Source organism: Agelaius phoeniceus, chromosome 2, assembly GCF_051311805.1.
Source record: "Agelaius phoeniceus isolate bAgePho1 chromosome 2, bAgePho1.hap1, whole genome shotgun sequence".
Classification (NCBI taxonomy): domain Eukaryota; kingdom Metazoa; phylum Chordata; class Aves; order Passeriformes; family Icteridae; genus Agelaius; species Agelaius phoeniceus.
In genome coordinates this window covers 64,714,645-64,775,592 of record NC_135266.1, presented here as the reverse complement: position 1 = coordinate 64,775,592, position 60,948 = coordinate 64,714,645, and the positions used below count along the sequence as shown (strand labels likewise).

Below are 60,948 nucleotides of genomic sequence, written 5' to 3'. Positions count from 1 at the left end.
AGGAAGGCCCTCCAGAGGAATTGTGACAGACTGGATCGACGGTCTGAGGACAGTCTTGTGGAGTTCAGTAAGGTGATCCAAGTGCTGAGTCCTGTACTTGGTTAAAACAATCCCATGCATTGCAACAGGCTGGGAGAAGAGTGGCTGGAAAAGGACCTGGGGCTGCTGGTCAATAGCCAGCTGAACATGCTCCAGCATGTTCAGTGCCTCTTCTGGCATTTCCTTCACCATCCGTCCAAGGGCTGGTCAGAAACCTCCACCTTGCGCTGCTGTGCAAAAGCCTCTGTGTTGATCATATCCTCCAGAACAGAGACACAGGGTGCAATCTCAGACTTCTTTACTGTACCCAGTTTGGGAATGCCAATCTCAGAGGGTTCTGAGAACTTTCTTCACATATTTAACAAACTTCTGCATCACCTTCTCCTCAGCAAGTAACCTGTAAGCTCAGGGTGGACCCACTGCTGTTATTCACAAGTAATTCACTTTTCCTTTGGAAGGTGTAAGTTTGAGAAGCCTCAGATGTAAAATTCTTCTTCATTAACTGGTGAAGCTGGGCAAACATGATCATCCAGAGAACAGGGAGCTGCTCTTAAGGGCTGTTTGTGTTGCTTGGAGAGAGATGCTGACATGAAAGAGCTGGAAGACCATTCTGAAAGAGAAGGCAGTGAACCATCAACTGACTCAAAAGTATTGCACATGGCTGATGCAGGCCTTCCACTGGTGGCTGCCTTTTTCGCCCTACTGACAGTTTGTTTCTGTGATGGAAGAGAGTCTTCCAATTCACTGCAAAATCCATTAAGGGCAGAATATGCAGAAACCACAGACAGGTCTGAGAAGGACAGCTTCATCCCTGTGTCCACATCAGTCTCTTGGGCATCCTCTATGTCATCCATGTTAAGCTTGGGGCTGCATTTCCACGTTTTTAACCTGGTTGCAGGTGACCCAGTGTTTAAAAACTGAAATGGTTCACTGAAATGAAATGTCTCTGATGCTGAAGAGGAGTTCACTGTGGGCAAGCAGAACAGAGACTTGCTTCGTTGAAATGACCAAGAAATGCTGGAGGCACTCCTGGATCTGCGTGTGAAGTCTCCTAGATTGCCATGTCTCAAGTCCTCCTGGGAGAAACCAAGATAATGACCAAGGCCATTTGTGTGATGTACCTTTTTTGGACCCATTTCTTGTGGCCGTTCAGAGACGGATTGGTGGCTCTGAGGAAGGAAGGCTGGCAGAGTGGTGAAGTGGGAATCTGTTGACACAGATGGATATGGTTGCTTGTTCTGCTTTGCAGACTTCCTACACCAACTGTGTGCTTGCTGCTGTAGGGAGAGGGAAAGAAGATCACATTAATACAGAATTGGCAGTTTTACAACCCTGAGTCTCCATTGCTGAGTTGTTACTGCAAATAATTATGAAGCAGACTTCAGTCAGTATGCTTGCAGCAAATGTTTCACTGCAATAACAAAGAAAAACCACCCTGCCAAAATCCCAAATATTTACATAAGGAGCCTCAAAGACAGCAAGAATAAATGGTAGAGAAGCCTTGCCTTGTGGGCTGAATTACACTAGCTTGAATTTCTCGCTTCCTATTGACTTACTCAGATTCATTCATATTCTGTCTTCCAACATTACTACTTTAGTGGACAGCTTAAGAAAATAATAAAGAAATGGAAGAAGTATATTATATAATTGTATAGTATATAATTGTAATTTCTCATTTCTTCCTTACGTCTTTTTTTGTTGTTTTGTTTTGTGCTCCTTTAAAACATCAGAAAGCCTTCAGCAAATTCATTCTGTCCTCTCAATGGAAATTTACTAATTGTTTCAACTCCTTCACATTTTCTTTCTTACCTAGTGAGCTGTATTAACTAGCTCACAGTGACATTACAGACACATGTTCAATTTGCTTGTAGACACCTAGACTGAAGACCGAAGTCCCAAACTCATGGTTATGATCCAAATCTGGAGCTGAATCCCAGTACCAGGGCAGGATTCAGTTGCCTCCCCATCAGATACTCAAGCATTTGAACAGGGAAAGCAGCTGTGACAAATGATGAGCCAACATCCTTCTCTTATTTCAGTGAGGCTTTTAGAAATTAGCCTTTTAAAAAGTTTAATTTAAAGTCTCCTTAATGGAATTTCTTGCATAATAAAAAATGCTTGATCTCTGCTCCGAAAGGGACAGGAACTAAAGGGACAAAGTGCAAGATCATACCCTTGAGAATAAACAATAATCTCAGCTATGGGACTTGTCAGTTGGACAAGGAGAGGAGAAAGAACTGGGCATCCTGATCTCTTTCTGCTATTAAAGCAACAAGGCTGTGACAACATGGTACTGGGCAGCCTCAAGTGAGTTGAAAAAGCACTGTGGACAACACTGTTATGGCCTCATCTGGAATACTGCACGATTCCAATCACACCTCTGTGAAAAAGAATAAATTTGAACTGAAAACGACAGAGCCACAGGAAAAAAAAAAAAAGAACTATCCATTAAAAAACCCAGAACCACAAACTAATAAAAGGTTTCTTTAACAAAGAAACAAAAAAAAACCTTTAACAAAAAAAGGTTTCTTCATTTCTATAAACAATAACAGAAAGAGAAGTCTTCTGGGGTGAGTAATGGATAAAGACAGAGCCTGCTCACTTTACCAAACAGATTATATGACATGACAGAAAGAGCTGAGACCTGGCAACCAAGGAGGTTCTTTGTACCCAGTCTCTAAAAGAGCTCCATACATTGCTGCTTCTAACATCTTGCTAGTGCACATCACATTGTCTTAGTGACCCAGATCTGTCACAGCCATATTCTTCTTTATTGAATTGATTTTATGGGCAAAAAAAGGATTTTCACATCTGCAAAAAATGCTTGTCTCTTTCTAGATCTCTTACTAGATATTATAGGACAGCCAAACCATAGAAGTCATTTAGATACTGCAGATGAGTAAATATACATATGCATATTATATATATATGTCTGTAATAAGATCTGTTATTTCATAACCTATTTCTGTGTAACATAGTAGGCTGCTTCCCCTTAATGTCATAAAGAATTATATGAAGGAAGAAATTGAGGACAAAAGACTGACTCAAATGACTCAAAGGACTCAACTGACTCAAATGTAATGAGTCAGTTGTCAACAAAACATTTGCCAGAAATCACGTTAGACCTCTACAAATAACATTATTTCATTAGTTCAATATGTGAGCCAATTTGTTTAAAAATTACTCTGTAAGACAAAAAGCTTGTCCACTAGCTGTTTCTTAACTAAATACATTTTTGGATAACGTAGAAATAAGAATCTGACATGCTGAATTCCTGCACTCTTTTGATGTGTTTGACCAAGAAAACAGTCCTAAATTTCTTAGCATTAACAAAAGGTACCATTTTTTTTCTCTGCAGTAACTCTGCTATGAGATATACTACATGAACTCAACCACCATGCTCAGTGAATCAATTCCCAAAATCATTTTGGGAACAGATCTATCCTTGCACTGCAGAGAGTTCTGGGGCCAGTACCTTTACCTTGTGCAGGCCACACCACCTGTCTCCCACACATACATCAGGCAGAGCCCACAGACATCATAAATGAGATTTAGCTGTCTAGTTAATACAGCCAGTGGGGTCTGGAGAGCAATTCAGCTTTCCCTGAAAAAATTCTTGTGTGGGGTTGGATAGCTGAATTGTTTTCTATGTCCTAGGGCTGTACTACAGTGAGAACACACACTATAGCTGACAATCTACTTTAGGCAAGATGTTAGATTTTGGGTATTGCTATTTTAAACCTTTTTTTCCTAGTTCTTTTTTCTAGTTCCTAGTTTCTGCAGATAGATGGAGGCACTTCATTTTACACAAAATATTTGCTGTTAATCTTGCTCCTGGGTCACAGATCCTGGTCAAGCCAAGCTGGCCTGGCAGGAGGCAGTGGTGGATGGTGAGGAGAAGGGAGCAAGCACAGCCTGCCCCCAGAATGGCTGCCTGCAGGGCAGACCGAGTGACATCACTAACAGAGCTCATTTCTGAACAGCTGTTTATAGGAAGAACTGCTCACCTCAATAATTTTTTTTAGATGAGTTAAGATTTAAAAGACCTATTTTCCAATGCTGCTCTTCTTTATATGGGCAGAAATGAGAAATAATGGAGAGATAGTATTTTAATACTTTAATCTTAAAGGAATGTAATTGAAGTCTTTCCTGGCTGTGAGAACACCAGACAGGAAAAGCAGCAGTGATGTGCTACAGGTAGAAGAGTGTACCACAGGTAGTGTGTCAGAAGCTCCATCCCACGAGATACTAGTGAACAAAGATTACAGGCTAATCCTGTATTGTAGAGAACTGGATTATGTGGACTAATAAGACTTTTCTATATCTACATTCTCTAGCTTGTCAGAGATCACAGAGGGGATCCAGTGATTTAGCCAGGATTAAAAGTCAGGCAAAACTAGCTCCTTGTCCTATGCCAAGGCCAGTGACTGTGCTCCCCTGTGCCACCTTGGGATGGCACACCAAGAGCTGCACGCAGCCTGTGAGCTCATGCGGCTGCTCCTCTCTTCAGTTTCTGGAGGAGGCTTCTCTGCCCCCTTAATCCTGCCACTGGCTTTGAAAACAGCTGCATCTTTTCTGAGTTATTTTCCTTTTCAATTCCTCATCATCAGCCTTCTCACGGCTTGCTAACACTCTCAGCATTGCCTGTTGCCTCCCTGCTGCCTGGCAGAGCCCTGCCTGGCACAGCCATGCTGCCTGCAACAGGCACAAGCACCAGGGAGAGAGGGCATCAGTCATCTGAGAGGACAAAGGCACAAGACAAAGTGGCACATTGATTTTGACCGAAATTCCAAATGCAGGGAGGTAGATTTGTCAGACCTTGCCACAAAGATGTGCAGCAAACCCAGCCACTGACTGAACAGATTAGCTCTCTAACAGAACAGATTTTTTCATCTGGTGCTAATCTGCTGCTCATTTATAATCTCTGCACAAATCTTTGTGAAGCCTGGAGGGATTTAGAGTCTTTGTGTTTTACAATGGGCTGCAGAAGAATTTCATGATGAATATCTGGGAATGCCATAAACAACTTGGGGTGAATCTTTCAGAAATGCACTTTCAACTTGGGCTGCCAGGACCTAACTGAATGTTGCTGCAGTCTATTTTAAGTTATCTGCTTTTTAAGAAAGCAGATAGAGATCTCCTTAAGCATCATCTGCATTAAGAACTGCCAGCAAGGCTTTGCTGAGGTCAGGACCCAGCAAGCACATCAATGACATCACCATCTCGAGCCCAGATTTTGCCTGCCTTGCTCAACAGGAGTGCAATGGTGTTTGTTTAATTGTATTAAAACCAATGGAACTGATCCAGAGGAAGAAAAATCAGTACAAGAAAAAGTGGCAGAGATTAGTCCTCAGTATCATCATAATAAGTTTTACTTGAGAGGCAAATAGTCAGAAACACACCATTTCAAAAAGGCAAAATGCACAGATTTGATTAAAAATTGAACCTCTTTGAAAAGCGGCTTGTAATGTGTTTACAAAAATAGAAAAGCTGAGTGCTTTGTAACACAAAATATATTAATTCTCAAACATTTTTGCTGGGTGTATAGATTTGTAAGAGATCCTAGTATGCCATAGAAGTTAACTGGATAAAGTACCTTAGGCTGAAGAAAAACAAGTAAAAATCTCATATGAGTAAGGGACTGATTCTCTACACTCCCCCAAAACCCAGACAATAGCATTAAGGACAACCAAATGCTTATGTCACAAAAAGGAAATGAAAAAAATAGAATAAAATATTTTGTAAAATAGGAGACTAGTATTAGATTTGCAGATTAATTAAATCAGTTCATGGCACTTCCCTTGACTGAGTCAATTTTTGCTCTGAAATTGTGTCTTTTTCACCCCTTTCAGAAGAAAATAAATATAATTTTTGTAAAGGGGGCCTGTACACATTCTTGCCTATCATAAGACATAGAACAGTTTGGGTTGGAAGAGACTTTAAAGATTGTATAGCTACAACCCCCCTGCCATGGGCTGGGACACCTTCCACTAGATCAGGTTGCTCAGAGCCCCATCCAACCTGGCCTTGAACACTGCCAGGGATGGGGCATGCACAGCTTCTCTGGGCAGCCTGTGCCTGTGGATGCTTTTCTTGCCTTTCTTCCTCTTTGTGCTCAATTCTGCTCTATCTGCACTATTATGTATAATAACTCAGCAAGATTGAAGGTCTTTTCTCACCTCCATTTTCCTTCCTGCAGACTAGACTGTTCTCTACATAAGTGCCCTTTCTTTGCCCGTTTTTGTCTTTTTGCCTTCTCTGACCTTGCTTTAGCTGCCTTTATTTCTATTCTCCACTTGTACATAACTGAGTCCTCTTGTCCCAGCTCCTTGTGTCAGTTATGGCCACCACCTCTGCTCCTGAAACACATGACACCACTTCTCAACTCAAGATTACAGTTGCCCCATACAGATAAGGACATTGGCCGATTAATTCAGCAAATCAGCTAAAAAAAGAATCCCTCTACCTCCTCATAAGCTGTGATCTGTTAACATTTGCAGTGTTATTTCAAGGATGCCTTAAAAAGCAGCAGTAGGCAGAAAATAGCCACCTCATAAACTGCACAGGGACTCTGGCATGTAAAACAGCAGCAGGTCCTATGCTCAAGTGCTGAGTCTCTGCCTAGGTAAGATATTAATTTTTCTGGTGTCCACCTTCCTCCTGGGTAGGTCTGCATGCTCCATCTCACGCAGAGTGGCTATGAAATCCTGCCAAAATATTATTCTACCTTCCCTACTCTATCCAGAGATGTTATCATAATTTAAAGAAGTCATCTGTGCACTTTCTCCTCTCTGCTCACTATCCTTGCTTCCCAAACATGCATGGCCAAGCCAGTCCAATCAGTTACCAACCTTTCCTGCTTCCCACATTGCATTGCCAGGAGTGCAAGTTGATTAGCACTTCATCTGTCTCTGTGTGGATTACACCCAGAGGCAGCCAAGAATCTGGACAAGACCTATAAATCCAGCAGTGCACTCAGCATACAAGTACATGGTATATTCTTAGCTCCATTATTTACATGTTCTTCCCACTGCTCTGCCAAAAGCTCCCCAGAGCTCCTGCTTCTGGGCTTAGCTCTGGTGAAGCAGTGTGGGTGTCTTCAGATAGGATGCAATTGTGTTCTTAAGCCTTGCCCCTGCTCCAGCCAGCTGAACCCTGTACCTCAGCTGTCATATGGCTGCACCCTTGGAGCAACTTGCCAATGTGTAAAAGCTACTGTGACAAAATAATTCTCAAGGGCTTCTCTGCAAATGAAGGAATAGTTTCTTGGCATTAAACAGATTTATCTTACCCATGAATAACTTTGTTGTCTCTTGAACTGACTTTATCTAAGCCCCCTGATAATTGCATTTGCAAAATGGATTAAGAACATGGATCAATCTGGCTGGCAAGTATCCAAGTCCCTGTCAGGACAAGCAAGAGGTCACATTTCATTAGCTTAAACATGGAGGTATACTCAAACTTCAAACTTTAAACCCTGCCTGCAATTTAACAGGGATGTTAACCTATAATTTTTGGTACAATTATAATTTAAAAAAGGTGCAGTATAAAGTAAACAAAACCATTCTGATGATTACTAATTATCAACTGATATGGAGACTGAAAAGTACTGAGAGGTCATTGTTTAAGTTTATATAACTGGGAAGAAATCAAAGTTATCATCAATGCTGTGGCATGGATAATATTGCTAATAGAAACTCTCTGTGAGAAGTCAAAATGTAGTCTTGTTACTTTCAAAGGTAGATATTATAATTGCTTTAAATTAGAATTAATTAAATTAGTATGAGGAGTTCATGGATCACCAAATCCAGTGTTTCCTATAACCCACGCTCCATCATTTCCTCTCCCTAACTGACCTGCCTTAAATTTGGGTATTAACCTGCTTGCACCTGCTGGCTGTTATGCAGTTAACTATGAATATGTACTAAAACCTATTTATTGGTAGGTTCTTGTTCCTGTATCAAAACAATAATTGAGTAAACCAGCCTTTTCCTGCTCCTGCTGTTTATCATGTGCTCTGTTTTCAAGTCAGAGCTCCCTTCAGACTTACTTTGATTGGGCTTAGGTGACCCTACTCTTCCAGTTTCTCTTTGCAGGACTGTTTCTCCATTCCTCTGCATGTGGGGAGAACCCTTCCCTGTTCCTGCACTTTCTGAGGTCACTTTTCTGGAGTCCAGAGCTGAAGCCAGGTGTGGCCCTTGGGACCCTGTGCAACTTCCTGTGTTTCCTATGGCACAGTCACTCTGGTACCCACCAGAGACTGCAATTTTCTTTTCATGGTCATGTTGCACTGGTGGCTGTAGGGATCTGAGTAACAGGAAATTTTCCCTTTGATTTAACCTTAGAGCTCCACTTCTTATTGTACAGACTTGCTTAAAACCCATACACCAGGACCTAGTTTTCATGATTTTAAAATGGTATAAGTTAGATCCAAAGTCTCTGCTTTCCTTCCACTTTGCATATACTAAACTTCTTTTGCTTCACCAAACTTCCAGAGTGATAAATTCCATTTCTGTAACTTCATTCTCATTTACCATTTTGTCCTCCTGTTCAGAGTGATCATCCTCACCAAAAAGGGAAATGAAAATCAATTGTATTTGCAGGCCATACTTAGGCAGGTTTCTGCTCTTCTCTTTTGGTTCATATGGCTAAAATTCTGATTTTCTTTGCTCAGCAAGTCTCACTTTACCTATGTACTGCCTGACAGTTGTTACTTCTGAAAATTTGCTGGCTTTAAACCAAAAGCCCTATTCAGAAGCCCTATTCTTTTTGTTTGTTTTCACCCCTCCCTTCAATTTGCTTGAAACCAGTGTAAGGTCCCATAAACCAAAGTTACATCACATAGCAGAAACCTCCTGAGAAAGAGCAGGGAAAAGAGAATATAGATGAGTGTGGTTACTGTGTAGAAGTTTGGTGATGACATCTCAGATTCAGTTTGCAGCTTATCTCAGGCTAACACAGATATGCCTAAAGTGCAATCAGTAACCCTGACAAATTGGTGACTTGCTTGCCAGATGAGAAAGGAAGCTGCCCTCCTCAGCCCTTTATAAGTGTTATTCAGCTCTGGCATGGGATTTCTCTGATGGTGGCACCTGCAAAGCAGCATTGAAAGGTTCCAGTACCATCTGGATGTGACTCACCAGAGCATCACCAGAGCAGAGATGCCCTGTGTACCCGGAATTTCAGTCCCAGGAACTACAAATCCAGAGGCACTGTGCTACAGAGGGGCGCACACACCTCTCTGCAAGCTGAGAGGTCTGTATGGTGCAAGGATGGCACCCACAATGTGTCCTCCACAGAAAAAAGGTCAGGCAACTGGACAAGCCACGTGAATGGAATTCACTCCAAAAGAATACCATTTGAAATCTGAACAGCAGCCTTATAAAGGTCAAGGGCTGTGCTCCTTGATTAGAATGTAAGCAGCAATAAAAACCTCTGCAGTGCAAGAATCCACATTAACCTGGCTCTGGATTGCCACAGACACCCCTCTGCAGGGTAGGCAGCTGTTAAGAGTTTGCTGCTAAACCTTTTATCTCCCTTGGCTGTGGTGTAGTGAAGCAGAGCATGCTGATATATTGCCCAGATATGGTGCCTACAGATATCCTAACAAACAAACTCTCAGGATTTGGTTATGAGCACTTGAGGTTAGTTCAAAAAGAGAGTCAGTGGGAATGTCTCTCTTAGGCTACTCTTCAGAACGCATTTCTTTTCCTTCATCACCTCTCTCTTCATCCTGATAATCACTGTGCAGAAAAGAGATGCAGTTTGTCACCCAGTGATGCTAGAAAATAATGAATAAGGACTTCTGCTTGTCTCCCATAAAAGTCTCATAACTGAGGGCTATTTTAAAACTCCCTGTCAGTTCTGTGCCCATACCTCTTATAAAACCACACTCACCAGCTATGATTTCTCCACTCTGGCTCATAATTCCTTCTCTCCTCATTTTTTAAAACTGCTATCTCATCTCACATCACTCTCAGCATAAACTGAGGTTGACTGATATCTGGCTAACATCATTCACTGCTTTTGTGATCAGTTACACAACACAGCAAGGGTTTCAAATTCTTTAATTCTTTTTTCAGCAGTACTGTCCTGGCTCTTGCGCCAAGGATAGAGCAAAAAAAAAAAAAAACCAGCCAGCCAACCAACAAAAGGGCAACTGTCAGTGCAGGGTAAGCTTTCCTGCACAAAACCAAGAAAGTGCTTCTATTTCCCTGTCTACTGAGTTTACCTGCAAAAGAATCCTATTTCCATCATGGTCTTCTGTCTGCCACCTGCCTTCACTGATGGGGCTGCAAGGGTTGGGCAAGAGAGGCACAAGCTGCCCCACATCTCTCACTCTGAACTCCAGCACGGCTGACTCTGTCCTCACTGGAACTTGTCCCTTCGGGAGTTTTTTTAAAGAAAACTGAATGTCTATTTCCATGTTAGAATAGACAGGAAAAACACAGAAGTCTGCTTTTTTCTGACACATTGGTCTTTTCAGTATTAACTCATACAATTTCAAAATGTCCATGAAGTTCTCATTCCTGCAGTATATGGTGAAGCGGATCATTTCTTTCCCGTAGTGCACTGGGCGAATGGCCCACAGAGGAGTCTCTGGAGCCAGAGTGTAAAAGTCTTGGCTGCAAGGCATGTAAGGGAGGAACTTCCCATGCATTAGCTCTGTGTGGTGGTAATGCCAAGGTGGCCGCTGAAAAGTCTCATGGAGCTGCAAGATGGGCTCTTCCCCGTACTCCTCCTGCAGGAACAGAATGACAGCAAGGGCTGGCTGCGAAACACCGGCCTTGAGTGGCTTCCTGCGCTTCCTGGGCACTCGCCTTTCTGAGACCCGAAACAGCTGCAGGTCTGGGTGGATCCAGGCTAGGAGCTTATCAATGGCCTGCTGAAGAGTCTTGGATTCACCTGGGTCTGTGATAATATGGACACTAACAAGGAATGGGTCTTGTATGCCTTCCACAGAAAGTTCACCTGAAATATTAAAAAAAAAAGAAGTCCTTTAAGATTTGCTACCAAGTTACAACACTTAGGTGACCCTTAAAGGAGAAACAGTCTACTCAGTCACAGTGGGCTTTTCTTTTTCTCCAGCTCTCTGAATCTCACTTGTAGCAAACAACAACAAAAAAAGTACAGTGATATAGCAACCAAGAAAATAATCAGGAGGCATAGAAAAATTTCATCAAGCATACCATAAGAGCTGCTGTTTCTCCGAGACAGCATCCAAAAGATGCTAGTCAACGTGCATTTATTTGTTGGAAAAGACCTGTTCCATACAGTTGAAAGGTAGGAAAGACAAAAATACTGGTGTAGAGTGGGGGTGTAAGGGACATTAATGATGTGCAGAATGATAAGGGTGGAAAGTGTTCATCCCACCTTACTTCCATTTTTGCCAACTGGCTCAGGACATGAAAATCACACCATTGAGCTCTATCACCCTGACACTGGAGTTTTACACACAGTTAAATGTTTTATGTCCTGGAGGCAACTATTCTAGTAAGTAAGGCAACGATTGTAGGGAAAGGTAATATCTTTTATTAGACCAACTGATACAGCTGGTAAAAAAAAAAAAAGCAGACAAGCCTTCAGGCATATAGGTCCTTCTTTAGGATAATATAGTACTTGTCCCTACAAATCCTGCACTGTTTATATCTTCAGACTGTAATACTACTGCTTCAAGGTTTTCTTAAGATTAGGGAAGACTTGTAAAGGGAGGAGGAACAAAAAAGTTACACTTACTCAGGGGAAAAAAGAAACCTCTAGTTAACCTTGGCAATGTTCAGAGGGGCTCTATCTCTCGTTTGTCCCTGGAACTTTGAGAGCCCAGCAGAGCAATGGCTGGTTTGAGCGCTAGGGAGAAATTGTTACTTTGTTCTGCTGGAGTTACATGCCAATAAAGAGGCATGGTGATCCAAGGCACTTTAATAAATTAATCAAGTAACCTTGATATTTTTGCTGAAACGGTTCCCCTTGTGTGGTATTCTGAAACCACCTCCGTGTCTGAGACCCTGAGCTTGGGCACAAAGCCTAAATGTGAGAAGCCTTGGAAAGGCTTCCCAAGCTTTTCATTGTGCAGACCACATTTAATAAGGGGATTGTCTCAAAGGCTATTCCCCCCTCCTATTAGCAATCAGTACAAACCTCTCCCTCCTCCCTCCTCCCTCCTGGCATCAGAACAACATTCTTGTGATACTTCACCAATTGCTTTAATGGAAAAGCAGCTTTGTGTGAGTAGTGTATTTTAGTTGTCTTTCAATATAGAATAGCTGCAAGACCCAGAGAAAATTTAGATGCAACTGCACAGCTTTGCAGAGAGGGATGACTGGTAAACACGATGTCAGCCTCAATTTAGAACTGCAGAAAGATATGGCATGCAGAGCAAATAGCAAGCGTGCATCTTGCCTAGGGGAGATAAAGAAAAACCAAGTAAGTAATCAAAAATACAATTACAGCAGAGTTCTTGTATCTCTGCATGAAATGGGTGATGTGGAGTGACTTTGTCAGATGGCTAATGGAAGAAAAAAAATGGAAGCAAAAAGAAAAATGGGGTCAGTATGTGGCAAGAGGCTTTGCTGTGGCAATCATTACTGGTTGGTAATTCTTTGAGATACCCCCTGTGGGGAGTCACAGCGTGGGAGAAAGACAAAAGGGCGCTGGGGGGAGGTCCTCTTGTGGTCCTCTACATTGGACAGCAGAACAGGAAGGAAAACAAATTGCAGAGGACAGTGATCTAATAAAACCTGAAACCTGATAACTACACAGTCATTCATTTTCTAAGGCTGGAATAGAAGATGTTCAGCTTTTTTCTCTCTCTGATTCCTTTGTTACACAAATGCTATCAAAGCCTGCAACAAGTGACAGGCTTGATATTTATGCATATAAATGACTGCAGCTCTGAAAGAAGCCTGGGCACAACAATGTGAAGCACAGAGCCATCATTTCTGTCAGCTTCTTGCTCTGCATTAAAAAAAAAAAATCAATCCCTGAGCACAGCTTTTCTTGCATGGACACTGAATGGCTGAAGCATTTTTCAGAAGTGGAGCCTTGTGGGAGCCAGTGGCAGCATTAGTATTCTGCAGCCATTGCTGCCTGTGCCCATCAGCACCAGATGCTCGCAGAAGCAGCCTCAGAGGCACAGCACAAAGCCAGCCTTAGGAGCCAGAGTTACACAGAGCAGAGCAAATCATCTCTTCTTTTTGAGCTAGCAGCAACTATGTGAGTGCAACAGATCAGTACAGAAGGAGCTTTAGTCCTGTTTTATGTTAGCACAGATGCTTTAACATGTTTCATTATGTGGCTTCTGTGCTTCTAAAATGGCAGCCCTTTCTGTTTGGGTAAGAAAAAGAGAAACTTAAGCAGAAATATGAGGCAAGGACAAACCGTCTCTGAAATGACAACAAGTTGCAAATTGTTTCTATGTTGCTAACAAGTCTTTTTCCTTCATCTGACAAAGAAGGAGGGGAAACAACACCATTTCTCATGACACAGTTCAATTTGCCCCGGGGCAAATTGTTACAGAAGCTAATGAAAGCTCTGCATATGTATTAGCCTTCCTGTGTTACTAGTTAATCCCACAGAAGATATCAAAATGCTGAGGCATCTATTTGAAAATAAGCTTCACAGTTCTCACAGCTATTACATTTTTTCTCTTCCTATGACAGAAGGGGATTAGGTCTCTTTGAGTTAGCAAAGCACTAACTTTGCTAAGAGGTAATTACTACCAGGATTGAAAGAGTATTTTACAATTCTAAACTTTTTACTCTTCTGCTAGGTACTGTTAACCACCCATGAGAGGTTAAAGCAGTCAGTCAGCCCAAATGCTGGGGAGCTGTTACACTTGACCTCTTAAGGCTGGGAGTGGAAGGTGGCCCTGATATTTTATGATTGTACAGGTCCTTCTGTACATATTATTTTTATTTTGTTGCTGATGTGATATTGCTGAGCTGAGATAAAGTCCTGCAAAGCAGAATGGTAGTCCAGCCCTGTGGCTCTTCCTGCCCAGAAACCAGGACATTTTCATCAGTAAGACCATCTGAAAGAAAGAAAGCAGTGGGTCCTGCCAAGTCTGCCTGTGCCAACTACCTCCTTTTGGTGACTTCTCTGAAACTGCAGCTGCCCAGGCTTGGGGACAAACAGGACAAGTGGATTTGGCAGTGCTGGGTTAATGGTTGGACTTGATGATCTTAGAGGTCTGTTCCAACTTAAATAACTTTATGATTCTATGATCTAGTGACACAATTACCCATGGGTGAAGTGGAAAGCAACGGGTTCAGTGGCTGGAGGAGCAGCCACCACCCCTGAGAGGTGCCATAAGGACTCAGGAATTGTTCTTGCTGGCTGGGAAGGCAGGGCTCCTGACCCAGGGCAGGCACACGTGGATGTAAGGTCAGGACAGCAATCCCAGCAGCTGGGCAGCAGCCAGACTCATCTGCAGATATGAAGAACTGGATCTAAAACTCCTCCCTACAGCATGTATGCATTGAACTTTAACCCACACAAGAGGCAAAATGTGCCATGAGTTTTCTTCCACACCACCTGCATAATCCTAGGTTAGAGAAGTCTCCCTTTTTCATTTGCTTTTTGGCCCTAGGTCTCTTGCACACCTTGCTCAAGCAAAACTCTGGCCATGACCTGGCAGTCTGGTCCCTCTTTTACACTGTGACATACCCAGGTGTCATTCCCTCTGGAGGTGCCCTGAACAAAGACCCATTCCTTCTCATGGCAGTGTTCCAACTACTGTTTTATTTCAGGAGAAGTCACCACCTTCAGCAGTCTTGGTGAGATCTGATTCTCCAGGCTTTTCCAGTGAACTAAACTCATCCCATAGCAGAGCTTAGGAAGGATATAAATACCTGTCTCCATGAAATGTCTCTCCTCACCCTATGCTGGTGAAACAAAGGGTGAACCTAAAGACTTCTCAGACTTACCAGGAATTATTTAATGAAGAGTTACCTAGAGGGCCAAGGAAACCTGGTAAGTTTCATAGGATAGGACTGAATTTACAATGAAGTGAGATTTTAGGCAGACTGGTTCCTGGTCCTAGTTTGTGCATGTGAAAGAGCATTTCCGAACTGTGGCAGATAATTTCAATTTTCTAGTCACGTACATTTTCCATTTTCAATCTTCTCTCCTGGAAACACAGAGGAAATATGCAACCTAAAAATACTTGACAAATTCTTTTTTTTTTTCCTGACCAGCAATATTGCATTGAGAATCAGAACACTGGAACACAAACTTCCATTTTTTCCTCTGCAGTATGCTGCTTCATGAGAATCAACACTTGAACCTGTCCTATGCCATACAGACCAGATTCCTCTATTGCTAGAACAAACAGTAAGACTTCAAATTCCATTTGACCAAATTGCATGATGCAGTACCAGAGATGTAAATCAGGCAACAGGAGCAGTTCAGGGTGAATTTGCCAAGCTTCTGAACTGCAACTCCCATCAAGCAGTACTTCATTATCAAGAAATTACTGCTATTAGGAACTAATGAAATAATTCAAAACCAAACATTACAAAATAGCATATTTTTTCACTGTTAATCAATCAAAATATTTCAACTGTGGGAATGTAAAATAATCGCAAACACTGTATAAATAATGTCAGAATAAAAAGGCACTATAATATTTCCAATTAAAATTTCCCAGGATTGCTGTTGCACAGAAAGTATCAGTACTTCCCTACTTCAATCACATTGCAAAACACAAGGAAATGTCAAAACTGTAGCATTTCTCAGTGAACAGGACCTTCACATTTTATCTGAGTCCAAGGCAAGAGTGATCCTTTTAGGTGTACTAATTGAAAGGCTCATGGTCAGACACAAAGTCAGAGGCTGCTTTCACAAACAAGGAGCACTGCTTTATGGGCAGCTGCAACAGAAGCAGTAACTGGACACCTCTGGCAGCAGAACCCACCCCTCGGTCGGTCATGCTTTGATGAATGATGCACCATCAATAATCTTTAGAACAAGCAGGATGTGACAGATTTACCAGCTCCTCCATTCCCTTTCCCTGCTGTTTAATAGCATCTGACAAATGCAGGGCTGCTGGATGATGTGCTTCTCAGCATGCTCTGCTTTGCACACCACCTCAAACTCAGGAAGGATGTTCAGAAGCAAGAAGAAAGGGGATATTCTGCACAGCACCATGCCAAGAGGAGAAACCTCTTTCACACTCCCCTCAGAGCATCATGTTCCTGAGGAACTGCAGTTGAAAGTTCTACAATAAATGTTCTACTCCTCCATCCATGCTAAGGAAGCAAAGACAATGCACAGACCAGCACACAGACAAGCGCAGCAAAATGGTCAGTCTGCTCCTCCAGTAGCTGAAAAACAATTACAAAAAACCTTGAGCAAAAAAGAAAAAAGCTCAAAATTAGGCCCATTATCTCTCTGAAGGAGATAAAAAGCCTTCTCTTGTACATGAATATAAAAAGTCTTACAAGAAGTCATTATTACCCTTAGAGTACAGCACTGCAGCCAGTCCTGAGGGAATGAATCTTGTCAACAGCCAACACTTAATGCCCACAGAGGCCCTGCACGACCAAGCAAAGGCAATGGCAGATCTAAACAAGTGGAACCTTTGCTGTTAGATGGTAAAGTGTCTGCTAAAACTCCCCACTGTGCTTGAGCTCTGGTGAATTTTCATCCCTCCCTCATCAGTTATCTTCTCCTGACCTGCCCAGGGGTAACTTTTCATGATCAATTTAAGCTGCTGTTGAAAGGAGCCATCTCACACCCTTTACCTCTCCATGTACTCCTGCTGCCTTCCCTTCTGCTGGCCTGGGCACTTGCATAGCTACATTTCTTAAGCTGATAATGCAACAATACCTGGTACTCCCTCTTCCATTTGCAGTCAGATGGTCTCTGGTGCCATCTAAGCCCTCTTCAGACCCATGTGACCCTCATCTCCTTCATGGGAATCACAACTTTTGTGGCACAGAGTCCTCCCATGGAAGGTTATGGACCTGATGGATGTCCCTCCAGCACGTGGCTGGCTGTCCTGGGCTCCTTTTGTAGCCCAAGGTGAGAAGCAGAGTCAAACCTCAGATAAGGCCCATCGCTCTCCACTTCCATCTTGGGTGCCTCATCTGTGTGGGCCGCATTATCTTTTTCTAGCACATTATCTTGCTGTACTCCTTGTCCGCAAATGAGAAGTGGTTTTGTGTTAAGTGTTATGGAAGAAAAGCCCTTGAGCTACATGATTATCATGTCTTCCATGACATCCTCCAAAACTTCTTTGACTCCTCTGGTATGGCTGCTGACTGTCCATACCAAAGCAAAGAGTCAGAGTCCCTCTTTAGGTCACAGATCCGTTCTCAGCCCCAGTTTGCCTCATCTCTTCACAGTGCTGCAGATTCCTCACCAATCCCCTCACTAGCTGGCAGCAAAGGAACAGCTCATGCTTGTTATAAAGGGATGTATGTGTTTCCTGTGGGCTGACTGTCCAGCTGCAGGTTAGGAAAAGTGGAAACTTGAACTCCTATTTGTACTTTTTCTCCCTCTTGTCCCAGTGTATTCCATTCAGTTCCAATGAAACCTGTGGGAAGTTAGTGTCTCTGTTAAGATAGATGGCACAAGTTCACATTACATTTCCCTTCAGAAACAGGCTAAAAGAAAGGATGAGAATCCCACATTGTGTTTCTGGATGTGTAATCCCGTGTCCCTGACACTTTCTGCTGGGTGTGTGTATTCCACCCAGGCTTTATGGAGCCTGGAGGCATGTCAAAGCAGAGGCTGTGCTTATTGTGTATTAAGCACCCAATGAAAAAAAGGACTCCCAACTCTGAGAAGACAGTGCATGAGATCTTCATGCAAACAAACTTAGGAACCTACAGTGGGTGCTTTCACACCATGGTTACAAGCAAGCAAACTGCTTGGCAATTCCTTACAAACACGCTGTAAGACAATGATTTTTCTGCCAATGCTCTAGGCTTCTCCATAAGCTCTTTATTTTGGCTGCCTGGTGTTCTCCCTCAAAATATGCTGCTTGAACATTATGTTACATTGTTAGAAATAATCAGAATTTCAATTTAAAAACCCAACAGCCTTATCATCTACTTATCCTCTGGAGAGCACTGAAGTCTTCAATACTCTTCTCAACCACAGATAAGGATCATAGTTCTTGGCAAGAACCCAGACACTGATATTTGGTATAAATACCAGATTCTGTAGAGAGCTGAAATGTGTAATTCAATTACATGTTGTGTGTGTAATTAAATTGCTATGTAAATAAATTACTACATAATAAAACTCCCATCAGCAACCACTAGTAAATCAAAAGCTGTAAAAAACTGCATCCAATGCCATAATTTCCAAAGTCCTCTGATTATAGGCATTGTGTTTTCTTAAAATTCCACTCCTGTGAAAAGCTGAGATTGTCAAAAATGTGTTTTTTATAATAGGGCAGAAAGAGCACTGCCTTCAAAAAAACCCCAAGAAACACTGCACACTTGAGTAGCTAACAAATTCAGTCCAACAATGAGGTCCATACCACACACAATGTACTTTAGTTAACTGAAAGTGTGATTTTATGATGGGCTTAAGACAATTTAAGACTTTACTGTTGGCACTCTTGTCCCTACTATTCTCAGCTAAGTGTTTCCAGTGCTTCCCATGTGTCAGATCTAGATGCAAGTTGAAAGAGCTTGCTGAACTTACTGAAAAGAAACTCTCAGACTTCAGGAATAATAAGGATTGTGTCTTCTGGTGGCAGTCAGAAAACTAGCTTGGCTAAAAATGTTAAATTTCAGAGAGACCTCTTTTAATCAGCCTGTGCTTTTGCACAAATCTTCCCGGTATCACAAAGATGTGGCAGGGAAAGCCAGCCAGAGAGGAGGCAGAAGTCACACCAAAACATCTGCACTGAAGACACGACCAAAGACAATGCGGGATCAAACCCTGGGGCATGGCCGAGCATTGCCACGTTTGTGCCTCTGTAGACAATGAACAATATCAGCATTACAGCAAAGGACCCATTTGGACTTGGCAGGGGTGGAAAACTAGTTTGAATCTCATAATCCTTTCAGCTGACAGCAGTGTGTGGCTGAAAATATCTACCCCCTACCAGCTGATGGAAAAGGGAAGCAGGAATGGAAAGCATGCTTCATTGTCCGTGCTCCATCCTGGTCTCTTATGATGGCAGCCAGGAGTCACCTGGTAAACATTTCACGAACATTTTATAAACTATAGATACAATTATTTTTTTCCCCAAACTATAAATCAACAAATGTTGTAGCAACAAAAACAAGGCATACAGAGGATATCTACTGCTCTAGAATGTGGCATGCACTATTACCAAATGCCCCAGTTTCCACTGAGTGTGCATAAACAAATGGTATTTATTTATTTTTAAAAGTTCAGATGAAAGAAAGTACCCCACGATAATGTGCTATGGCCATGAGGAAACTGACTGTTGGCATTGGCAACATTCAGTAGAAACTGCCTTAATAGCTCCAGCCTTCACAAGTGTTTTGTTATTTGACTCTATGACTCAGATGGCTTTTCCTGTTCTACCCCAACTAGTGCCTCTGAGTCAGGAGTTGCCATGGGACAGATTTATTTTTTTAGCTTCCCTCTTTGGGCTTTAACAATTCAGACAGACATAGCAACAATTTCCAGATAATTCTCATCACTGTACCAGCTGAACTTAGGAGTGCCAAGATCTTTCCTGCAACCCATTTCTCAGGGTTAAAACACCCACTAAATGGCTGCCTAGCTCCTTGTGGTTTTCTGGGACAGCAGCAGTAACACTTCCACAGGGGGAAATTTAACCCACATCACCAAATAATCCAATTTAACTTTCTCTGACATATTTCCTGTAAGATTTTACTACAACTGTACGGCACACAATAGCTCAGTGTCTACCACAGATTTCCTATGCTTCTGAAACATGCTTGGATTATGATAAATGAGGATGCATTTGGTTACATGGTTTTGATTATGACTACGTGGCCATAAAAAAAGGAGCTAGAAAAAAATTACATTGTCATCCATACACATTATTCTAGTCCACTAAACCAGTCCAGTTTTCATCTGCTGTATCTGTATGACAAGGAAAAAAAACCAAAAAACAAAACTGACTGGATGTGGTCATAAAAGAGTATACAAAACAACTGCAAACAATGTTTTGATAACTCTGGTGCAGTAACTGTTTAGGGTCCACTTGCACATCCTTGATACAGAAATCCCAATCTAGCACCAAGCCAGTAGAAAGTAATTAAGCCATGGAACACACAGCTTGGTGCACGCTAAATGATCCCAAAGAGTGGAACTGAACTTTACAAAAACCAGAGATACACAGGTTACTCCAAGACAGACAAACTTTAGCAGGAACCTCAGTCTTTAGAAGGGCAATGCTATGTTTGTGGTCAATATCACTTGGAATGCAAAAATCAAATCTAGGTTTAATTTCAAGTTATGCATTTTCTGTGCATGTCCTTACACAAGGCTGTGCCTCATCTCTAGAGGTGTCTTCCAAGCTCAACTCTCTATGAATCAGCACTGCACTTTTCTATCCTGGATGCAAGCATTTGGTCCTTCAGCACATTGGAATCTGATGACAAGCAGTTACATAAATGTTTTGCACAGCCAAAGACTGCTAGGTGGCATGTACCGGTGACATTTTCCCTCTTCCCCCTGCCAGAGTGGGAATCAGCATTGCATTTTACCCCTGGCATCATAACATGAGCCAGGCAAGATATGCAGAAGATGTATCATGTTTTCCACAGCTTTATTTTCCACAGGAGCTGACACTTCAGATTTCATTACTATATAAAACACCTGAATTTGCAACACTGACAGATGCTGCAGGCTAAGGCTTCACATGATTTGGGTCCAATTTCCTCTTGCATTTTTCCTCATACTTTAATTAGTCTTCGTTTTATAATAACACCTTCTGGAAATGCAGTATGATGCTGGCAAGCCTGTTGTAAATTGTTTTTATAATTGTATTTAATACAGTTTATTGCCAGCCATTGTAAAAGCATCTCTGTTCTCTATGGAAATAAGAAACCATATACTACAGTGTATCTTTGTCTAGCAATAAAAGAATATAATTATAGCCCTACACTCATTAAATTATGTTGTTTGGAGAAACAGACTTAGAAGATACCCAGTCCAGCAGTGCCTGGGTCAGAATCAGCTAGAACTAACCTAACTTAAAGCTGGCAACTATATTATGAAATTCAAGTTTTGTGACAGATTTTTCAAAGCCAAAATCAGACCCACTCCCCTTCCTGCTGCTGGTTAATTTTCATCACCTTTAACAGTTCATTGAAGACAGATTTTGAAATGATACACAAGTAACAGGAAGCCATTTCTCCCTGTGCTTTTGTTACAAGGCATCTTGTGGTGGGTTGGCCCTGGCTGGACACCAGGTGCCCACCGAAACCACACCATCGCTCTCCTCTTCTGTTGGGTAGGGGAGAGAAAATTTAATGAAAGGGTCATGAGTTAAGGACAGGGAGAGATCAATCATCACTTACTGTCATGAGCAAAACAGATTTGATTTTGGGAAATTACTTGAATTTATTACCAATCAGAATCAAAGTAGGATAATAAGAAGTAAAAAATTCTTAAAAACACCTTCCCCCACCCTTCCCTCCTTCCTGGTATTAAATTTATTCCCAATTCTCCACCTCCTTCCCTGCAGTGGCACATAGGGATGGGAAATGGGGGTTACAGTCGGTTCATTGCATCGTTTCTGCTGCTGCTTCCTTCTCAGGGAGAGGAGTCCTTGCCCTGCTCCAGGGTGGGGTCCCTCCCAAGGGAGAGAGTCCTCCATGAACTTCTCCAACATGAGTCCTTCCCACAGGCTGCAGTTCTTCCTAAGCTGCTGATTCAGCGTGGGTTCCTTCTGTGGAGTGCAGGCTTTCAGGAACGGGCTCCAGCACGGGCCCCCATGGGGTCACCAGCCCTGCCAGCAAACCTGCTCCAGCGTGGGCTCCTCTCTTCAAGGCTCTGCAGGGTCTGGCAGGAGCCTGCTCTAGTGAGGGCTTCCCACAGGGTCACAAGCCTGGGGAGCTGATGCAGATGACACTGACAAAAAGTTGACCAAACTGTGACCAAATCCCCAAACAATGATCTGAATTTATACCAGTGTAGGAACAGAATATCAAACAGAGCATTTATTAAAAAGAAACATGTGCAGTAACCCACATATTTTATATCTGCCAAAACAAACCTTCTTGTGTTCAATTTCTAGAACCAGAAAGTGGGTGAAATTCCATGGGCTAGGAACATGGGTATGTGCAACATGGAAATAAAAATTTTAATACCCCAGCTCTCAGGTTTACCACAAAAGTATATGAACACCCTACAAGGACTTGATTATTTCCTAGCTGCTAAAGGAAAGGCAGGGGAGCAGGGGAAGGTGAATTACCAGCTTTCCAACTGCAAAGCAGGTGAGCGACAAGCTCTTTACCTCACTGAGAAGCACAACCTGAACTACAGCATACTACTGGGTTCTACAGTTTGAAATGCTCTAAACTCTTCCAGAAACTTGCATCTTATCCCATAGGGCCATTTTTATATTTAATTTACCAGCTTAGCTGGACCAGCACAAATGTGTATCCAGGCAGTTACCTGACTGTCAGGCTAAAAATGATTAAAGAAAAAAAAAAAAAATCATTCACTTCCACAATTATTTCTAAGACAACCTACTTATATTGGCTCCAAGGCTGACTAGGTGTGGAATACTTCAAATCATAGAATCATTAAGTTTGGAAAATACCTCTGAGATCATTGAATCCAATCATTAACACAGTACTGCCCTGCTCACCACTAAACCACATCCTCAAGTGCCACATCCACACAGTTCCAGGGATGGTGACCCTACCATTTCCCTGGGCAGCCTGTTCCAATGCCTAACCACATTCTCAGTGAATAATTTTTTCCTAATATCTAATATAAACTGCCCCTGGTGCAATTTGAGGCCATTTCCTCTCATCCTTTGTGAATGTTACAAATGACAAAAGTCATGTTTCAAAACATCCATTTCTGGTTTGGGTCTTTCTGAAGAGCCATTTTCATCAATGCAAAAATAAGCAGAAGAGGCAATAAGCGTCTCCATCAAAACTCCTCCTCCCTAGTTGAAAATCATCTCTGAAATGCATAGCTCAAAGCAATCTGAAGATAATTAAAATTATGATGTATGGAGACTGTTGTTTATTGTGCCAGCCAACACTAATTAATTATTTCTTTGTGATTCTGACTGTCTGTATCCATATGCCACTTATGGCCTTTATATTTTGGCATTGTGTACCTCAGGTAAAGGTCCCTTCTGTGGGCATAAAGTGCCTAGCCCAATTCTCTCTCATATAGAATTAGGGATCCCTAATGGAAATTGAACACCGTAATTGAAAAGGTAATAGAAAATACAAGGAAAATGAAGGTTAATACATTTCCTAGATTAATGATGAGCACACCAGTAGGCAAAATATCCCAACAAGACAAAGCACTCTTCTTCCTAAAGAACAAAGGAAAAAGTAACTTCATACACCAGCGTTCAGGTAAAAAAAAAAAAAAAGAAAAAGCATTCCTCTTCACTGAAATCATACTGCTGAACGTTTGAAAGCTGTAATACCTCCAGATGCATCACTCTGCAGACAGGTTTGTGTGACCTTTTTGTTCAACTCAATAAGGCAAGGCCAAGTGGCACACAGTCACCCTGACAACAGCCACAGTGCAGCAGGCACCCGCTGCCTTTCCTTGCCGAAATACACACGCTCTGCAGACTGTGGTACTCTTCCCCAAATTACCTGCTGTACAAAACCACAAGCATTAGATGGATGCTGCCAGCAAAAAGCATTTTTTGGTTGTCTGAAGCTGGGACGCAAGGGCAAAGAACAAAAGAAGTGAGAGGCTGCCCTAAAACCCAAGGTCCAAGCAATCCACAAGGCAGGGCTTTGAACTGCTGAGCAGTACACTGACCACAATAGCTGCTGCCTTGTGCTCAGGGGAAAAAAGTACTAGAAATAGGCACAAAATGATCCTGCCACTGCCATTTAGCAGCCAATGAAGTTTTACTTCCGACCTGGGGGGTCTGGAAGTTCCTGTACAACTTTGCATTGGTGCAAAGTCCTGCAGTCTGCTCAGCTGCTGTGATAGAAGCTGTAGTTGATCCACCTGCTAAGTCTTTCTTAACCTTTTCTTGGCATGTCTGTGGAAAACCATTGTCCAGTGGAGTTAATCCCGAAAGTGAAAAGATTATTCATTTGTTAAACACTGACATTGGAGCCTTGCTGGTACTACCAAATAGGACCCCTGTAAAACCAAATTAACCTGTAATCCTCCTGGGTCAGATAAACGCCATTAGAACAGGGGCTTCAGGTGAAGCAGCTGCAGGTAATGGAGATTCTTTCCTTCATAATTTACAACAGCTTACTTTGTGCTACACTAGGGCCTAACAGCATCATTGACTAGACTGCTTTTTGTACTGTGAATGATATCACTTATTGAATCTTTTCCCCAAAGAAATTAAAAGGTCCAAATCACCTTTTTTTTTTCCAATCTCTCTTCTCCAACATTCTTTCTTTAAAACGCATTACATACCCACTACCAGCCTCTGACATGAAAGTATTTTTATTTTACCAAAATTCTTTTACGTAACTGCTTCTGTTACTGTTGCAGTGTCTGACCAAGCCAACCACACAAACCTCTCAAAAGGCAAAGCTAAATACTGCTACTTGTGAAGCTGTGTCACTATAATTTGCCTTGGAAGCAGAAAAGAGAAAGAAGGAGACTTTTCTGTCTCCTGAACTTGTGTGTCTTTGCTGGAATGATAATACCTCCTTGTACTGACAAATTACTGGTGTTGAAACACAACTGCAATGGCCACATACACAGCACAGCAGTGGCCAGCAAGACACTGAGCAGACCAGAGATAACAGGACACACTGCAGCTGCCACGTAACAACAGCTTCATCCCCCTCAGAAATACCTCAGTTAATAAAAACCAAGGCTTACAATTGGAATTTGCTACCTTTATTTGTAAAATGTGCAGCAGCCATGCAAAGTTTTTAAGGGATTCAAACCTAGTTTTAAAATGAGAAATATTCTACTTGCACCTTGTCTTTTGAATAATCTGTCTCCATTAATCAAGTAAGTATGAGTCACCACCCAAAAAGTGGAAGAAGTTGGCAGCATATTCCCCAAGCCATCATCTGAAACTGTGAACTGAGAAGGTGGTGTGCCACACATCTGGTGTAATCAGGCAAATCCAATATGCTTTCACTATCACAGAGAAGATGATTGCCTTGATTTTGCCTCCCAATCATTTCAAAAACTATACCCAACAGCGAGAATCCAGAAATCTATTTAAACAACAGAATTTAGGAAAAAGCTGCACTAAATTCTCTCTTTCTCAGACACACACACACACAGAGTGAGCAGATGGAGGAAAAGCAGTGAGTTCCTTGCTAGTCACATCAGCTCAGGAGTCAGACATTACGAATGCTGTCTCATCCAGCTCTTGTTGAAATCAATTAAAGCCCTTCAGTGAAGACCACGGGAGATGGAAAATAACCCTCCCCACACTTCAGCCAGAATGTGTGAATGAGAAAAAAACCTGACAGCTTTCTTCCCCTCTGATTTTCATGGTGCTTAAAGATCCAGATTATAAAACACATCTTGTCATCTTGGAATTTTTGATGTGCTTGCTTGGCATAAATAAAGCTCGTGCCTATGTGTGAATCAGGGAGACAGACATCACTTTGCACTTGGACAAGGAGAGATACCAGCAGTCATGCATGAATAAGCATTGCTGCATTTCAAAGTGCTGTGGATGCAGTGTGTTCTACAACTAAGGAAGTAGATAGAGTGAAAATGTTCCTCGTTGCTTAAAAAAAATCCTCATTTTGCATTAGTGAAACATAAAGAAAAAATAATCCAGACATGGGAATTTGTCTTTTATCAGTTGGATAACCTGAAAATCAACTGGCATTGTAAATATCTAGAAAGACTGTGGCACTTACTGGTGCATCTACTATCTCTGAAATAAAAAACTGACTTCACTGGAGTTGCTCTGAAGTGCTTTGTTGGCATCAGCTCACAATAAACATTCAATTATTCCTGCATTCCCAGCTCCAGTGACATTCATCACTGCAAACTCCTTTGGCCTGAGGGCCCATTCACACTGGCCCACACTGTGTCTATAGATTTTGTTCTCATTTTGCCTTGTATCCTTGTGAGTGCCAATATTTAGGTCTTTACGCATGGTGTGTGTTTGGTCATAAATATTCAAACAGTTTAATTTTCTATATTGTTTCTAGACATATATCCAAGAGGAGAAGGAATGGAGGCTTTACTATGTCAAAGTGAACTCTGTCAGTAACACCAGGTTGATGTTAAATAATATTAGCAATCAGAACAAAAGAAAATATAACAATCCACTTTAAAAAAGAATCTCAAAGTTATACTCACTGCTGGTAGAGGACATTCGGCTGTACTCAGACCTGCAAGACAAAGATTTAAATTAGTGTGTATTAAATCTAAAAGAGATAATGAAAAAATTACCAAAGCTAACACACAGTGCTTATTGAAAAAGTTTAATGCCCATTTAGCACTATTTTTGTGCTAAGAGAATAACTAGAATAGGTTTTGAACACTGCTTCAGAAAAACTGCCATCACATGTGAATTTTGAAGATACGTAAGTAGAATAACTAAATATGTAAGTAGAATGAGTAACTATGCTTTTATCTAGGAGTTATTCATGCTACCTAATTCTAGGTGGGAAAATAAAAGCTCAGAAAGCTTTCCATAAGGAAAAAATAGTCTGCTTCAGACACAGGTGAGGAGTAGAAGTCTACTAGACTTTGACTCAGCTCCTCTCCTTCCTCAGTTTATGTCCTCTAAATGCTGCTTTCCAGATTTTGTTTTCGGAGTTCTTTTAAAGAGAACTCTATTTGATGAGCAGAATTTTTATAGTTCTACAGTCACAACTGTTAGAGAAGGAAAAAAAAAAAAAAAAGAATGCCAAAATATAAATATTTAGATGACAAAGCTTTTTGCTTTAGTAGACTATTTTCCTCTTGGAGACATCTCAATAAAACTATACAGCCATTGGTTCTAGTTCAGGGGATACTGGATTATCTGTGAGAAAGTCAGAGCAGTTGAGTGTTTTGATGAGCAGTGCAATTAATTTTTTGGCTGCATATAACCCCAAGCTCCTGAAAACCCCATTCTGAGCTGACTAAAACATAGTCCATTTATGTCCTGAAGATTCAGAAATAATAAGGTAAAACAAACATGCCATCACTTAATATTTAAGGAAAAAAAAATATTCCACTGCTGAGGCCCTACCTATAACCTTTGAGTGTTTGGGTTTGGAGTTCACAGCTACACAGCCTCTACCCTCATAGTTACTGGGTCCCCAAAAGAGACCCCATGCACCAGAGCACCCTGCCACCATAAACATATGGCACGTGTGCCCTGCAGTGCCCTGGACAGGCACAGGGCTCAGGGAGCCCTGACACAGCTCTTGGATGCAAACCTAAATCCTTGTTTCATGTAACAGTTGCAGCAAGTTTGCAACATTGCTTTATTTTAAAGAAATCACACGAGCCTTGACTCCCAAGAGATGTGTGGGGAAGTAGATACCATCTAAGCCTATTCTCAAGACACCCTCATACTGTAGGCTCTCAGGCAACCAAGGGAATAAAGGACATCAGTCCCACATATCTATAGTATCTGCTTTTGATTTTAATGTAGATATATCTCTGCAGAAGAAAAAAGGAATTACCGTCATCCCCATATTTCACAGCTTTGCAATCAGCACTCTGCAGATCAGATGCCATCTTCTCATACTGTTTAGGTGAGAAGATGAAAAGGAAGCACCCCCAACTCTTGCCAGTCCTGCTGGACTAGTGAAAGATGACACAACCTGAATGTTTCACAAAACTCATGAAAAAGGATTCACCAATACCATCACGTGCCGTGAGGTTTTCATAGTTTTTGGAAAGATCTGGGCAAGGCTGGGGAGAGAGCTGCTGGACGGGGCTTGCAGCTCCCCCTCACTCACTCTTCTTTGCTAATCCTGTACCCCCAGCCACTTTGATAAGGCCAGGGAGCAAGGAAACATCTCTGTCCCACTGGCAGAGACCACAGGTCTAGGTCACTATCAGCCACTCTCAGGCACCCCACACAGAGCTGCTCCACAGCACCTCCTCCATGAATCAAGTGCTGCCCCTCAAACAATCACCCCCAGGACCCCTATGGAGCAGGGAAGAGCAGGGGCAGTAATGACATTGTTGTCCCAAATGTGGGCTCACTGCCCCGTGTGCAGCACCAATTTACACGCCAAGATGAGGCATTCCCCTTTCTTTTGTCCCTGTGCAAAGCAGGGAGCTGGTGTGGCCCACAACAGGCTGGGTCCCCAGCCATCAAAGCTCCACACCACTCATATTTTAGCAAGCAAAGAAATCAGGGCTCATTGGCCACCAGCCACACAGCTCTGTTACTGATCAGTGTTCCACCTGTGCTTGGCTACATGATTCACTTGCCATGCCAATGACCAGCATGTCTCTTGAGTCACTGGGTTTCCTGAGTCAGTGGGAAATGCCCACCAACTCCCCCAGTGAAATTGTTTTCTACCTAGTTAGAGCTGACTTCAGCACAGTTGCTGAAATTAGTTGGCTTTATTTGTTTCATCCTTATCTTGTGAGTTCTGCCAAGTGTCCTTGTGGCCCATGAATTCTGTGTTCTTGTGGCCCACTATTCTGTGTTCCTTGTGGCCCACTATTCTGTGTTCTTTGTGCCCACCTTCCCCTAGATCTGAGACCACTGAAGCACATCAAGCCCTAAAATTTACCAGGGCAATTCTACTGACTGATAAATTCTAATTTACCTACCTAAAGCCTGGACATCAACATGAGCAGAGAAGGAGACCTTCTTGTTCCTGCTGCTGGGCAATGTACACACTGCTGGTCTGGCTCTGGGCAGGGACCAAGGGGAAGTGATGCCAGGGGCTGGCTAAGGTGCTATGCAGGCCATAAAACCACACAGTATTTTCAGCAGCAAGTCACATCAGTGTCATTTGGCACCATGCACCATGTATATTTGAAAGGGTGTGAAAACTGCGTAATGTGTCATTCTTCATAAGCCTAGAGGCAAGCAATATACATCCAGCTGCCTCCAAGCAGCCCCAGCAAGAATTCATTTAGTCTGCACTTCTGTTTGAACACAGCCTGGGGCTGTCCTTCAATGTATCTGTGTTCAGCAGTTGGCAGCTAATTCAAAATGAATCTGCACTGCTTGTATTTCGGATGGAAGCGAGACAACATTTTGCCTTTTGCTTAGTGCAAGTTGGAACAGTATTCTATTACTTCACACTGTTATTTTATTATCCCAAAGTGCTGCAGGCACATTATAGGACATGGAGAACTAATGAGTCCTGAACTTAGGGAGTAGCAGCCTATGTACATGCAGGACTTGAAAAATGAAACAAGAGGAAAAATAAAAAGATGGGGGGTGAGAAAGGAGGAGACAACAGTGTGCTTGGAGACAAATTGCAGAGACACATTTTAATAGGCTTTAGAATTGTATTGCAGGAGCTTTTTTGTAGTTCTAATATGGTTCAAGCTAATACTTAATTCATGTTTGTTGCATAACTGACATCCACAAATTAAAAAAAAAAGGGGGCAATTAGGCTCAAAGGCTTATGTCAACCTCAGATACCGAAATGAGGGCTGTACCCTCCCTAAGCTCCCTCTACTGTCAATGAAAAGAGAGGTCTGAAGTATCTCTCCCTAGCTGTTGCCTAGACAAGAAGCCTACAGAAACCACATTTCTAATGTAGAAACACCACATTTCTAATGCAGAACCCTAGACTGGGTGTCTAAAACCAAATGGGATGAATATGAGTCTCTCTGTGTGCTCTCAGGGACAACCTGGATCACCTTTTGTTCTCCCTCCAGTTTCTTTCTTTGCCTTGAATCTAGTCCTTGGGAACAAAAAAAAAAAACCAAAAAAACCCAACAAAACAAAACAGCGCTAGCAAAATCATTGTTCTCAAAATATTAGAAGAAACCATTCAGATTCATGGCATGCATTGGTAAGTGGCTTATAAATGAAATTTTTTTCTCTACAGTCATCTATTTAGGACACCTAATTCTGAAGTTAGTATAAGTCTTTTAAGCTTTTTAGACTGGCACACACAACATTCCCTTTAACAAAATCATGCATTAGAAAAATCAAGTACTGAAATAAACATCTCCTGGGGCATACAAGCTCTGTGGACATCAAGTAACTGTGTTCCTTTCTGTTCTTTTCATTCCTGTTTTAAATACCCTGAGTATTGCCTTCTATCATTTCCCTTCGAAGAGGATTTTCCCAATAGGATAACTCAAGAGTACAGCACTCATGTGCTTTAATGGTGACACCTGGGACTACACTGGGGCTCAGAGGTTCCAGGTCTATTACATGGTCTTGCAGCAAGCTATTTCCTCTGATAGATGTTAGATTATAGATAAAAGGAAAAAAACATCCATGACAGAAAGTGAACAAATAGAGGACTGTTCCCTTTATAGGCACATAATGAGAAGAAAAATTATCAAACAGGGTATTGAAACAGTGTGAGGTACTGAAAAGGAAGGCTTACAGCTCAGTCAAAAGACACATTAGTCTGCAAAGAATGTGTGCTCAATGGTCAGCCCACTAGCAAAGAGGAGCTGTGGAACGTCAAAAGATATTAAAATAGGAATGTAGAAGCTTGTGATAAAGGTGGGACCTCAGTTCCCATTACCACCATTGAAGGATCAGACTTGTGCATTTTTAGACATGGTAAGAGCATCAGGAGCACAAAAGATATTGAACAATCCTCTGAGATCTGCGTGCACCTCTCACTGCTGATCAGTGATACAGAACCTCAAAACATCCAAGAGATGGAAGCATTCCACTGAATTCCAGCAAGAAGCTGTTAGTGCATCTTGCAGTTGCTGAATGTGGTACCTAAAAACACTGTAAGTTTGTTTCTTTGGGTAAGAACATGGCGCTCTCACAGCTCTGGCTCACACAAGCAATGCAGCTCCTCCAGCATCACATGGTGCTTGGGTTCCTTGGGCACACTGATCAGCTGTGATCACACAGCACCACGTTAGCACAGCTCCAGCCCTGACAGCTGCAGCCATAAACAAACAGTCCCAAGGGAACTGCCTGGGAGCCAGGCCAAGTGCTGTGAAACAGTCTGCACCTGTACCAGTAAAACCTCTCGCCTCCCAAAACATCCTGGCAAGTTGTCTGCTGGGAATGATCCCTGAACCATGGCAACACGGCAAAACATATCCTGGCCCATGGTAAAACATACCCAGGAAAGACATGGGGGACAGCTAGATGGCCCCATTCAAACTGATCCCATCATACCATTTTAATCATTCAACAATATGGACAACTCCGTCCCGTGCTCAGGGACACCCCCATGTGCTGTTTAATGCTCTGGCATGGCTGGGACCAAGGTATCTGAGCTGGTCATCCCCAAAGGCAGCCTGCTGTGTAAAACAAACACATCTCCAGTAATTCTAACATAATATTACACCCCAATATGCCCATGGTCTCCACTGCAAGGGCTCCTTAATCCCACTCCCCAAAATGAAATAGCGGAAAGTTTATAATCTCTTCTGCTCTCTGCATCCTTTGATTGCCTAGGACTGATGGAATGGAACCTGCTGGATTCATATTTCCCAAGCCTTCTCTACCTATACTTGTGGCACATATCACTGTTTCATATTAAGTACTGTATTTAACAGCTTCTTTTTCTTCCTTCCCTTAGAAAATACTCCACAGGGCACATGGGAGTATTTTATAGTCCCATTAGAAGAATTAGAAGATTTGGCTTTATAGCTCTGTCTTGGGTTTCTTCTCACCAAATTCCTGCAGGTCAGATTACAATCTGCTTCACTAAAACTGGTCCAGCACAAATCTGTTACCCTCATGGTACTTCTACTTGTGCAGTCAAGATGACTGAAAGGGAATGACTCACAGCAACTTGTCCCTATACTCCTGGCTTTGGATTTCTAGGAAAGTGACAAAGACAGATGACAGATTCCCATTGAGCAGCTCTAACCACTATACTCCAGAGTTCATTACCAACAGCAATGTTTGAGACCCCACATAAGAGATACCATTGTTGTATATGGTTTGAAAAGTTGTTTGGCATCTTCCAAAAAGCACCTGATGAGGCAGGACCACCCTGGGATTTAGTGAGCACACCTGGCTGCACATCCTGCTCACCACTCCCTTACAGAGCACTCCCAGAGGGACACATCAGGTGCCATGTATCCACCCATCCCAGGCTAGGGGCTGACTTATCCTCCTGAGGTCCTGGTTCTCTTAATTAACAACAGAAGAAGCCTGATTTATGCCAAACATCAAACCTTCACAAAGTTACATTTAGCTGAGGTGAACCCAGCTTCTTGCTGGGACCTAAAAATTATGGGTATCAGTACAGAGCTCATGGCCTCCAGAATGTGATCTAAAGTCTGTTTCATCCTTGCTGTCCGTGCCTTGCTCCTGTGCCTAGCACTCTCAGGTCTGCCTGCCCTGATGTTCAACCAAACAGCTTCGCTTCACTGAGTAAATCTGGTTGGAAATGGCGCCTCAACGCCAGTTTGTGACAAACAGCTCAACTTCACATTATTCCAATGTCAAATCAGAGACAACTTGAGTATCGTGACATATCTGGACTGATGGGTCTATACATGAAGTGAAAGTGTCAGCAAAATAGCCACAGCAAAACAACCCCCCAAACCCCAAACCAAAACAAAAGAAGCCCCAAGGTAAAAATAGGCCTTAAAATAGCTTTCAGCATCAGTGGTTTGTGTTCCTGAGAGTTTCTCATAGATGGATGAAATACGTGACAAGAGACTGACGTGTCAATTTGAAGGGCTGCCATACAAAGACCTAAGTGAGAAATTCCTTAAAGCCAGAAACATGAGACATGAAAGCAACTTCTCACCCCAATAAAACATTCAATTATTCATTTGATAATTTAAGTGGTCCTTTCTGGCTGAGAACACACATGGATTACAGCGTTCTTGATATTTTACCTCTAAGAGGGGTACAACTTCATATATATATGTATATATATATGTATATGGGCTGCCTTACCTTCGATTAACAAGTGTATTTTCTACTTCTACTTTAGAACTTCACACTTTTTACTGAACTGCAACAATTAAAGAAAGGCTTTTTTGATCTGCTTAAGAGATAAGTTAACAGAGTTCAAATAATTTGTGGTTTGGCCAGGATTGCACATGCAGCTAGGGAGTGTCATAAGGAAAACCAACAAACAAGTATAGAATACTCCAAAAATGAACATATTCTCTGCAAAAATAATTTGAGGAATGAGAGACAGGACAAAATGTAAAGGAGGCAACAAGCATCATGAAAATGAATTGTCACCAAACAGCACTGGATTTTGCTAAATATATGTTACAAATAGCTGCTGCATGGTACAGTGTCATGAACTTCAAACATCCCTTGTTTCTCTGTTTTGCAATGGATTTCTCTATATCTTGTTGAACTGTTTTGTTGCAGTTGCCTACTATCAAAAAATACTCTACCATTCTTCCTAAAATTCATCAAATACTCAACAATTAACTACTGTTTAATCCAGTTTGCATCATCAATATTTACATTTTAAACTTATACAAAAAACCTCCCCACCAGATACTTCAGCAATGTCTCCCCACTTTCTCTACATAGATTAAGAATTTATTTGAAATACAAGCAGGTAAGTTGCAAATTCAAATAAATTAAGAGTTATAACTTCTCAAAACTTCAAATGACTTTAAGGTGAGGAAAAATTACATGTTTAGGCTTGGAGAAAATCAGTAAGCTAATGATTAAAGTGTGAAACTTTTAAGACATAGGCTCTTACAGCTGTCTAAGTTAACTTCTGCTGGGAACTATCATGGATGTTGAAATGTTTAGAACATTTATGTTTAGAACAGAGAAACCACCTGGTTTTCCACATTCACTTGGGATATTGGTCCTGAATGCAGTGAATCAAGCTGATGCTTTGGCCTGGATACCAGTGGTAGCCAATCTGTATTGTTGCCTCAGAATCAGGTATGCCTAACAGCCTCCAAAATTGTCTTAGTTTGTCATCTTTGCTCTGCTGTTCAAAGACAGTGAAATAACAGCATTTGCATGGCTTGTAAAATGAAGAAAATGTTAAAATTAATATTTCTACAATTAATTTTAAGTAACTGTTATTTTTCCCACTTTTTTATATTTCTTTGCTATTCAACTACAGTTCTGTAAACGCATACATTTCTCCTCCCTTCAATCTTTCTTCCACTTGTTTTTCCCCTCTGTTTTCTTTCTAATAGAAGACAAAAGAAAGACTATTTCATTCTTCCTAAAATGTCAGGTATAATAGTACAAATCCACTACTGAAACTATTACCAGAGAAAGCTTGGTGTCCCATACTTCTGGACTAAAAGTTTTCAGTAGTAGATGAAATAAGGTTCTTATAATAAAAACTCCCAAAATATGTTTCCTGAAAAGATACAACTTGTATAGGCAAAGTCTCTCAGATCAAGGATGGTTGAACTATTTCAAATCTCATTAATAAACAGCCAATATCAACTAATTGGCTTATACGTTCTATACCCTTTATTTAGGTACTTGACAACACCAGCTCAATCCATTCTTATTGGATTCAGGAACTCCAAATATGCTATTTTTGTTCAGCAGACTCTTTGCCAACCCTATTTACCAAGGCAAATGCAGTAAGAGGAACATATTTTCTAAAGGATTAGGAAAATGAAGGCTTTGAATTGTAATTGATCTTGCCTTCAGCAGAGAGTTTTGCCTGCTTTTGTAGCTGGCAGCCACAACAAAACCTTAAGCAACATATGCCTTGTGGAGTACTTGATGTGTTCAATTTGTTAGCTGCTCTAAGCAGCTTCAGCAGCCCAGGCTCCGTGTAAGAGCTCACACATCATTACGTACCATCATTGAGATGACAAGGGCGTGCAGTGCCTGGAGTTACCACAGTCACTATCCACTATTGTTCCCTGAGTGACAGAAAGCGACCACTACACGCAAAACTGGTCCTGAATCACTCTGACAGTTGTTCCTCCTTATTCTTTCAGAGGATGATTGCTGAAGCTCAGATTAGTTAATTAATTTATTTTTTTTACCATTGAGTAATAGGTGAAAATGGAATATTGTTCAATTTAGCAATAGCTGTGATGGGACTGAGACAAAGCAAATAGCAGATCTGGTAACAGGCAAAAGCAAGAGCTGTGAACAGTTGGTTTGGTGAGAAAGCTGAAACATAAACATTGTGAAAGAGACATACGCAACATGTTTATCAGAATTAAATAGCTGCTAAACAAAACTAAAAATAATAATTGAAATGCAGAGACCCATTGCTTTTCAAAATAAACGTCAGTGCAAAGCACTGCAGCTATTAATTGCCATATGTCATTGTTCAAATTCCTCAGACAGACTCTTCCTCCAACCTATACTTTCCAGTGTCACGCATGGGACAGAGACACTTCATAAAATCATCAGCTTTAGCACCTCATCAACACCAGACACAAGCAGCTGTCACGCTGGTCCCTGAGGTCTGAAGGCTAATGTCACCAGCTGGGTCAAATCCTTCCAAGTGCCTGTCCCAAGGAAACCCAGGTTTTTCCATTCCAGATAAACACAGCAAATTAAGAGTGACTTGACCAATCAAGGGGTTTTTGAGCTTTGAACCAGGCATGAGTTCACTGATTACTGTGTCTTCCTTTTACCCATGTCCCTAATGGGAACATATCTGCAAAAGAAGCCTGGATTTTTTCCTTTGAACTTGTGTCACATAAAACATTTTAAAGCTTTTACTGTTAGGTGTGCCTACAATACAAGGTGATGGGAAAAGTCCTTAACTTCTCAGACTACAGAAGAGATTAAAAAATTATTTTTATTACTAGCTGGATGTATGAAAAAGATTACCATATGCCATTTTCACCTTTTAAATTTTTATTTGTAGTATTGCTACTTCAATTTTGGTGTGGTGCACCTGACACCACTGTGCAAAGAATTAGCTTTACAGTTTTGCAAGAGTCAGACTAGAGGCCAAAGGAGATGCACCAGGCAAGGAGCTTGGAGAGAAACAGCTGGAGGTGCAAGGAGTGAGGAGAAGGAAGAGCCTTGGCAGGAGCATGCAACCTCCCTTTGCCCTTCTGGAGCCACAGGAGGAGCAAAGGCTTACTGCTGTTCCTGACAAGATCCCAAGGCAGCAGCATGTAGGACAGGCTTGAAAGCACTAACCTTTCCCACAGAGATGGGCTGAAGGCGTGAGCTGAATGGGCGATCCCATGGATCATCCTTGCAGCTCCATTAACTTAGGAGAAGTCATGCAGCTAACAAACGGCACACGTCTGGCAGCATGGTCATGAAATCAGGGGGAAAAAAAGTCTCCTTAACTGAGATGACACTCCCAGCAAAGTTTACAGCAGTTCACCGGTTAGCATGGAGAGTATCACAACGAGAATCATGACAACAGCAACCCACTTTCAGAGTGCTTGCAAATCAAACTTGCTTTTGTAGAAGGCTCTCAATTGTCCTTCTGAGAAATAAACTCTCTCTGCCTGATGCTGTCTGGGTGTCACTGCCAGAAGGAGAGGACAGGTCCTGGACACGCTCCCAGACCATCCTCAGGCTGCACTGTCCCTGGGATACAGGATTGGTGCGGCACCAAGCGCTGACCAGCGCATCTGGAGCCCAGCGCGGGCCGCACCGCCGAGCCATCACCCCGTGCTTTGGAGCTCAAACTTAAAGCCCGCAGCCACGACCTGTCCGTGGCTTCCTCCCCGTGTGTAGCGGGAGGACGGTGGGGTCTGCTTCACCGAAGGGGAACGCGAGCTTCCCTGGGCAGTCGGAGCAGGGTGATGCCTCCCCGAGGGCCACGCCGGGCCGGGTCCCAGGAGGGCAGGAAAGGCAAGGCAAGGCAAGGCAAGGAGACGCGGCGCTGAGCGGGATGCTGCCGGAGGGAAGCTCTGCCCGGGACACGGAGCCGCCGCCCCAGCCCAGCCCAGCCCCAGCCCCGCCGCTGCCGGGACGCGCTCGGCGGCGGCCGCCGGCAACAAGTGCAGCCCCTGGGGCCGGCGGGAGCCGCGCCAGAGCCCGGCAGAGCCGCCCGCACTCACCCGCCCGTCTCCGCTCCCGAGTCCGCGCACTCGTCCTCGCCGCCGGGCTGCTTCTCCATGGTGGCGGCGGCGGGGCTGGGGGACTCCGCGCCCGCCTTGCCGCCCTCTGAGAGCGGCGCTGCCGCCTCTGCCGCCCGCCCGGCGCAGCAGAGAGAGCCGCGACAGAGACGAGAGCGGCAGCGAGAGCAGCGCCCGCTCCGCCGGCCCGGCCCGGCCCCCGCCCCGCGCCGCGGGAGGCACCGCCCGCCGCGCCCGCTCCCTGCAGCGCCCGGCCCGCGGGCACAGGCCGTGCCCGGAGCCGGGACAGACACGGCCGGCACGGGCCGTGCCCGGAGCCGGGACAGACACGGCGGGCACGGGCCGTGCCCGGAGCCGGGACAGACAGGCGGGCACGGGCCGTGCCCGGAGCCGGGACAGGCGCGGCGGGCACGGGCCGTGCCCGGAGCCGGGACTGGAGCCGCGGGCACGGCCTGTCCTCCGCGCTGGGACACCGCGGGCTGCTGGCTCCCAAAGTACGTCAGCACCTTCACGGTGACACTTCAGTGCTCCCTGGGCTAGAGGTGCAGCGCCCCATGTCCAGTGGAAGTTTGAGACTGTTGGATGTGTGGATGTTCTCGCTATCCATCCGGTCTTGGAACATCCGCTGTTACAGCCTTTGATTTGAAGTCTCTCACTGTGCTGAGCTTTCTCCAGCCTCCCCCAAGTGCTGCCTGGCACTTGTTCGTTACATCCAATGCAATAACTTTGAAATTACACACAGAAAAGGGCAAGGGGTGGTTTTCCAACCTGATGAGAATTTCTGTAATGATGCAAAAGGAGGGTTAGAAGCATTTTGAATGCTGCCTGTGAGGAAATGCTGATGTAGAAAAGCTGAGTGATAGTGTCTATGAAATGAGAGCGAAGGGAAAAGTTGTGGGTGTGCTCCTGTTGTCTATTTATTTTGTGTTTGGAAGTGAACACCAACCTCTTTTGCCATCACTTACAGAAATTCAAATATCCATCCATGTAGGTGTGAACCAAGATCTCGCTCCGCAAAAAAAAAAGAAAAAAAAGAAAGAAAAGAAGAAAAAAAAAGAAAAAAAAGAAATAAAAAAAAAAAGAAAAAAAGTCTTCCCTTAATCTACTGAGCCCATTCAGTCTGTGTCAGATTTTACAAGAGGAGGGGCAGAACTGATTTGTTACCTCGGCTCTCTAGAGACCAGCTCTTTGTCTCTTCTGAATCAGGTTCAAAGGTTCAAGCACAAAACTGGGATCAAAACTGGGATGGTGTGCTCTGTGTTCCCCACAATGTAGATATTGTGGGACAATTAAACCTACCCCATAACTGGAGGCTTCTTCCTTTAATATTTTGTGGAAGATGCTTTGACGAGTTAGAATTTTCTTTTGGAAAATTTCTAACAATCACCAGATTTCTATCAGCTGTAGGCTCTTGGAGAAAGGGGTCAGAAGAAAAAAAATGTTTTTAAAATAAAAAATTCTTTTCTTATTTATGTCTTACAAGAAAGAAGAAAAATGGTGAAAATCTTGACATTAAAGACATAATATATTGAATATATAAATATAAATATACCAGAATATAAAAATATACCACACAAACTAACCTTCTGTTGGTCTAAGAAATGCTAAACTGGTTTAGTTTGCCACCAGTGCTTTTATATCCATCTCTACATTGCATGGCACTGCTATCCCTTATTTCAAGCTGCCAGTGGTCTCTCAAGTTGTATATGGCAGCACAAATTAATAGTGGCACCTAGCACTGTTTAACAGGCTGGGTGTAGTTCATGCTACTCTTGTCTGCAATGGTCCTGGTTTTCTGAAGTAATCTGGGTGTAGGTAGGACTCCTGTGAAATAAAAGGGAAGGAGAACACTTTGGGAAGAGCTGTCAAGGTGGTGTTGCCTTGTAGGAACAACAAGTCAGTAACAAACCCCCAAGTGCTTATTATGAAACTGGAGAATTCGCATTGCTCCACCTTGGAGAGACACTGAACTCATGTGCTGTCCTGTGGCCTCTCAGCATCATAGAAGGTCATCACACTGAGTGTCTTCAGAGGTTTTTAGAGGAAACTTTCAGCTTCTACTATTCATCCAGAATTAGGAAAAAAAAAATTGTAGGATAGGAAAGTTGGTGTTTGATCTGTTTTGACTATCTGGTTGCATGCATGCATGGGTTGCAGGCATGTCAATTTGAAAGCAGATAAATGATTTCTCATTTTATGTGGAGGTTTTCACATTAACATTCCCATAAATATAAGGATTTAGGTAAGGAATAAACCCCCTTAATAACCCCTCTTCCATTTTCCCCCCAGCAAGTCGTTAAAAGCTAATGTGGACAAAATGCTATTAATGGGGCTCATACAGAACAGTCCTGTGCAGGCACCTACACAGTAATTCAGAACATATGGAAACAACCTATTCTATGCTTTGTGACTGGTAAACTGCCATCCAAAACAATTTACTCACAAAATGAAATTCATACATTTTCTTTTAGGTCTGGGACCAAAATGCTGTGCTTGTCTGCTTCCCAGCTTGCTAAAATCTGAATCACCACATTCAGGTAGGAGGCATTAATATTTTCAGATATTCTGTGTCATTAGAGGATTCCCCCAAGGCTGGACAGAGGCAAAACTGAGACAACAATTCTTGATTCCCAACTCAGGGCTCTGTTTTGGGTAAGTATTTTATTCTCCATCACTGCAATGGCCAGGGATATCCCTGGGCCTCACACAAGTGGTGTTGGTAGTCTCTGTTACCAGGATTGGACAGACCTGCTTGTCTCTCTGATTCTTAGCCTACACACATGCATTTATTTAGGTAGTGCAACTGTGCTTAAAAGCAGGTCACTTTTATTTGCTTTTAAGAGTGGTTTCAAAGTGAAATAAACTGACTCTAGCCACCATTGAACTGATTTAAGGTGTAACCAAACCTCCTTAAATATTTAGAAATAGGTTTAGTTAAATTGATACATTTCTGTATATAAAATTTTAGGTGGTCAGCTAATAGATCTTTTCCATTTCTGACTTTTATTATTCTAGTTAGTTTTGTTTAAACACTGGCATATGAGGGGATCTGGAATAGATTTTATGCTGCATTTAAGATTAATTTATTCCATCTGTCCCAGGGAGGGAAAAAAGAAACATTCAAAGGAAATATATAATTAAGATAGTAAGTAAAGCTACCGCAAACTGTAGGTTCTCTTATTTATATATTTGCCCCATTTAACTCTGTTTTATTCTGGTCTTTCACATAATTATGGCAAAAAGGAGACTTCTCTGTATTAAATTCCAAGCATTTAAAAGGTTTTAATGAATGAGGTGTTAACTCCTGCCCCTTACTTAGGTTTTCTCTGTTACCTGTACTTCACATTAAGTCCTCTCTCATATTTCTTGAAAAAAGAGAAGTTTTAATTACTTTATGGTACTTGTGATGCTGTGATATCAGTTTAATGACAAAGATAATAGTGAAAATATTTCTAAGTTAAATTTTCTCAAATTTCAAGCCTTTTGATTTAATAGCAGTGGTGGCAAGAACCCAGACAAAAAAATATCAGGAGACTTTGGATCTTCAAAGATTCCAAAAAAGTAAAGCATTCTGTTCTCAAAACCAAACACTGAGGATATGAAATGAGCTTTAGTTCTGTAGGAAGTTCTCTTGCTCCTACCTCCTATCTTGCCTAGGTACAGATCTAAAATAGGACCTAAGGTACTTAAAAGAAGATGTAAAGCCTGGTTTTATGACTGTGTTTGAATCTGTTATCATGGTAAGTCCTGCACAGTGGTAATTAGGAGGCATCTACCTTCCAAAGGAAACTTCCCGTGTATCTGGGGCTCAGTGTGCAAATTGCCCAAGGTTAACCATTTTAGCTTGCATCAGCAAAGTTAAGCACCACCTAACTGTAACCTCCATCTCCTATAATCTCTGTCCTCACCAAAGCAAATGCAGGCAGCAGATCCTCCTTCATCACACAGTGGCCTCAGTAACTGAGAGCGCAGTGCAGGAGAGCAATAGCTGCAGCCTCCAGCTGAAGAAAGGCAGGTTGGGAAGCCGAAAGATGAACCGTCAGATCATACTGGGACTGAAAGAAGGGGAAGCAAAAGCATCCATTTCCCTGATGAATCCACACTTGGATTCAAATTTCAATATCTTTTCTGCTCCCTGAGTTCTGTCTGCTGGGATATCAAATTTCCTGCACCAGCTGGGAGGATGGAATATAAGCAAAAGAGTGTAGCAGAGTCGGGAGAGAGGAGAAAAATGTGTCCCTTTTCATGTGACTGAAATTCTGGTGATAGAGGTGTTCTGTTGGGGAAAAAAGCTCTCAGTTATTTTCTTTTCATGGAGCATTTGGGATCTCTCCATTTTCCTGTGCAATTCCAAAGCAAAAGGGGACCAATGCTACTGAAGTTCCTTCTGGCATTATGCTATAAATTAGAGAGCCCTCTCAGCTTTTAAAAGACAGACCAAGAACCTAGCTTAGCAGAGGATTCAGTACCATAGACAAAGAGATAGCAAAGATGCCAAAGGATGGGACTTTTCATTCCCGACTACAACCTTTCAAATTGCTGTCTCCCCTCTCTGCTACCTGCCTCTGGAGGCAGAATCTCACCCTCTAATAAGGGGTTCTGGATTCCATTCCTGGCACTTTCCACACTACTCTGGGTATTTCAGTGATGAACTTCTCAGTTTACAGAATCTGGCATTTATAGAAAAGTTTCTCTCTTTTAATGGTCCCTGTGGAAATTAGCCCTCTGCAGGTCAAGGCTTTGTTAACATTCACTGCTGGACTTAAGACACGGGGTTGTGGTTTAAAAAAAAAAAAAGGACAATTGCAGTTTTGGAAGGAGGAGGAAAATTATGGCTTGGCATGTGGTTCTCTCTTCATGCTAGGTCAGCCCTAAAAGGCTGACTTTTAGACTGGTAAATGTTGCCAAAATAGTTGTGGCAGTTTCTCACATAGACTGTTGGGTTGTTTGGATTTTTAAAGGTTATGATAAGGTCAGTTTCATTTGTGGTAGGTCTCAAGCCAGACACCCAACCTCCTAAAATTATACAATTTTGAGGTAAAATACAATTATGCAATAAAAAGGTATTTCTTCAAAGCACCAAGGTGAGGGTTTTCAGTGAAGTTTAAGGGAGCTTGGTTCCCAGGTCCCACTCTTTTAACTTTCATTTGAAAACTGTAGCACACACACACTCCAACCCAAGTTCATGGTACAGTACAACAAATGCTCATTTTATAAGCAAATTGCTCTTTTTTACTTGAATTCTAGTATATTAATGTTTTTTATGGAAAACTTCTAGCACTCAGTAACAACTGCTATAAAAACTCGACTATTTGGAATCCTTTTCAGTATCATCCTAAAGCCCAGAACTCTATGGGGGTACAAGGGGAAGCAGAGCTGCACCCCATCACTGTTCAGGCTTCTGGTAGGAGGCTTGATCAATGTGGGTGATGAAAAGCCCTTTCCAGGGAAAGTAAAGTCAAGGTGACTCTGTATTATGGGCATTAGGAATTAATCTTGCTCTTACATTGCAACGATCCCATTTAGTGGATGTAATCAGTGATGCCAAGATCAACACCCAGGACTGGACTTTGGGGCAGTGGCTCTGTGCCAGGCAATGCTGGATCAGTCCCCAACCTCTGTGAGTGCACTGACCAGTCCTGACATCCCAGATAAAGCATCAGAGGGGAGCCTTTGCTGCAAACTTGGACACAGCCCTTACTGGTGTGAGGGGACTTAGGGCTTAGCAGCAGTTTGGGCAGCCCTGAAGGTGGGAAGCTTGGTACAAGGGCTACGTGCTGCAGTATTGTGAAGGCAGGTGGAGGTCATGCACTTGAATTCCCCTTTTTCTTTTACACAGCACCTCTTCTTTGCTGCTCTGCAAGAAGGGAGAGCACCAGCACAATCCAAACAAAGCCATCTCTACTTTCTCTAGGACTAGAGAGCTGCTTTCAAGATATCAGTGGGTGGGTAGAGGCCTAAAAATTTGCACATTTCCAGGTACTCTTAGCCCACTTGGCCAGAGACTACTCTGATCTGTGCTGGCTGACAGAGTAGGGAGCTGTCTTCTGTGGACTTGCTGAGGTAGGCAGGCAATGCTTGAGCTAGAGTGAGTCTGGTGATGCTTGGGTGTTTTCCTTGTTTCTCTGTTGACAGAAGTGTTAAGAGTGTACTGGCACACATCCACTAAAGCACAGTGAAAATGTTTCAGTTGACACATTTGAAGAAGTGCTAGCCAGTGTCATGGGGGTGTCACATGTGTGAAAAGTATACCAGGAAAGCAGACAATGGACTTGCTGCCACTTTTATGAGGTCAGTGAGACAGTTCTGGCTTCTGGTGAGTGTCCTGAACGCTTCACATCTACCCAGTGAATGATTATTATATTCAGAAAAGCACTCCTATATTGGTAACCATGACAACTCCTATTAAATGAAGTGGGTTTTTTTTTATTAAATAGTGTGCTTTACAAGGCAGAGAAAATATTTATTTTCAAGGACCAATCCTGTACCCATTGATGTTCAAAGAGGAAAGATTAAACCCCTATGGTAGCAGCAGTAAGTACTACAGCAGCTTTTACATGTAGACTCTTCTGAAACTGAAAATGATCTTCAGGTTTTTTTCCTTTGCAGCTGGTCATGACAGTAAAAAGTTTTACTCTGGAAAGCAGCTACATTTAAAACACTGTTGGATCTCCAAGGGAGATTTTATTTCCTAATTGTTCTACCACATTACAAAAAATAAGTTTTGAATTACCTGTGATACAATTTTTTAATCATAAGATTGGCAGTCAGATGGTTCTACTAGGTTTAAATGTTTTTACTAAAACTTTTCATCCAGTAGCTGTGAATTTTAGCCACTGATGTATCAAACCAACATCAAGAATGCCTGTTTTATGGATGATATAAACAATGGTAAATACAGTGAAGTAGATCACTGAAATAAAATTTAAGCAAGTTTTGCTAGAAGATATTTGATTCCATTTCCACTTCTGACATCTGTAAGCAGGAGTAGGTTTACTGGTGTGCAGGGAGATGTTAAAGTCCCACTTGCTCTGGCTGGTGTAGGAGCGCCTGTGTCCAGTAGCTTTGTGCAGCCTTCCCTTCCCCTCCCTTGTTAAACTGAGGCTGTGACTGCTTTATCCCTTCTCTCATGGTGAGAGCAGCCTTGAAAATGTGATGTCTCTGCCTGTGCTGAGAACATTAGGAGTCAATGATGAAATGTTCAGGGCTGGGTTGGATGGGGCCTTCAGCAATCTGATGCAGTGGAAGTTGTCCCTGCCCATGGCAGAGGGGTTGGAGCTAAATAATCTTTAAGGTCTTTTCCAACCCAAAGCATTCAATGATTCAATGATTCTACCAAAGCCTGGCAAGGAATGAAAGCAGCGTCTTGTACAGGAACAATAGGAAGAAAATCATTGGGACTTAAATAGAAACACTCTGCCCCAAAATATGAGTCAGGCAGTTTTTAAATGTCTTATCAGAGCTGATAAATCACTGAAAGAATGTAAAATTTCCCAATTTTCTGGTTCATCCATATATACCAGGTTGATCTTTTCTGAGAGTTTATGGATGATGTTAAAGGTCTCAACTAAACCTGCAAGCTGCATCATCCAATGACCCATAGAGCCAGGAGCTCTCATTCTTGTGCAGCAGAGCCACTCAGCAGCTAACACAGCTAAAGGCAGGAGGCACGTCTGCCCTTCTGTCCTGTCCCTGACTGTGCATGGGCACCTCCTCATCTCCACACCACCTGGAGAATTTGAAGGAGCTGATCTGACTGAAACCAGCCTAGCAAAAGAAAGAAATGGTTCATCCTCAGAAATATTACTTTCCCGGACAGACTCAACTTCTCCTTGCACCAAGTCCAGCAGCAAGACAAAAGAGAGGGACAGAACAGTGTGGTTGTCAGTAGATGTCTCCTCCAAGGCAGAGGACAGGATCCCAGCAGCCCAGATTCAATTTTACTTCAGCTGCTGTTCTCAAACTGCACTGAAAGATTTGCAGAATTGTAACTGGGCCAAATAAAAGTATAAAGGGCAGAAACTTGGCCTGAAAATCCATTAGGCAGAAAGGATTATTAGGAAAGAAATTTGGATGCTATTTCTGTGGTCTGCAAGTTTTAACTGAAAATTACATAAGTTTTTTTTTTTTTGGCTTGTGTAAATCAACTTTAAAAATATCTTTGATGTTTAAGAAGCTCAGACATGTAATAGCTGGCTCTGGCATTTTGCAAGAAGTTCATAAAAAGCCCAAGACCATTAGTATTGGTTGTAAACTCATTCTGTAGCCTGAGAGCCATCTGCTTATCTCCAGAGTTTATTGCCTTCCATCTACCTTAGTGTTTTGGATGGCTGCCCATCACTGGAACACGTGAGTGCCTTTCCTTCAAACTGCAGTGCCTCCTGGATTCCCTAGCTGCTCTACAATCTTCTTTGATTAGAGACTATTGGAATAGTTGTACTAGGTCATATCCCAGATCCATCTAGCCCAGCATCTATCTCATCCAGTAGACAGAAGCAGATATTTAGGCATAAGGACAGGACAAACTTCTAATGATGCTTCCATGATTTATCTCCAGATGCAACTTTGATATGTTACAAGGGCAGGGAACAAAAGAGTGTACAAAGTGGATCAGAACTTATCCCACTTCTTATTGTCCAGCAGTTTGGCTAAGAGAAAATGATTTTATGATTACTACTCATTCTAGCAGCATTCTATGGGCATCACATAGAAGTGAGAGAAAAATCTTAATGAAACTAGGAAGCTGTCTAGGTAGCAGTTACGCTGTGATTTCACCCCCCATGGAATTCTGCACTGAGTAGGTGATGGAGAGCCTAATGGCTGCTGTCCTCAGCTCTGATGTGCCTCAGTCAGGGGTTTTGATGTAGCAAAACTTGTTGGTGAATCTGCCAAAACCTCCACACTAGTGCTGCTGCCAGGAGCTGTGTTTTATAGGTATCCAGTGTTTTATAGGTATTATCCTGTACACAGACCACCACAGAAAACACATCAGAGGCCACATCCAACCATCAAAGCTGCTGGTTGCACCTCTCAGCTCCAAGGTGTTTGATGCGCAAATCAAAGTGGAAGGAAGCCCATCTGTATTTAAATGTTCTGTCTGTCAGGAAGAAGAAGGCCCTGTTCATGACAGTAAGATTGAAATGTGCCCTCTCTCCCTCATGCTACAGGGTTGGCCTGGCTCTGCACAGCCCTGCTAGTCCTACTGGCCCTCTGCCTGGTTTCCCTTGGGCCACAGCTGCAACAACAGTACCAGTCTGGCTCCTCTGTCGTGGCAGAGGGGAGGAGGAGGGCTAAACTCTCATTTCCCTGCTCACCAGTTATTTTACTAGTTCCTATAAAGTTTCACATGGCTGGTCTGCTGGGTGTGCAGGGGCTGTGTGACCCAGGCTGGGAGGGGTGTGCTGACACAAAAAGCCCCATAACCCATAGGAAGCCTCCAGAACCCCTAGGAAGCCTCTGTAGCCCAGGAGAATGCAAACTGCATTCAAGCTTTTCAAGCACACCAACTCTCAAAGATGAAAGGGAAAGGTCTGACTCTAATTGTGCCCACTGCTACACCCAATGCAACAGATCTCCTGTGAGAACAGACACTGCCAGAGTATAACAGGTAAAGTCTTCACAGGTTAACTTAGAAATAATGATGCAAATAAAAGAGTTTACTTTACTAGTCAGGATCAGATCCTGCAATGCAGATGGACATGAAACTGAAAAGTTTCTTTCTAAAATTACTCCTTTTCTCTGCCAGTTGCTGGATTTTACCCAGACTTGGGCCCATGAAGCTCAGTGGCAAATAGATCCTTTCAGAGAGCCAGATGGGCAGTAAAAGGATGGCTTGGGAAAAGGTTTCCAAAAGCTATTCTCAAGGCACCTAGCATGAGGCGGCTAAAAGAAGGACAATAACATGTGCAAGACACTCCTAATCCAAATCCCAGTAATGGAGTTACACGATAGGCTGCTGCCTCTTGCCTCTTAATTTATGAAGGATCAAGTGGTATTAGAGCCAGTCTGCTCTCCATCATAAAGTGCTCATCACAGCATGTCAGCATGTAAAAAAATGCCACTCCATGGAGAATAGGGAATAAATTCATAATCTCTCTTCAACTTGATATTCAAGGAAGCTGATCAGCATGTCCCTGTCTAAGGAATGTTGTTTATACTCAAAGAAATGGGGTGTGACTTACATTAAATGGTTTAGATATGGATTCTGGACAAAACAGAGTTTCATGAAACCAGTGGAAGAGTTATGTTCATTGTCTGAAAATGCAGCATTGATCTTAACTCTAAGGCAGTATATCCATTAGTTTTATCTGTCCAGAAAATGGTAGTGCTATGTACTATGAACAGCATTCTGTGTTTGTAGGACTGATCTCATAAATAGTTCTTTTTCCATCTATTTTCCATGATAATGCTATAGATATGAAGACTACAAAAAGTCTTAAGTTTTTCTTAAGACTAAAAATCTCTAATAACTTATAAATATTTTATTCCAAGTCTGCCAAAGGAAAAACTCAAATAGATAGTTTTAAGCACTTGTCTTTGCTTAAAGGATGTGAAAATAAGTTTTACAAGTTATTTCAGCTTGTCCAGAAGTTTCTCCCATAAATAATCTTCAGCAATTCTGTTCATGGAGTAATGATAAAGATGCCAAGTTTACTCATCTGGGATTTCTCAAATAAAATCTCATCCTACATTTAGACAATCACTTTCAGTCTCATCTATTAAAAGTTAGGTGTCTACATCTGTGCTTAGGTTCCCACATAAAACTGATTGGATGTTCAGTGCTTACTGTCCACAGACAATGCAGATGCTCAGTAGTCTTCGAAATCTGCAACTCTTTTATTGCTCTATATATGAGCCATTAGTTCAAATGTTGGTTGCAGAGGATAAGGAAGCTCTTGAGCATGTGAGAAAGGGATGGAGTGGTTGATTGAAAAACAGAGAATGCTCTTATACCATCCAAAGTTACACCATTCCTCTATCTTCTCCGATTTAAATATACATTGCCATCTTCTGTCATTTATTTTGAGTTGTGGCCCTAAGGAGATTACTTTTTTAACAAGTATATTTTTTTTTAAACTGACACACCTTGACCTCCTTTATCTCATCTTCAGTGTTTCCACTCTATTTTTTCATCTTTCTCAAAACTCCACTGCTTCTCTTGGTGCTCTCAGGAAGGCACAGCAGAAATACTTCTTACTATGAGCTCCAGCATCTGCATGTTGTCCTCATAAAGCTGGCTGAAGTTTGGAGAATATTTAGTATAAGGCAGAGCTGGAGGAGAGGACAATTTGTACTTCTATCAGCAAAGGTTAGACCACCTTCTTCTTCCATTGTCCCTCTACACAAGTCTGTGCTGGACACATGAGAGAGACAGTGGGTTTGGTGCAAAGAACCAAATAGTGCCAACTTCTAGGTAAAAATGAGAGAGGAATGAATCACCAGCCCAGAGGACAAGCACAAGGTAGAAGAGTAGTCTACATCTGGAGAATATTTAAAGGAAATTACTTGTCTGAAAGAAGATTTGAAAGAGAAGTTTTCTGTCTGTGAAAGCAGGGAGCCATTCTCTGAATGAAGATATGTGTGCAGCTCTATTTTGTATTCAAGGTAAACAGTGACCTTGCTCAACAGGTATTGGACAGAAAGAGTTTTGCTTAATAATAGACATCTTCTGAGCACTCTTAAGTGAAGGAACTAAGCAGACCTGGACATCTTAGTTAATGGAGAAAGACAGGCACCTTCAGGGTGATTCACATTGCATGGTGTCTCTCGTAATAATTTAAAAAGAGGCCTACACATGGGTGATAGGGAAACTGTCCAGGCTTATGACAGTACTCTCTACAGATACTTAAAAATTCCTTATTCTTGAAGGACCCTTATAATACTACCTATAAACTGCAGTGAATGTAACTACTGCCTACTTCTGCTAGATAAACATTTTTTGTGGGATAAGATCATTTATCTGAGGAAGAAAAGTTTCATTTAGTAACTACTATAGTTACTGTGGTTGCAGTATCATTAGATCACCCACATGAAGAAAATGTTTATTGGATTGTTTGAGTGATTTCTTCCTTTCCTGTGTTTTTGGCAAAGTTTTTGGGCAGTGGAAGAAGTAAATGGACCAAAAAAGTCTTATTCACCTCCCCACCCACATTGTCACCCTTGATTATATCAGCCATGATATAATAACATGTGTTTAAACATTTTGTAAGTAAGGAAGAATTTTAATGGCTGATAATGGTGGGAGCTCATAGTGTAGCCTGTCACTAATTTTGCAATGGTTGTGGAAAGTGTCGTAGGTGGCTCAGGGAACCAAGTGCGGGCTCTGGAATATTTCACCAGCCAATAAAAAATAGCAGTGGTTTACTGTCCAGTACCTATATAGTGGTTTATCTGCTGTAGCTTCTCTTCTACTGTGAGTGACCAAAGAGCACAGGAATATCCACCTTGCAGGGAAGGCAAAAGGCTGGACACAGGGAAGCCAACCTTCCCACTGAGCAGGTGCCTGGGTAAAGTTTGATCTTGCCAGGGCATTGAGAGGGTTAATGGCTTAGTTGAAGAGGTAGGTGTGGCAGCAGCTCTCTGGCCACAGAGAGAAACAACTTTCCCAGGCATTGTCCTGGGGAAAAGTCTGTGAGAAGATCAGAGAATAGAATGAGAAACAATTCTTATCTTAACTTGCTACATCTGTTGTTATGAACATGTGAAACATGTTACAGAAATTTGTTTACCGGAGAGTAGTTTCTTAATTAGCCAGTGGTGATAGTATTTAAATTAGTAGACCAATTAAGTCCAAGTATATGGTAGCTGTCTAAAAAACAATAAGTTTCTTAATAATGATATAATATAATTTAAAAATTAATCAACCTTCTATAAATCATGGCATCAATGCTAATTATTACCAGTTTAGGGATGCCTTGCAACAGCAGGTAGGTAAAATTACACAGTACTAAGAAGACAGGAAGAGGAAAGATTCATAGTCTTTTAGATTTCACTAACATATGCAAAACAACAAAGAGTTGTCTTTGTTGTTTTGCATATGTTAGTGAAATCTAAAAGACTATGAATCCTGCTGCTAATCTGATACCTTTATTTGAACAAAACACCTCAGCTTTCCACAGCGTCTACATTAGCAGAATATTTACTTAGTCTATAACAAGAGATATTGCTATTTGCTTTTCTCACTATTTGTACAGATGTGGTTATAAGAGGAAACCTTTCCACGATATGCATCATACTGTTATTTGAACTAATTTTAGAACTGCTCCTCAGTTACAACTTGGCTTTCTTTTCTTTTCCATTCAATTAAGAACTGTCTGAAGTCTAGCCCTCACTTTTCTGCACCGCAGCTTGGCAAAAATCCCTTGCATAGAAAGGAGCTCCCCTGATCCTGAGCTCCCTGCCCAGGGAACAAGGGATGGGGTATTGCTGTGGCTGTTGCAGCTGGACCCTTGGCTTGGGCTGCCTGCCTGCTGCCCTGAACTGCACTGGAGCGTCTGTGTGTCAGGAGATCTCCCTCTTTCCCATGCAGCACAGGTTCTTGGAGAAGATTCCTGGGCAAGCAGTCCATCTGATGAAGTTTAGACACCCAGAATGTGACACATATCCCTTTGGACTTCCTTCAAAGCCAGGGAAAATGAATAGGTCTTCTGAGTCATCTGCAGAGGAATTTGTTCTCTTCCAAGTAATAGGCAGCATGCTTTTGGGAGGTAGGTGGCATCTTAAACAACTGATATCACCACTTAGAGTTAGTGAAACCAATATCCCATGTATGTACCTGCAAGGTGGATTTTGTGCCCTGAACCAGAAAATTCACGTAATTCAAGTCTAGATGACAATGACCAAACAAGCAGTTTGTTGGAATGCTGCCTTGTATGTATACATATATGTCATGGGATTACATAAGCTTTTATTGATATTCAGGGGTCAGCTGACCTGTTCCAGTAGGGTGTTTTGGGACAGGGAAAGCAGCCACAAAGAAGGCAGATGTTGTGTGGTGAGGTACTACTGGTGTTTATCTGAATTTGGTTTTACACCAAGATCTGTAGAAGTCACATGCCTCAAGTCTTCTGGAGGCGTTTGAGTGCCAGCAGCTCAAGTGATATTTTGTAAGAATATAGCTCTTTAAGTGATGCTTTGAAGTTACTTGGGCACGAGAAGAAAGGGGCTACTTGTAGAGAATTAGAAATCCACTCTAGCTTTTGTCAGTGGGATTCAAAGCCTGTCTACTAAAAAGCTATCAAGTGCTTCCTTTCCCACTCCACAATTAAATGTCCTTGATGTGACCTTCATTCCTGTGGTGATGACAGAACCACAAGGTGTTGTCTAACACCTTTTCAGCCATGTCTGTGGAAGGAAGATGTTGGAAGGTATGTCTGTATGAAGGAGTGGAGCTCAGTTCTGAGATTCCACAGCTGGTGGGGACACTCCCAGGCCATGTGGACTCAGCAGCTCAGGTCCCAAATCCTGCTGACTGGAGTCATGCAACAGTGAATCTGGAACAAGGTTTGTGAAACTGAATGCAGTGCCTAGTGAACACAGACTGCTGTGGGACCTGAGCCATATAATATCCATTTACCTTCCTTCATCTTCATAGCATTTCTGTGAACATAATTAATTATTTTCAAGCTGAAACCAGGACAGGTTTACATTAAGGGGTTCTCTCTAGTTATTTCTTGCTCCTTTAAGGCTCTGTTTGAAATTTTTTCATGCTTATTCAGCAGGGAACATCCCTAACATTCTGGATAATGTGGCTTTTAGTGCCAGTGAAAAAGCAGAGTCTGACCCTTGCATGAGTGGTCACATGGTGATCATTCATCTCACTAATGAGAAGGAGAACATTCCCCCTAATCTGCTGTCTGTTTTCCATTCCCTCCTGGTCACCTCCTTTTCTGCATTGCACGAGAACACGATTATGGCTGAGAGTAATTTCTTTTTAACTTGTGGAAAAGAGAAAAATCTAGAAGCAGTCTATAAGTAGCTGAAATCTGACTGCACTCAGGATAATGGGCTTCATGTGTACATATACATACATATATATGTATATATATATGTGTGTGTGTGTGTATGTATGTACATATACACCTCAGGTATATACATATATATATATGTGTGTGTGTGTGTATGTATGTACATATACTCTTTCTCAGTAACACTTTATAATAATTCCCATTTAATACACAGGCAGGACCACATGACAGAGGGTGTAGTTCAAGGCAGAAGCTCCCTGTATTTACACCCCGGTCAAAGAGAAACCTTTATGGTAGGAGTGCACAGATATGTAACAGATATCTGTGACATTAAACTTGATGTCTTTGATCTTAGTCTCAAATGTGCATGGTTAGTGAGATAAGCCATTATATAGCCAGAACAGTGGTCAGGGATGACAATTACCCAGTCATTCCAATACTGAGGTGGTTACACTGAGTTAGAACACAGCTTGGAAGCAGGTGGATAGAAACTAAGAAAAAACTTCATTAACATGGAGGAGATGAGCTGAGAGAAAATGGGGAAGAAAACCCCCATACTTAGGAAGCTGCTGCAAGAAGTTTAGCAAGTTAGGGACTTTTCCAGGGGTGTGAAAGTCATTTGAGATGAGTTCTCACTGAGAGAGGCCTCATTGTGATCTCTTCTAATGTTCTCACACTATTTCCTGCATAAGGAAAGACTCAGACATGGTGAGCACAGCGTTACACATCTTTCATTAGACCAGACTGATTCTATGAGGTTGGGTTTTTTTGGTGTGGGTGTTGTTTTTTTTTCTTGGGGGGGGGGGGGTTTGGTTTCTTTTTGGTTATGTTTTGTTTTTGGTGGTTTTTGTTGTTGTTGTTTTTTGGGGGTTTTGTTTTATTTTGTTTTCTGAAAAGTTCTCTGCCCATGCCCAGAAAAGCCTGCTGAAATTTCTAGGAAGTGTGAGCACTTTGTAGGACAGCTGCCTATGGGCATGAGAGTACAAGGAGAGCCTGCCAGTTTTTATTTCTAGAAAGATCCTTCTAGCTACTGTTGTCATTGCTATTCTCTTCTCTTTGACAGCAAGGGCAAATATGACCATGGCTTTGACTCCTGGGCACAGAGCAGTCTGCCTGCATCCCCACACTCCAGTGGCTTCATGCCATTAACCTAATTGTATCAGACATTGGAACCAGTGAAGCCTTTAACTTATATCTCTGGCTGGTAAAACAACATTAAAATTTGTAAAACTCAGCAATCCAAAAAAGTTTTCTGCAGACACCTTTATTAGTAATTAAATTAAGGAACAGATTGTGAATCTACTGAATCTGGTGCATGTCTAGGCAGCAGTTGGCTTATAAAAAGATGAAAAAATCAGCAATTTGGCCTATTAAATGGATGTTCACATGACTGTGTTATAACTATAGATTAAAATAAAACTGAAATCAATTCTGGATTAAAGTTATAGTTATCAGACTGGCATTCTCATCTCTTCACATATAGCAGCTTCGACTCTGTCTGTATGGATTTTCCACTTGCAAAATCTCAGCCATCTGCAAATCACAGAAAACAGCAAATTATTAGTATGACAAAAAAGGTGCTGTATATAGAAGCTCAGTATATGTTATTTACAGTTTTCCATTCAATGAACACAATTCCTGCCACAATAGGCAGTGATGCAATAGTGACATTATCAATCCATCAGTACTGATACTGCTGAGAATGAGCCTTTTGCTTTTGCCCCCAAATGGCTTTCAGAGTAATTGGCACTTCTTATAGAGACACTGGCAATCTGACATGTGTTTCATTTCAGATATTAATTCAGAGTGTTTTCAGATAGTGCACCTACTCATGATTCCTATCAGTTGATGTTTTGTGTTTTCTTTTTTTTCTTCCATTCAGCTATAGCTTCTTCCTTTCCTTGTTACCATATAAACTGTGTATATGAGCTGGATATTATCAGTTCAGACTATTGTCCTGTAGTGCTCAAGTTCTGTCAAGCTTAGCTGTAAGCTCCAGCTGGTGTGGGACCATGTTGTAACCCAGGGAATGAATGGGAATGTGTAGGCAAAGAAACCACGACCAAGTCCAAGATTTTTCATCCATTTCAGTTATAATTATCTCCAGTGTAATCTCTGGTTACATAAACCAAACAATTTTCCAGGGAAAGTAAAGTTTTTGGAGTGTTAGATACACTACCTGTAAACTTTAAATAGTTTATCCCACAGGGAGAGCTGCTATATGGGGTGGTCTAGTTCATAAACATAAGGCATCCCTCTTCCTGCAATGAGCAGCAGTATTGCCTATCAAAATGCAATTGCTTCACAGAGATGGTATTTCTTCCCCCTTCTGCCCCAATACCCAAAAAAGACAACCAATAAAACCAAGCAGCACTATAAAAAATATTGACTTAAATGAACAGAAGGGATTAATGACATCTAGAGTAATGACAGCACAATTCTTATCCCAGGCAGAGCTCTAGAGGGAAGAGCTGCCACCCAAGAGAAAAGAGCTGCTTGTGAAGCCTATAAGAGTATTGATTCTGCTCTCTGTGTTACACACAATCCATTTAAAAATGGCAATATGAAATTTCCAGCTATTTTATAACAAAAACAAATCCATAGTGTTTTTTTTTCCCTAACCTGTACCAATATGTGCTAGTGTGTACCAAATCCTTGACTTCAGTGAATGTGGGTAAATCCCTTGAATTATCTTGTCTATACCAGCTCAGGGCCCAGCCTTTAAGAGATGTGCCTGGACTGTTGGATGGAACACGACCATGTCCCTGTGCAATCATGACCAGATTGTGATAGCCCACACTGGCTATGTGCTTTTTGGCAATTCTGGCTTGTACCCTCTGGAGCCCCACTAAACAGTGCACATCACAATCAGGGCAAGAGCAGAGTCTTTCCAGCTGGCTTAAAAGGTAAACTCAGATATTCTGGGCGGAAAAAGAGAATTTATTTAGGTAGATGTAATCCATGTTGCCCTCAGAGGTGGGGGTGTGACCTTTCACTACCTGATGTTCCTACACAGATGTAGATGCATAACATCTAATGTAAACTGAATGCTAATTCTAATTCTGAATTCAGCTCCTAAAGCTGAATTCAGCACCACTACAGAAATTACAGCTGTGGCACTGTATGTGGCAACAGTTGACATACAGCAAGATTATGTCAGATACCTGCACTTTTATTAAAAAAAAATAGTGAAGAGCATGAAACAAGGAGCTTTCTGTGGGGTTATAAAAGTAAGGACTAATGATGCATGAGCATCAGAAATTCTTCTCACAAATGGTCTTCTGACTCTCTAAGCAAATTTCTATAAACTGGGTTTTCTGTTTGCTCTGTCCAAGTATTGAAATGAATTTGCTGTCTTCTAAAGCAGTGGAGTTCTCAGCATCTGGCTTGGCATTAGAGAGCAGGAATATCTGCCATTGATTTCATTGATATTGGCTAAGAGCCAGCATGAGTTTTCTGCAGAAGCAAATTCTGAGTTCATAATCGTGAGTATTCAGCCGTTCATATCCCATTACTGAGAGCTACTTCCTCAGTTAGAGAATATTCCCATGAGAGCCATGCATCCTAAGCACCTTGAATCCATAAAATAAAAATTCACATTTCACTTCTTGGAAATAAGACATAAAAATATTCATTCATGAGAAACATTTTGCGAGTAATTTCTTATAGCAACCATTGAAAACTCACTCTTCGTTTTTGTGGTGCTTGCAGACAGAAACGTTGTGAGGAAATTGGAGTATATAGCTCCTGTTTATGTTATGCCCTGGGAACTCAGGGCTGCCCTGGGGAACTCAGTGCAAGCCCAGCTGGGAACCACCAGGGATTACCTCCTGTGCTGAGACTGGAGGGAAGCAGTCATTTTGTTCTCTTCCCTTTTTTTATCCATGGCCATTTTTTATCCTATCTATCTTCATATCACCTGTACAGATACAGCTGTAGTACTCTCTACAGTTTTGTCTAAGAATACCACCGCACCTGGGAGGTTTGTACAGTTTTATACCTTCCGTGTACGAGCTAAAGAAATGTCTTAGCCCAGAGAATATTGTTATTAGTGCAGGTAAAAATCCGCGTCCCTGGGAAGCTCGTGTGTGCAGTGGCGCAGCCGGGAGTCAGACGCGGAGACTCCGGAGGTCGAGGCTCCCATCTAGCGGTGAAACTGATCGGCAAAAGGAGCCGATCTCGGGAGCGAGCACTGCTGAGGGCCTTGGGAGCATCCTCCCTCGTGTTCCGAACCATCGCTGACTCAGAAGAAGAGGAAGACAGTGGGAAAAGCCAGGCAACCCCCAGCATCTCTATAGTTTGGGACAAGCAGTTCAATTCTGGCAAGAAGGGAACGCAGCTCTCTGGGGTGGGTGTTGTCTTTGGCTGATGGACATTCTGCAGATATTCTGGCAGTAGCTAAGGTGCTGTGAGCTGACCCACAGGCTCAGGAAAGGCAGAAAGAAAAGCCTGGTCTCTGCACAGTAACCTGGATTTTCAGACTTTCTTTTTCAGAAAAAAAAAAGAATTGTCTGTCATGTAGAGTGAGGAGAAAACATAATCCCTTCTGCCAGGATATGCCAATGAAATGGAATAAATAGAGCACTTCTTGGAAAATATAATTACATTATAAGCTCCATAACAGCAGTGAACTTTGCAAAGAGGTCTGTGACCTTGTGAAGGTTGGTTTTGTGAGGGCAGCCTACCTATTTCCCCCTGAAACCACCTCAATTTTCCCCCAAAAACCCCACCCAGACACTACAGAACAATTTTTGATATCCACAGGCACACATCCAGGCAAACTGTGAAGAAATCTAAGTCCATATTTCATAAGCACATCAATAACCATAACCATATTGACTATGCAAAAAATGAAGAACAGTGACACTTGAGTGATAAAAGATAGTGTTCTGCATACTGTTAAAGTCAATAAGGTGAACTGAAGTGAATTAAATTAAAATATCAACTCAGTTTCTGCTGCCTCATGTTTTCAGACAATTGGATTTCTTTTTATGCAGGGAGAATTATAGATGATAGATTGCAGCTCATTTCCACTGCAGCAATTTTTTCCGGATGTTCCTGTTGTATCTGCTTAGCCCCAGTGGATGTGCTGAAGATCCTCCATGAAGTCCTTGCTGAGTGTGTTTTGACTCACAAGTGCAGTGACCTTTGCCTGCTGCCAGCTCTGGCAGCTATTTGATCTGTGACTTTGGCCTGTGTGTTTCTGTAGCTATCACAGTTTCCTTGAGATGCTTTTTCTGAATAATGGTTTTAGAAAAAAAAATCACAAGAGGAATGCTGGCTGCCTCAGTCCTTGCCAGTCTGGCTGTCCCTTTCATTTTGTGCTGATGCTCAGATTACAGGCCTGTAAGACTCAGCTGCTCCAGTTCACCAGGGTTCACATGAATATTTCCTTCTGTTTCAGTTAACCTAGTTTCACTCCCTCCTGCCTGACCTGGAGGTCACAGAGAAAAACACAGCTAGCATCTCCATGTTTTGCCCACCTTGGGCCAAAGGGACACGTTCTGCCACATTTCAGGGCACAGCAATAAAAAATTTCCATATTCCTCTGAGCACAGACTAAGTTGACTTGCAAGCTTTGTGAATTTAACAGGTATCTTAGCCTGGAAAGTGTCATTTGGCTTTGCAGATTACTGCAAACACCTTGCCAAGCTGCAAACTCATTTCACCATCCATGACCACCTGTGCCTACATCTCAGTGATTTTCTGACCTGGCTGAAATCTCACCTTTGTGAAGACTTTCCAGGTTGTTTTAAGAATATGAGTAGATAACGGTTAAAATATTTTTGTCTTACTTTCTTCAGTATTATTGATGAGCCATCTCAAATGTGGACCCACTGCAAGCAATACCTGCACCAGGGACACATCAAGTGTCCATGTCTGCAACTTGCTGAAGGGCTTCATGCAGGCTTTTTGAATCTAGATACCTGAAAGCAGCTACCCTGTGCCCAACAGGCTGGCAGTGGGCCTCTTTGCAGCTTCTGTGTAGCCACTGCTTCAGTATGATATTTTTCCTCTCATATTTAGATTCCACATCATAGATCAGCTACTCTGGAAGAAGATATTGATTGATTGAAAGTTCCTCAGAGGATCCCAAATGAACTCCCTTTGCCCCTGCAAGTAGCCACACCTGTGTATATTATTTGACTATTCTCAGGGAGTATAGGGGAAATGGTCTTTGAAGTTTAGTTTGGAAGTGGTAGGCAAGGCTGTGGAGCCACCTCTTCCTCTCTTTCCCCAATCCTTTAAATGTGTCTTAACACAGATTGGCTGTGTTACAAGGACAGTGGAAGGTTGGGTAGGTGGGAAGTGAGTAGAGGCAAAAGATCAAATTATCCAAGGAGAAAGAATTCATGTTTACCAGCTACCACATTTTATGTTAAAACTGGCAAATGTGAAAGAAAAACATGGAATCTGATTTCTCCTGCTTCTTTACTGACCACTCAGAGAGAGGCAACAAAAACTGCTCCTACTAACCTGCTCAATAATTGTCCTGCCTATTTTGGGTTTCTTCTCTTCAGGGAGCTACCAATTATCAGTAAAACATTTCCATTCTCACGGTGCATGGAGTGATGCCAGCAGTTGCTGGAGCAGACAGCTGGTGAGGCACACTCGTGGTAGTGATGGTGTTATAGGATTTCGTTCTTGTAGGGTGTCACTGCAGGTGTAGCTGCTCCCTGCTGAAAGGGCCCTGGCTGGCTTCTTGTATTCCTTAGCACAACCAAAGTTGCTTCACTTTGGAAGTGCCTTTGCAGGTGCTGAAGGAGATGTACTAGGAGGTGTGTTCAAGAAGCTTATAGCAAAGATAATAGTCCCCTTTGATTAATTATGTTGTGGCAGTGGGGACAGGAACAGGGCAGGCTGTGTTTTAGGCTATATACAGGTTTATTTTTTTTCCAGATACATTGTGATGTGAACAGAAAAAAAGTTAAGATGCAAAAGCCCCACTATTGGTAAGTGTTGAAGAAGAATTGGTAATTTCTTCTGTATTTCCATCTTCTCTAGAGCGCCAATGATACCTCACTTGCACTGAGCCCCTCTTACTCAGATATCCCAGTCAAACTGCTCCTTTTTTGCTTCTCCACTTAAATTAGCTTTGTCCTTTTTCACTGGGTTAGCAGAGCAGGAAGGAGATAATTATAAGATCCAAGAGTGCCTATGAAAAAGTCTGGAGGTATCGTGAGAAGGCCTTGCCTGGGAATGACTGACGGAGTCTGGCAGCCCTGTGACTTCCAAAGACACGCTGTCCCTTTTCATTATTCCTCCTATGAACATCCTTTGTGGGAAGGATAATTGTGTATTAGAATTTAACTGGAATGAGTAACAGATGATCCAGTTAGAGATCAAGACAGACAGGTCATTTAAATGTCTGTGTTTTATAAACCAGTTTGAAGAACTGCTGCTTACAACCTCCATTCCTCATTGAGCTATCATGAAGGAATTTTGGCTATTTATCACATTCACCTGCCAAAGACTCCATCAATGGTTGATGGATGTGACAGGCAACAAGCTGGACATCACAATAATTCTTCAGCCATCTTGGGAACAAAGGACTCAAGAGGCGAGACAATATCTAATTCAACAAAGACTAACAAAGATCTGAAAGGTCCTGACAGAGTTTCCACTAAAAGGACATGAATTCCTCCAACAAAACAAGCAAGGCCAACTGGTTGTTCCCTTGACCCCGTGTGACAGAAGACAAGACAAAGTTCCCTTGTCAAGCTTGTCAAAGAGATGGAGTTTTTAATGATAGCATGGTTGTTTGAGGAAACAAAAGGAAGGAGGAGGCTAGATACAGCAGGGGATAAGTGTGGTAACCTCTCACCCTCTGAAAAGGCTGCCAAGCAACAGCTGTAGACATAGGTCTAAAGTAGGTTGTGTTTCACTAGTGTTCATCTTTTTGCTTTGTTACAGAGTATATGCAAAAATTTCCCCAACAACATTATTATTATCATCATAATAATCTTTTTTTTTTTAAAAGGATTGATATCTCATTTGTGTAATAATTTTCCATACATGTTACTGCACATGAATCAGCATTTCTTTATTTTCTCATGCCTGGTAGGAATGCAGTCACTGCTTTTGTTGGTACCAGGCTGTGCTTATGCTGCAACAAAACCTGATCAATGAATGAAATTTTTCATGTGGCAAAAATTTAAGGAGAGTATATGCCTTCTAAGTCAAATGGTAATACTTTGATTAAAATTTAGGTTAGATGGAAAGTTGATGTTCCAGATTTACAAAAAACCTATTTGTCTTCTGTTAGGAGAGTCAATGTTGTGACTCAGCTGTTTTGACAGGTTAGTGTTGTCTGACACGGCTCAAGCATGTACCATTAAAAATCAAGATTGACAGGTGGGCAACAAAGAGATTTCACTGCATTTTCCTCTGAATCAACTCAAATGAAAATCTCTATCTTCAATCTCGAGAAACTGATTTCTCCACTTTAATGCCTCAAAGAAGCAGTCATAGATGTTTGAAATGCATGGTATCAGAATTTATCTCCTTTCCCATATTTTGTGAACTTCCCAAAAGAGGAACAATATCAAGCAGTTCCTGACTGCAGTTTTAGGAAGGCAGAATGCCCTGTTACCTCTGTGGGCTGAAAGAGCAGATATAACCATTCTTGAGGATTCTTCTTTGCTTTGTAACAAGGTCAGTTCTTCTTCCATCTTCACTTTTAGTCAGTGAAAGGTAGGAACCAGTGCTATTGCACCTCTAATGATGGATGTTTCCTGCCAACCTCCAAAAGCACTGCTGATCAGCACCTGATTTAGGATTTGGAAAT

At 42.1% G+C, this 60,948-nt stretch overlaps 1 protein-coding gene across 2 annotated transcripts; it reads right to left on the bottom strand.

The window, feature by feature from the left end:
• Positions 1-209: 209 nt before the first annotated feature.
• Positions 210-37,390, bottom strand: FAM124A (family with sequence similarity 124 member A). 2 transcript variants are annotated; one of them, XM_077173714.1, is made up of 4 exons: positions 37,177-37,390; positions 26,458-26,489; positions 10,271-11,010; positions 210-1,316 (listed from the first exon to the last, which is right to left on the bottom strand). In XM_077173714.1, exons 1-4 carry the CDS (start codon positions 37,233-37,235, stop codon positions 516-518), a joined length of 1,632 nt encoding a protein of 543 aa, XP_077029829.1. In that variant the 5' UTR covers positions 37,236-37,390; the 3' UTR covers positions 210-515. The 2 variants fall into 2 exon arrangements, with proteins under 2 accessions (XP_077029829.1, XP_054483730.2); XM_054627755.2 differs by having other exon boundaries at positions 210-1,313.
• Between the last annotated feature and the right edge of the window lie 23,558 nt (positions 37,391-60,948).

Bases quoted from the DNA above. Each gene is read 5' to 3' on its own strand.
- FAM124A (XM_077173714.1), bottom strand. From the start codon at position 37,235: ATGGAGAAGCAGCCCGGCGGCGAGGACGAGTGCGCGGACTCGGGAGCG. The intron at 26,490-37,176 runs GTGAGTGCGGGC...TTTGTCTTGCAG, and splicing joins TCGGGAGCGGAGACGGGCGG to GTCTGAGTACAGCCGAATGT. The intron at 11,011-26,457 runs GTGAGTATAACT...TTAATATTTCAG, and splicing joins CCGAATGTCCTCTACCAGCA to GTGAACTTTCTGTGGAAGGC.